This window comes from Rutidosis leptorrhynchoides, chromosome 5, assembly GCF_046630445.1.
Source record: "Rutidosis leptorrhynchoides isolate AG116_Rl617_1_P2 chromosome 5, CSIRO_AGI_Rlap_v1, whole genome shotgun sequence".
NCBI classification, from domain to species: domain Eukaryota; kingdom Viridiplantae; phylum Streptophyta; class Magnoliopsida; order Asterales; family Asteraceae; genus Rutidosis; species Rutidosis leptorrhynchoides.
Genome location: NC_092337.1, coordinates 450,464,353 through 450,536,441, shown reverse-complemented (window position 1 = coordinate 450,536,441; position 72,089 = coordinate 450,464,353). Strand labels below are relative to the sequence as shown.

Genomic DNA, 72,089 nt, shown 5'->3' with positions numbered 1-72,089 from the left:
TTTCGTACCCTCACGCTACATCATCAAGTTTTTGGCGCCGCTGCCGGGGAGCGCTAAAACGCTATATTTTTAATTATAATAATATTGAAATAAAATATAATAATATAATAATATTGAAATAGAATATAATAATATAATAATATTGAAATAGAATATAATAATATAATAATATTTAAGAATCAAAAATATACGTAAATTTTAAAAAAAAGTCGTATTTATTAAATACTTCAGGGGTATATTATGTAACTTATAATTAATAATTGCTATCATGTCGCTTTCATGTGAATAGTAAATTAATTAATTTATTTTCATTTACTATTCATGAATAGTAAATGAATTAAAAAAAAAAAAAAATCGTTTTTTTTTTAAAAAAAAAAAAAAAATCGTTTTTTTAAAAAAAATAAAAAAAAAAAAAAAAAAATTTGTGTAAAAAAAAATCGTTTTTTTTTAAAAGAAAAAAAATTCGTTTTAAAAAAAAAAAAAATTTGTAAAAAAAAAAAAAAAAAAAAATCGTTTTTTTTTAAAAATTTTTAAAAAAAAAAAAAAAAAAAAAAACGTAAAAAAAAAAAAAAATGTTTTTTTTAGTTTTATTACCTTTAGATTTTTAGACTATAGTCGCAACTTTTAGTATTAAGTTTAGTTTTGCCATAGTTATTTTTACTTCTAGAATTTTTAGGCTTTGCCGTAAAATCCCTTAAGTGCTTATTCCTTAGACTAAGTTTTAGGTGCTTTAGAATTTTACGACGCCGTATTTCGCACTACTTTCTTATTTTTATTTTTCGACGCCTATTTTTCGACCTTTTATTTTTCGATCTTTTTCGACGAACTCTTTTTCTTTCTTATTTCTCGCTATTCTAGTTTTAGGACATAGATTTTTATTCTACTTCTTATCTAAATTTCTTAAAATTACGAAAATTTATTTTAAGTGGTTAAATTAATAGACATCAAAATTTTCTGATTCGTAGTAATAGTTGGATTTGTACGTGGACCGGGTTATTGGAGCCAAACAGTACTCAATTATATTGAGACCAAACGAATCCTGCCCCTCTGCTGCATCTTTTGGCTATTCGAAACGTGGGCAAAATCAGAAAAGTCTATTAATTGGATAACTTATATAATTTTTCTTTCCTTTTAAAAACTAATAGGATATTCAGTGAATGCACCGAGTAAAACGTTCACCACCTTTCATACGTTCACCACCTGTAACTCGATCAAGACATTTAGCAAATATTGTCGCCGTTGATTTTTCTTTAGAATCGTCATCTAGTCGAACAAGAACTCCAACTCAAATTTCCGATAATCCATCTTTTGAACCCGGCTTCACAATTAAGAACCCGGAGCATATTCAAGGACAATTCCAAGATCCTGAACCACAAACCGTTAAATCAGAGTCCTCTAGTGATTCGTATTCAACGAATTCAATTATGGAAGTAACGGAACCTCTAAGTATGGAAGATCGAATGAGAGCCACACGCACGGGCCAAGGTCACGCCATTATTAAACCAGAAGTTAATGCTCCAGATTATGAAATTAAAGGACAAATCCTACACATGGTAACTAACCAATGCCAATTCAGTGGTGCACCGAATGAAGATCCTAACGAACACCTTCGTACGTTTAAAAGAATTTGTACACTATTCAAAATCCGAGAAGTGGAAGATGAGCAGATCTATCTCATGTTGTTTCCCTGGACTTTAAAGGGAGAAGCCAAAGATTGGTTAGAATCGTTACCTGAAGGGGCGATTGACACATGGGATGTTTTAGTTGAAAAATTTCTTAAACGATTCTTTCCGGCATCCAAAGCCGTGAGACTTCAAGGAGAAATTGTTACGTTCGCGCAAAATCCAAATGAAACATTATATGAGGCGTGGACAAGATTCGGAAGGATGTTGAGAGGATGTCCTCAACACGGATTAGATACTTTTCAAATAGTACAAATCTTCTATAAAGGCGTAGACATCGCCACACGAAAAGACATCGACATAACCGCTGGTGGATCCATTATGAAGAAAACCGCAACTGAAGCTTACAAAATTATTGATAACACAGCCTCCCACTCGCATGAGTGGCATCAAGAAAAAGATATCTTTCAATCATCTAAAGTGGCTAGAGCCGATTCTAGCCATGACTTTGATTCCGTTTCCGCAAAAATAGATGCTTTCGAAAGACGAATGGAAAAGATGAATAAAGATATTCACGCAATACGAATCAGTTGTGAGCAATGCGGTGGACCACACTTATTGAAAGATTGTCACATTGAACCAACGATGGAACAACGAGAGAATGTTTCCTATATGAACCAAAGGCCTGGAAATAATTATCAAAATAATTATCAACCGCCAAAGCTAAACTTCAATCGAAATCAAAACATTCTTTACAATCCAAAAGGACCCGAAAATAACTGGTATAACCAACAAGGTCCGAATAACCAACCAACTCAAAACAACACTTTCAATCAACAAAGACCTGGCTTATATAAACCACAACAACAAACTGAAGAGAAAAAGTCAAATATGGAAGACGTGGTATTCAAGCTGATTGAATCTCAAACACAATTCATTACATCTCAAACCCAAACGAACGAGAGGTTTGATCAGTCATTAAGAACTCAACAAGCTTCCATTTTGAATCTTGAAAAACACGTAGGTACTCTTGCTAGCATGATGAGTGAGAGGGAACAAGGAAAGCTACCGAGTAATACTGAAGTAAATCCTCGGAATGAGAATGTTAACATGGTTTCAACAAATTCTGAAAAACCAGCTCCGGAAGATGGGAAGGTTTTAGATGAGAATAAAAATGAAGAAGTTACACCACCACCACCAGAGTATGTAAAGCCAGTGGTGGCACCATATAAACCACCCATCCCGTTTCCAAGAAAAAGAGTTGAGTATGAGCAAGTAATAGGTAATAAAGATTGTGATACCTCTGGAAAGAAGAAGAAGAAAAAGAATAAGAAAGTACAAGAAACAAAAGCCGTAGAAGTAAACCCGGTGAAGACAGTTCCACCAAAACCTCCTCCTAGAATAGGTGATCCGGGTGAATTTATTGTTCCTTGTCTACTTAGTGATTGTGTCATGTATGATGCACTAGCAGATTTAGGTGCAAGTGTAAGTGTTATGCCTCTTTCCTTATATAAGAGATTAGGTGTAGGTAAGTTAAGTCCAACGGATATGAGTGTTCGACTCTTTGATCAAACCATTAAACACCCAGTTGGAATTGTTGACAACCTACCCGTTCAAGTAGGCAATTTAACCTTTCTAGTCGAATTCATTGTCATTAACATAGAAGAGGACCCAAACATTCCTCTAATTTTAGGTCGACCATTCTTAGCGTCCACCAAGGCGTTATTTGATGTAGGAAATGGAAGAATGACACTTAAAAGTGGTGACAAATCGATCACCTTTATGATTCGAAAATCTAAACCTCCACCAACCAAAACCGTTGAACCAATAAAAACGATTGGTAAGAACCATGTTGTTTTACCAACTCCAACGGTAGTGCTTAATAATAATAAAACGCCTAAGTGTGGGGAAAATGAAGTAACACCTAATGACGACCCAATAACAAATAACCCCGTTGTTGATACGAAATTAAATGATCCCGTTATTAACAGTTCAATGAAGAAACTTTATAAACGGGCTATTGATGCTAAAAGTAAGGGGAACTTTAAGTTATGTAACCGGTTAGTATCCAATCTGTCGCCTAAAGAAAAGGCGAAGCTAGTTGAATTATGGGATATTACGGAAGAAGCCGGGCACTGGCTTAAAGAAAAAGTCACAGATATGCAAGTTGATTATGGACCAAGAGAAATTGACGATGAAGCTAATCACAATTTCGACACCACAGCTACCTAAGTGTGGGGAGATTCAAATGTTCTAAAAGGAAAATGTTGTCGAGAGTTAGTTGTTCTGTTCTCGTGTAGTTCCGAGAATGGAATCCGATTGGTCTTTTCCGCTAGCAGACACTAAAGAACTAGTTTTCTCCCCCCATTCTGAATTTTTATTTTTTTTTTTTAGGTTTTATATGAAATTAATATGCTTTTAAGTTTTGTGTGATATTTAAAAACAAAATTTACTTTAATTCATTAAGTTGAAAAAATGATTTCTAGAATTCGTCGTGAGTTGAAGACTAGGTCATTAAGCCGAAATTGCTTTACCCGAGGGTGGGACGGCAAATTTTGTTATCATTATTTTTAATTTTATTGATCTAAAGTATGCCAAAAAGATATTAGACTTTATAAATTTTTGAACGTAGGGTAATATACTCAACTTCAAAAATATGTATATATATGTTTGTATTTTATATTATGTACAAAACAGGGTAGAACAACGCACTTTCAAAGACTAACATTAAGTTCAGCAATAGCTACTGATTTTGACGACAAGAAGCAAAATATCAAATGTGATGTAAAATAATATGCTTACAAACTGGGTATTTTTAATCACTTTTCTACACTAATCACCCTCATGAATTTATAATTATAGTCTGATTTCATGCAAATGAGGGCATTGCATGATCTCAAGTGTGGGGAAGGGTTATAAATTCTCTCGGGTTTGCACTTAGTTTATTTGCCAAATTTTGTGAAAATTTGAAAAATTTTCAACTAAATGAATTTAAAATCATGTTTATACATATTTATGAACAGTGAAAACTAGGTGATAATACCGAAATTATCGTTACCTCGAAAAGGACATAAATTGAGAAACACCCTAAAACGCTTGAATTCATTTAAAATGAAATAAAAGAAAATAAAAAGGCAAAGAAAGAAACTAAGTGTGGGAAGAATGTACCAAGTTATTCAATTTAAAACATATATCACATATTTTTGTACAAACAATTGAAAATACTTTTGTTTTGAACGATAATCAACTGTTTTATCCGATGAAAGAAAAGAAGAGATGGATCTACACGATGAATCAATTCCATCATTTGAAGGAAGTAAAGTCTTCCGAAAAAGACACGCGCTTCTTGATTTAGGTCATGAAGTTGTCGTCCAGACCAGCTGTAGGTTGACGAAAAACCTAGAAAAGTCATCACTAAAATCAGCAGGAAATCCACGGACCTCAGCATCAAACAGGGTCGTCAAGTGGTCAGACTTATCCTAACCATGAGAGGGTCTGTCTTGTAAAATGGGGAGGGCACCGTGCAAATTAGCTTGATAAGACTAATGAATCAGATCCCCAGAAAGGATAATCTCCTTAAAGATTAAAAATCAGCTTTTAAGACTGATATTACTCAATCCTAGAGATTGACCTTAAAGATTGAGAATTCAAACTCATGGAATTCAATGATATCTAAACTCGAGCTTGAACGAGAAAATATTTTGATCAAAAATACAAACCGATTTGTTTTCTGAAAACCCATTTTCAATGCGTTCATTACCATTGAACGTAAAATCCTGAGAATTCATCAGAATTCATTAGGTCACCTGAACCAAATCGGGTGTCAACCGTAAGAACGGTGGTTGCATAGCATGGTCAGAGACAGGACCTTGTGCCAGACCGAAAAATCATAGGATGATCTTTACTATCGCTCCTACCAAGGATAGTTCTAGCATCCGACACGTTAAAAGACCATAATCATCTGCATGTCACGGGACATTGCCTTAACAGTTTCTTGTTCATCGCTTTCCTTTACAACCGGACGGTAGTTTACCGAAAGGTAATATACGGAACAAGTAAACTGGATGTGTGCTTTCCGATACCGGGATAGCAGTGGATTACACGAACCTAAATGTTTTTAGCCAAAATATTGATCCACAAATATATTTTGCAACACCAATGGTGGATCAAATCAGAAAACTTATCTAGGGTAAAAGCTAGATTGAATTTTCAAAAGATCAAATGTTTTCATAAAGATCCTATTTCCTAAAGGATCTAAATTTTTATAGTCATGTGGGACTGTAAACCGCCTTTCAAATGTGCACTTTGCTTTGGAAACCGAAAGTAAATCGGCTATTTGATTGCAAGTGTCGTTGACCTAAACCCAAGGCAACTGTGGATGACACACCCACCTTTAACCATCATTACTGTCATTGTTTATACCGCTATATCAAAATCACTGATGTACAAAATGTGATGAATAAAAAAGTGATTCATGTATGTTTTTATTTCAAGTTCTGTATTGCTTGAGGACAAGCAACGCTCAAGTGTGGGGATATTTGATAGTGTTCCAAATGAACATATATTTAGTAGCAATATCGTTCCAATATGTAAAGTTTTTAAATGTAATTTCCTTATTTTTAGTTGTAATAGTTAAATAAATAAGTGCGAAGACGAAAGACGCAAATCGCTCGAAAATGAAGATTTAAAGACAAAAACGAAGATTTGAAAGACCAAAACGTCCAAAAAGCTCAAATGTACAAGATACAATTCAAAAGGTTCAATTTATTGATGAAGAACGTCTAAAAATGACAAGAGTACAAGTTACAAAATGCAAAGTACACGATATAAAATTGTACGAAAGGACGTTCGAAAATCCGGAACCAGGACATGAACCAACTCTCAACGCTCGACGCAACGGTGTAAAAATTACGAGTCAACTATGCACAAGAATAAAATATAATATTTAAATAAATCATAATAAGAATAATATTAAATAATAAAAAGTTGTTAATTGAGCATAGTTCAGGGGTCGTAAATGAAAATTCAATTTATAATTTCGCCTATAAAAGGAACGATATGTAACGATGAAGGAGGAAGACTTTTTTTTTTCGATCTCTTTTTTTTCTTCTATCTTTTTCTTATTTTTCTATCTATCAATATCAATATCTATATTCTATATCTCTATCATAATGTTAACTTAATAAGATATAACAATAATCTTAATTTTAATTTTAAATTATGATAATAATAAGATTTATGATAGAGATCGTTTGAGTGTGTAAGTCGAAATTCTGTCCGTGTAACGCTACGCTATTTTTAATCATTGTAAGTTATGTTCAACCTTTTTACATTAATGTCTCGTAGCTAAGTCGTTATTATGCTTATTTAAAATGAAGTACTCATGATGTTGGGCTAATTACTAAAATTGGGTTATTGAACTTTGGACCATAATTAAGGTTTGGGCAAAAGACCGACACTTGTGGAAATTGGATTATTGACTATTAATAGATGGGGGGTATTGTCTAATTGAGTGACAACTCATTGGAGTCTGTCGAACCTATCTTCAAATTAATTAACCTAATAATTAATAATGATTATGGTTGTCCTATTTAGTGACGTTCATATGGAATCTGTTATAATCATTTAATTAATCAATTGGGTTGGGTAATTGATTATTCATTCTGATCAAGTGGATGAATTAATATTCATAAACTAATTAAAACAGGGGTGGATTACATACATTGATAACTGGTGTAATTGTTGACAGAAGTGATAACTGCGTCACAGTTTAAATCCTTAATCAGTTGGAATATTTGACTTCGGGTATAAGGGTAATTTGACGAGGATACTCGCACTTTATATTTATGACCGATGGACTATTATGGACAAAAACCAGATAGACGTATCAAATAAACCAGGACAAAGGACAATTAACCCATGGTAATAAATTAAAATCAACACGTCAAACATCATGATTACGGAAGTTTAAATAAGCATAATTCTTTTATTATATTTCTCATCGTATCTTTATTTACTGTCATTTTATTACTCGCAATTTTATTTACTGTCATTTTATTTATTGTCATTATTTTACGCACTTTAATTATCGTCATTTATCTTTACGCTTAAAATATAGAATCGACAAACCGGTCATTAAACGGTAAAACCCCCCTTTTATAATAATATTACTACTTATATAATTATATATATTTTGTATAAATATAGTTGTTAAAAATATAGTAAGTATCACCAGCTCCCTGTGGAACGAACCGGACTTACTAAAAACTACACTACTCTACGATTAGGTACACTGCCTATAGTGTTGTAGCAAGGTTTAGGTATATCCCATCCGTAAATTAATAAAACTTGTGTCATATTTTGTAGTATTTCCTAGTAAAAATAATAGTATTTCGTACCCTCACGCTACATCATCAGTAGGCTCATAACCTGTCTTACTCCTCTTCTTCACTTTTTCAACACCTCCGGGCGTACTTCTCGCCCTTTTACTAGGAGCACCTCTTGATTCTAACTTTCTCTTACCCAAAGAGTGATCAGCAAATTTTGAAGCATGAGATTCAATCCCCATAGTTGCTCCTTCGTCACCGTCACCTTGAGGTTTAGGAAACCTCTTTTCTAACTCTTCCTTCACGACCTTAGGGACTCGGTCTCGAACCATCTCGGTCACTATTCCCTCGAACGACTCTTGGAGAACTTGCTTAACCTTGTTGGCGAAAATCAAGATATAGCGTTCAAACTCCGCCTCAATCCTTAATGTTAACTCATCCTTCCCCTCATGAATAGGCGCGTCCGTTCCGGTTCCATCTTCCATCTTCATTCTAAAGAATGCATATAGATTAAACAACGAAACGAAAAGGAACGACATACATATACCACACCGCCCCATATTGGTTGATACTCGTCGTACATTGCTTGTTTGACACGTCTTGAACCCGTAACAATGGTAGCTAATCATTGTTACGCGAGCACGTCGCATTAACTTGCTAGTACAACGTCTATCTCGCTTGATGATTGCTAAAACAACACAAAACAATTAGTACAAGGTTAGTTCACATAGACCTAAGCACTAACCAAATCCCCGGTCCGACCCGTCTCCTACAAGTCTCGCAAAAAGCGCATACACATTAAAGTCTAAGTCTAGGCACCTATCTCAAGTCGCCTAAATCCCTTAGACCATGCTCTAATACCACTTGTAACAACCCAAACCAAACCGCGACCAGAATACAAAAAAAAAAAAAAAATTGCTGTACAGAGAAGTGGCGCGGCACGCCAGGATGGCCGCGCGGCGCGCCATTCGGGCCTGTCCGGAAAGTTTCAAAATGCGAAAAAGATCGACCAGGTCCCGACATTTTTAGACGACACGCTTTTAACCACACATTCAAATATGTAAAACTAACACAATTCAAACGTAAAATAAGTTTTACAAAGCGGGGCCCACTTCGGCCATTTTACGAGTTTAATACAAAATATGAGTTTCGACCGCCAAAAAGTTTAAGTACCAAACTACACTACGAGCATGGCGTTTGGGATTAAACTACCCAAGTCTCGGTCAAACTCCAAGAACTAACACTTCCAAAAAGCGTCCCCTAATCAACAAGCGGGATCTCTAATCCATGATAATGCCCTTACCCTTGTCCACAACCGAACCTATAAAAATAGTAAACAACGAGAGGGTAAGCAAAGCTTAGTGAATGCAATAATTATACGAATACATATATAATTATACCTACTTGCATACACTTACACAAACCGCAAACATGCTAACAAACACAATTAGCTTATCGTCGCAATAACAAGCTATAAACCTCCAATACCACAGCTAGCATAACAACCGCATATAAATATAACTCGAATAATATAATATGCTTACCACACAAATAACCATGGTTAACCAATAGTACAAGGGAACGGCGCTCGCGAATACGCCATCGGTGTTCACAACATCCGTTAGGGCACTTAACACCTCGCACCACTAACCCCTAGGGTGGCACCTTAACACCTCGGCACATCACCACGAGTGGCATCTTAACACCTCGATGCATCACTCATTAATTTACGGAGTGGTGTCTTAACACCTCGACACTACACTCCTAGGTGGCATCTTAACACCTCGATGCTACACCCGAGTGGCATCTTAACACCTCGATGCTACACTCTTCACGTGAAACATGGTGTCTTAGCACCTCGACACTACACATTTTGTAGTGACCCGAACTTTTCCATGTTTATATATATTAACTGAGATTGATATTTATATGATTAAATGTTTCCAACATGTTAAGCAATCAAACTTGTTAAGACTTGATTAATTGAAATAGGTTTCATATAGACAATTGACCACCCAAGTTGACCGGTGATTCACGAACGTTAAAACTTGTAAAAACTATATGATGACATATATATGGATATATATATAGTTAACATGATACTATGATAAGTAAACATATCATTAAGTATATTAACAATGAACTACATATGTAAAAACAAGACTACTAACTTAATGATTTTTAAACGAGACATATATGTAACGATTATCGTTGTAAAGACATTTAATGTATATATATCATATTAAGAGATATTCATACATGATAATATCATGATAATATAATAATTTAAAATCTCATTTGATATTATAAACATTGGGTTAACAACATTTAACAAGACCGTTAACCTAAAGGTTTAAAAACAACACTTACATGTAACGACTAACGATGACTTAACGACTCAGTTAAAATGTATATACATGTAGTGTTTTAATATGTATTTATACACTTTTGAAAGACTTCAATACACTTATCAAAATACTTCTACTTAACAAAAATGCTTACAATTACATCCTCGTTCAGTTTCATCAACAATTCTACTCGTATGCACCCGTATTCGTACTCGTACAATACACAGCTTTTAGATGTATGTACTATTGGTATATACACTCCAATGATCAGCTCTTAGCAGCCCATGTGAGTCACCTAACACATGTGGGAACCATTATTTGGCAACTAGCATGAAATATCTCATAAAATTACAAAAATATGAGTAATCATTCATGACTTATTTACATGAAAACAAAATTACATATCCTTTATATCTAATCCATACACCAACGACCAAAAACACCTACAAACACTTTCATTCTTCAATTTTCTTCATCTAATTGATCTCTCTCAAGTTCTATCTTCAAGTTCTAAGTGTTCTTCATAAATTCCAAAAGTTCTAGTTTCATAAAATCAAGAATACTTTCAAGTTTGCTAGCTCACTTCCAATCTTGTAAGGTGATCATCCAACCTCAAGAAATCTTTGTTTCTTACAGTAGGTTATCATTCTAATACAAGGTAATAATCATATTCAAACTTTGGTTCAATTTCTATAACTATAACAATCTTATTTCAAGTGATGATCTTACTTGAACTTGTTTTCGTGTCATGATTCTGCTTCAAGAACTTCGAGCCATCCAAGGATCCATTGAAGCTAGATCCATTTTTCTCTTTTCCAGTAGGTTTATCCAAGAAAATTAAGGTAGTAATGATGTTCATAACATCATTCGATTCATACATATAAAGCTATCTTATTCGAAGATTTAAACGTGTAATCACTAGAACATAGTTTAGTTAATTCTAAACTTGTTCGCAAACAAAAGTTAATCCTTCTAACTTGACTTTTAAAATCAACTAAACACATGTTCTATATCTATATGATATGCTAACTTAATGATTTAAAACCTGGAAACACGAAAAACACCGTAAAACCGGATTTACGCCGTCGTAGTAACACCGCGGGCTGTTTTGGGTTAGTTAATTAAAAACTATGATAAACTTTGATTTAAAAGTTGTTATTCTGAGAAAATGATTTTTATTATGAACATGAAACTATATCCAAAAATTATGGTTAAACTCAAAGTGGAAGTATGTTTTCTAAAATGGTCATCTAGACGTCGTTCTTTCGACTGAAATGACTACCTTTACAAAAACGACTTGTAACTTATTTTTCCGACAATAAACCTATACTTTTTCTGTTTAGATTCATAAAATAGAGTTCAATATGAAACCATAGCAATTTGATTCACTCAAAACGGATTTAAAATGAAGAAGTTATGGGTAAAACAAGATTGGATAATTTTTCTCATTTTAGCTACGTGAAAATTGGTAACAAATCTATTCCAACCATAACTTAATCAACTTGTATTGTATATTATGTAATCTTGAGATACCATAGACACGTATACAATGTTTCGACCTATCATGTCGACACATCTATATATATTTCGGAACAACCATAGACACTCTATATGTGAATGTTGGAGTTAGCTATACAGGGTTGAGGTTGATTCCAAAATATATTTAGTTTGAGTTGTGATCAATACTGAGATACGTATACACTGGGTCGTGGATTGATTCAAGATAATATTTATTGATTTATTTCTGTACATCTAACTGTGGACAACTAGTTGTAGGTTACTAACGAGGACAGCTGACTTAATAAACTTAAAACATCAAAATATATTAAAAGTGTTGTAAATATATTTTGAACATACTTTGATATATATGTATATATTGTTATAGGTTCGTGAATCAACCAGTGGCCAAGTCTTACTTCCCGACGAAGTAAAAATCTGTGAAAGTGAGTTATAGTCCCACTTTTAAAATCTAATATTTTTGGGATGAGAATACATGCAGGTTTTATAAATGATTTACAAAATAGACACAAGTACGTGAAACTACATTCTATGGTTGAATTATCGAAATCGAATATGCCCCTTTTTATTAAGTCTGGTAATCTAAGAATTAGGGAACAGACACCCTAATTGACGCGAATCCTAAAGATAGATCTATTGGGCTTAACAAACCCCATCCAAAGTACCAGATGCTTTAGTACTTCGAAATTTATATCATATCCGAAGGGTGTCCCGGAATGATGGGGATATTCTTATATATGCATCTTGTTATTGTCGGTTACCAGGTGTTCACCATATGAATGATTTTTATCTCTATGTATGGGATGTGTATTGAAATATGAAATCTTGTGGTCTATTATTATGATTTGATATATATAGGTTAAACCTATAACTCACCAACATTTTTGTTGACGTTTTAAGCATGTTTATTCTCAGGTGATTATTAAGAGCTTCCGCTGTCGCATACTTAAATAAGGACGAGATTTGGAGTCCATGCTTGTATGATATTGTGTAAAAACTGCATTCAAGAAACTTATTTTGTTGTAACATATTTGTATTGTAAACCATTATGTAATGGTTGTGTGTAAACAGGATATTTTAGATTATCATTATTTGATAATCTACGTAAAGCTTTTTAAACCTTTATTGATAAAATAAAGGTTATGGTTTGTTTTAAAATGAATGCAGTCTTTGAAAAACGTCTCATATAGAGGTCAAAACCTCGCAACGAAATCAATTAATATGGAACGTTTTTAATCAATAAGAACGGGACATTTCAGTTGGTATCCGAGCGTTGGTCTTAGAGAACCAGAAAATTTGCATTAGTGTGTCTTATCGAGTTTGTTAGGATGCATTAGTGAGTCTGGACTTCGACCGTGTTTTCTTTAAAAATGATTGCTTAACATTTTTGTTGGAAACTATATATTTTTAACATATGAATATTATGTGATATATTAATCTCTTAACGTGTTTGATATTATGTGATAGATGTCTACCTCTAGAACAAGTCCCATTGACTCACCTAATAATAATGAAGAGTCAAATGTAAATTGGAATGATTTGTGGACTGATTCACAAGTTCCCGAAGAGGAACCGGAAGAAGAGTCGGAACCGGAAGAAGAATCGGAACCGGAAGAAGAATCGGAACCGGTGGGGGAAATAATAAAACGGTTAAGTAAAAGAAAATCCTCAACCAACCGACCAAAGTTAATTATGGTCAATGGTGTTTCCGCCAAGGAAGCAAAATATTGGGAGGATTACCAATTCTCCGATGAATCGGATTCCGACGAGAATTCCGATGATGTTATAGAAATTACCCCAACTGAATTTAAAAAGGCAAAAGAAAATAATAAGGGAAAGGGCATAAAAATAGAGAAATCTAATTCCAACCCCGATGAACTTTATATGTATCGTCAACCCCCGAAGTCCTTAAGTTGTAACAATGACCCGGGAACCTCTAAACCACCAGGTTTTTCTAAACCAATGTGGATAACGACGGCTCGTATTAGGGGAAAATCATATATCCCTAGAAACTTGGCAAAACGAACCAAAACCGAAGAAGAAGAAACAAGCGAGTCGGAATAAGATAGTTGTATTCATGTGGTGTAATATATGTAATGTAGTGTGCTTATGCTTTATGATATATGTAAAAATTGCTTGTATTAATAAGTATTTTTTTTTATGAATCTAACTCTTGTCTATTTTACAGTATAAAAATGCAAAATGGATAGACAACCCAATATTTTAAGAGACCTACCCGGAGACATGATTGATGAAATCTTGTCTAGAGTCGGTCAGAATTCCTCGGCACAACTATTTAAGGCGAGATCAGTTTGTAAGACATTCGAAGAACGTTCCAAGAATGTCTTGGTTTATAAGAGACTTTCGTTTGAAAGATGGGGGATATCACATTGGGAAACCCATAAGTTACGATGTGTTTACTTTGACGCATATATTGCGGGGAACCCAAATGCTATTTTACGCAATGGGTTAAGAAATTATTTTGACTCAATATATCCGAATATTGGACTTCGTGATTTAGAAAAAACGGCTAACATGCAACATAAAGAAGCATGTTATGCTTACGGATTAGTAATGTTCGCTTCTCACCAAAGTGAGAACAAGAACATCGGGCTACAACTATTAAACAAAACGTTCCCACAAGTGACGGAGTCGGTAATTGGGGTAAGAAATGAGGTTTTTAGATTGTTACGGGACTGTTGGACATTACGTAACCCTCGTCCCTTTGACGACGTTACAACACGCTATCTTATCAACGGCCATAACGGTTATGTTGCACAAGACCAAGGATGGGAAGTAGTCCTAGTAAAACCAGAATGCATGACTTGTTTCTGGACGTATGAATTACGTGTCTTTATTGCCTTTGCTGAACGACTTGTGTACTAGCTAGAATTATCTTCACAACTATCTTGTATCAAAGTTATTGTGTGCTATATTTCATGCTTTATGTAAAATAAGCGGTATTGTAAGTTTGTAAAATATTGTATAAAAGTTTGAACGCGAAATATTATTATAATCAGTTTTTCATATAGAATTGTAGTAGTTGAATTGTATATTAGCTACTAAGTATGAACTTAACGGGTAGGTACTACCCGAATTTAAACTTATAAAACGCTAATATGAAGAAAAAGCTTTTATAAATGAGTTCATATTATGCTACGAAATACTATTAACTACTCTTAATATTCTGTATGATTAACTTGTTCCATTTAACTATTTTGAAGGAAATGGCACCGACTACTCGACACACCGTGAATATGAATGAAGAGGAATTCCGTACTTTTCTAGCTTCAAACATAGCCGCAGTACAGGCTGCGCTACATACCAACAATAACCTTGGATCTAGCAGTACAGGAAATCGTGTAGGATGCACCTACAAAGAATTCACTGCCTGCAAACCTTTGGAATTTGATGGAACCGAAGGACCGATCGGATTGAAACGGTGGACCGAGAAGGTTGAATCGGTGTTTGCCATAAGTAAGTGTACTGAAGAGGACAAAGTGAATTACGCTACGCATACCTTCACAGGTTCTGCGTTAACATGGTGGAATACCTATCTAGAGCAAGTGGGACAAGATGATGCGTACGCACTACCGTGGTCAGTATTCAAGCACTTGATGAACGAGAAGTACTGTCCCAGAACCGAGGTCAATAAGCTCAAGACAGAACTTAGAGGGTTACGAACCCAAGGATTTGATATTACCACGTACGAAAGACGATTCACAGAATTGTGCCTATTGTGTCCGGGAGCATTCGAAGATGAGGAAGAGAAGATCGACGCGTTTGTGAAGGGATTACCGGAAAGAATCCAAGAAGATATAAGTTCACACGAGCCCGCCTCCATACAACAGGCATGTAGAATGGCTCACAAACTAGTGAACCAGATTGAAGAAAGAATTAAAGAACAGACTGCTGAAGAGGCCAATGTGAAGCAAGTCAAAAGAAAGTGGGAGGAAAACGGTGATAAGAATCACCAATACAACAACAACAGCAATTACAAAAATAATCGCAACAATTATCCCAACAATCGCAACATCAATCGCAACTACAACAAACGGCCCAACAACAACAACAACAACAACAACAGCAACTACAACAATCATCCCAACAACAATAATAACCGCAACAACAACAACAATCAGAAGCAGCTATGCCAAAGGTGTGAAAAGAATCACTCGGGGTTCTGCACCAAATTTTGCAACAAGTGTAAAAGAAATGGTCATAGCGCGGCGAAGTGTGAGGTCTACGGACAAGGGGTTAATAGAACGAAAGGAACAAATGGTGTCGGAACGAGTAATGGCGGAGCAAGTAGTGTCGGAGCAAGTTATGCCAATGTAGTTTGTTATAAATGTGGAAAACCAGGCCACATTATTAGAAATTGCCCGAACCAGGAGAACACGAATGGACAAGGCCGTGGAAGAGTTTTCAATATTAATGCGGTAGAGGCACAGGAAGAACCGGAGCTTGTTACGGGTACGTTTCTTATTGACAATAAATCTGCTTACGTTTTATTTGATTCGGGTGCGGATAGAAGCTATATGAGTAGAGATTTTTGTGCTAAATTAAGTTGTCCATTGACGCCTTTGGATAGTAAATTTTTACTCGAATTAGCAAATGGTAAATTAATTTCAGCAGATAATATATGTCGGAATCGAGAAATTAAACTGGTTAGCGAAACATTTAAGATTGATTTGATACCAGTAGAGTTAGGGAGTTTTGATGTGATAATCGGTATGGACTGGTTGAAAGAAGTGAAAGCGGAGATCGTTTGTTACAAAAATGCAATTCGTATTATACGAGAAAAAGGAAAACCCTTAATGGTGTACGGAGAAAAGGGCAACACGAAGCTACATCTTATTAGTAATTTGAAGGCACAAAAACTAATAAGAAAAGGTTGCTATGCTGTTCTAGCACACGTCGAGAAAGTACAAACTGAAGAAAAGAGCATCAATGATGTTCCCATTGCAAAAGAATTTCCCGATGTATTTCCGAAAGAATTACCGGGATTACCCCCACATCGATCCGTTGAATTTCAAATAGATCTTGTAGCAGGAGCTGCACCAATAGCTCGTGCTCCTTACAGACTCGCACCCAGCGAGATGAAAGAACTGCAAAACCAATTACAAGAACTTTTAGAGCGTGGTTTCATTCGACCAAGCACATCACCGTGGGGAGCTCCTGTTTTGTTTGTCAAGAAGAAAGATGGTACATTCAGGTTGTGTATCGACTACCGAGAGTTGAACAAACTTACCATCAAGAACCGCTACCCACTACCGAGAATCGACGACTTATTTGATCAACTACAAGGCTCGTCTGTTTATTCAAAGATTGACTTACGTTCCGGGTATCATCAAATGCGGGTGAAAGAAGATGATATTCCAAAGACTGCTTTCAGAACACGTTACGGTCATTACGAGTTTATGGTCATGCCGTTTGGTTTAACTAATGCACCAGCTGTGTTCATGGACCTTATGAACCGAGTGTGTGGACCATACCTTGACAAGTTTGTCATTGTTTTCATTGATGACATACTTATTTACTCAAAGAATGACCAAGAACACGGTGAACATTTGAGAAAGGTGTTAGAAGTATTGAGGAAGGAAGAATTGTACGCTAAGTTTTCAAAGTGTGCATTTTGGTTGGAAGAAGTTCAATTCCTCGGTCACATAGTGAACAAAGAAGGTATTAAGGTGGATCCGGCAAAGATAGAAACTGTTGAAAAGTGGGAAACTCCGAAAACTCCGAAACACATACGCCAGTTTTTAGGACTAGCTGGTTACTACAGAAGGTTCATCCAAGACTTTTCCAGAATAGCAAAACCCTTGACTGCATTAACGCATAAAGGGAAGAAATTTGAATGGAATGATGAACAAGAGAAAGCGTTTCAGTTATTGAAGAAAAAGCTAACTACGGCACCTATATTGTCATTGCCTGAAGGGAATGATGATTTTGTGATTTATTGTGATGCATCAAAGCAAGGTCTCGGTTGTGTATTAATGCAACGAACGAAGGTGATTGCTTATGCGTCTAGACAATTGAAGATTCACGAACAAAATTATACGACGCATGATTTGGAATTAGGCACGGTTGTTTTTGCATTAAAGACTTGGAGGCACTACTTATATGGGGTCAAAAGTATTATATATACCGACCACAAAAGTCTTCAACACATATTTAATCAGAAACAACTGAATATGAGGCAGCGTAGGTGGATTGAATTATTGAATGATTACGACTTTGAGATTCGTTACCACCCGGGGAAGGCAAATGTGGTAGCCGATGCCTTGAGCAGGAAGGACAGAGAACCCATTCGAGTAAAATCTATGAATATAATGATTCATAATAACATTACTACTCAAATAAAGGAGGCGCAACAAGGAGTTTTAAAAGAGGGAAATTTAAAGGATGAAATACCCAAAGGATCGGAGAAGCATCTTAATATTCGGGAAGACGGAACCCGGTATAGGGCTGAAAGGATTTGGGTACCAAAATTTGGAGATATGAGAGAAATGGTACTTAGAGAAGCTCATAAAACCAGATACTCAATACATCCTGGAACGGGGAAGATGTACAAGGATCTCAAGAAACATTTTTGGTGGCCGGGTATGAAAGCCGATGTTGCTAAATACGTAGGAGAATGTTTGACGTGTTCTAAGGTCAAAGCTGAGCATCAGAAACCATCAGGTCTACTTCAACAACCCGAAATCCTGGAATGGAAATGGGAAAACATTACCATGGATTTCATCACTAAATTGCCAAGGACTGCAAGTGGTTTTGATACTATTTGGGTAATAGTTGATCGTCTCACCAAATCAGCACACTTCCTACCAATAAGAGAAGATGACAAGATGGAGAAGTTAGCACGACTGTATTTGAAGGAAGTCGTCTCCAGACATGGAATACCAATCTCTATTATCTCTGATAGGGATGGCAGATTTATTTCAAGATTCTGGCAAACATTACAGCAAGCATTAGGAACTCGTCTAGACATGAGTACTGCCTATCATCCACAAACTAATGGGCAGAGTGAAAGGACGATACAAACGCTTGAAGACATGCTACGAGCATGTGTTATTGATTTCGGAAACAGTTGGGATCGACATCTACCGTTAGCAGAATTTTCCTACAACAACAGCTACCATTCAAGCATTGAGATGGCGCCGTTTGAAGCACTTTATGGTAGAAAGTGCAGGTCTCCGATTTGTTGGAGTGAAGTGGGGGATAGACAGATTACGGGTCCGGAGATTATACAAGAAACTACCGAGAAGATCATCCAAATTCAACAACGGTTGAAAACCGCCCAAAGTCGACAAAAGAGCTACGCTGACATTAAAAGAAAAGATATAGAATTTGAAATTGGAGAGATGGTCATGCTTAAAGTTGCACCTTGGAAAGGCGTTGTTCGATTTGGTAAACGAGGGAAATTAAATCCAAGGTATATTGGACCATTCAAGATTATTGATCGTGTCGGAACAGTAGCTTACCGACTAGAATTACCTCAACAACTCGCGGCTGTACATAACACTTTCCACGTCTCGAATTTGAAGAAATGTTTTGCTAAAGAAGATCTCACTATTCCGTTAGATGAAATCCAAATCAACGAAAAACTTCAATTCATCGAAGAACCCGTCGAAATAATGGATCGTGAGGTTAAAAGACTTAAGCAAAACAAGATACCAATTGTTAAGGTTCGATGGAATGCTCGTAGAGGACCCGAGTTCACCTGGGAGCGTGAAGATCAGATGAAGAAGAAATACCCGCATCTATTTCCAGAAGATTCGTCAACACCTTCAACAGCTTAAAATTTCGGGACGAAATTTATTTAACGGGTAGGTACTGTAGTGACCCGAACTTTTCCATGTTTATATATATTAACTGAGATTGATATTTATATGATTAAATGTTTCCAACATGTTAAGCAATCAAACTTGTTAAGACTTGATTAATTGAAATAGGTTTCATATAGACAATTGACCACCCAAGTTGACCGGTGATTCACGAACGTTAAAACTTGTAAAAACTATATGATGACATATATATGGATATATATATAGTTAACATGATACTATGATAAGTAAACATATCATTAAGTATATTAACAATGAACTACATATGTAAAAATAAGACTACTAACTTAATGATTTTTAAACGAGACATATATGTAACGATTATCGTTGTAAAGACATTTAATGTATATATATCATATTAAGAGATATTCATACATGATAATATCATGATAATATAATAATTTAAAATCTCATTTGATATTATAAACATTGGGTTAACAACATTTAACAAGACCGTTAACCTAAAGGTTTAAAAACAACACTTACATGTAACGACTAACGATGACTTAACGACTCAGTTAAAATGTATATACATGTAGTGTTTTAATATGTATTTATACACTTTTGAAAGACTTCAATACACTTATCAAAATACTTCTACTTAACAAAAATGCTTACAATTACATCCTCGTTCAGTTTCATCAACAATTCTACTCGTATGCACCCGTATTCGTACTCGTACAATACACAGCTTTTAGATGTATGTACTATTGGTATATACACTCCAATGATCAGCTCTTAGCAGCCCATGTGAGTCACCTAACACATGTGGGAACCATCATTTGGCAACTAGCATGAAATATCTCATAAAATTACAAAAATATGAGTAATCATTCATGACTTATTTACATGAAAACAAAATTACATATCCTTTATATCTAATCCATACACCAACGACCAAAAACACCTACAAACACTTTCATTCTTCAATTTTCTTCATCTAATTGATCTCTCTCAAGTTCTATCTTCAAGTTCTAAGTGTTCTTCATAAATTCCAAAAGTTCTAGTTTCATAAAATCAAGAATACTTTCAAGTTTGCTAGCTCACTTCCAATCTTGTAAGGTGATCATCCAACCTCAAGAAATCTTTGTTTCTTACAGTAGGTTATCATTCTAATACAAGGTAATAATCATATTCAAACTTTGGTTCAATTTCTATAACTATAACAATCTTATTTCAAGTGATGATCTTACTTGAACTTGTTTTCGTGTCATGATTCTGCTTCAAGAACTTCGAGCCATCCAAGGATCCATTGAAGCTAGATCCATTTTTATCTTTTCCAGTAGGTTTATCCAAGGAAATTAAGGTAGTAATGATGTTCATAACATCATTCGATTCATACATATAAAGCTATCTTATTCGAAGATTTAAACGTGTAATCACTAGAACATAGTTTAGTTAATTCTAAACTTGTTCGCAAACAAAAGTTAATCCTTCTAACTTGACTTTTAAAATCAACTAAACACATGTTCTATATCTATATGATATGCTAACTTAATGATTTAAAACCTGGAAACACGAAAAACACCGTAAAACCGGATTTACGCCGTCGTAGTAACACCGCGGGCTGTTTTGGGTTAGTTAATTAAAAACTATGATAAACTTTGATTTAAAAGTTGTTATTCTGAGAAAATGATTTTTATTATGAACATGAAACTATATCCAAAAATTATGGTTAAACTCAAAGTGGAAGTATGTTTTCTAAAATGGTCATCTAGACGTCGTTCTTTCGACTGAAATGACTACCTTTACAAAAACGACTTGTAACTTATTTTTCCGACAATAAACCTATACTTTTTCTGTTTAGATTCATAAAATAGAGTTCAATATGAAACCATAGCAATTTGATTCACTCAAAACGGATTTAAAATGAAGAAGTTATGGGTAAAACAAGATTGGATAATTTTTCTCATTTTAGCTACGTGAAAATTGGTAACAAATCTATTCCAACCATAACTTAATCAACTTGTATTGTATATTATGTAATCTTGAGATACCATAGACACGTATACAATGTTTCGACCTATCATGTCGACACATCTATATATATTTCGGAACAACCATAGACACTCTATATGTGAATGTTGGAGTTAGCTATACAGGGTTGAGGTTGATTCCAAAATATATATAGTTTGAGTTGTGATCAATACTGAGATACGTATACACTGGGTCGTGGATTGATTCAAGATAATATTTATCGATTTATTTCTGTACATCTAACTGTGGACAACTAGTTATAGGTTACTAACGAGGACAGCTGACTTAATAAACTTAAAACATCAAAATATATTAAAAGTGTTGTAAATATATTTTGAACATACTTTAATATATATGTATATATTGTTATAGGTTCGTGAATCAACAGTGGCCAAGTCTTACTTCCCGACGAAGTAAAAATCTGTGAAAGTGAGTTATAGTCCCACTTTTAAAATCTAATATTTTTGGGATGAGAATACATGCAGGTTTTATAAATGATTTACAAAATAGACACAAGTACGTGAAACTACATTCTATGGTTGAATTATCGAAATCGAATATGCCCCTTTTTATTAAGTCTGGTAATCTAAGAATTAGGGAACAGACACCCTAATTGACGCGAATCCTAAAGATAGATCTATTGGGCCTAACAAACCCCATCCAAAGTACCGGATGCTTTAGTACTTCGAAATTTATATCATATCCGAAGGGTGTCCCGGAATGATGGGGATATTCTTATATATGCATCTTGTTATTGTCGGTTACCAGGTGTTCACCATATGAATGATTTTTATCTCTATGTATGGGATGTGTATTGAAATATGAAATCTTGTGGTCTATTATTATGATTTGATATATATAGGTTAAACCTATAACTCACCAACATTTTTGTTGACGTTTTAAGCATGTTTATTCTCAGGTGATTATTAAGAGCTTCCGCTGTCGCATACTTAAATAAGGACGAGATTTGGAGTCCATGCTTGTATGATATTGTGTAAAAACTGCATTCAAGAAACTTATTTTGTTGTAACATATTTGTATTGTAAACCATTATGTAATGGTCGTGTGTAAACAGGATATTTTAGATTATCATTATTTGATAATCTACGTAAAGCTTTTTAAACCTTTATTGATAAAATAAAGGTTATGGTTTGTTTTAAAATGAATGCAGTCTTTGAAAAACGTCTCATATAGAGGTCAAAACCTCGCAACGAAATCAATTAATATGGAACGTTTTTAATCAATAAGAACGGGACATTTCACATTTCATGCTACAACAAATAGATACATTATATACATACGCATATAATTATTCCACTCACCTCAAAGTCTTGTGAAAAGATACCCGAGCTTGCGAAACCTCAAAGTAACGTACCTATCACATTATACATATAATCAAACGCAAACTCAAGTCGGTCAACCAAACCCTTTCACCATTCTAAGCCATTTTGACCCAAGGTGCAATTTCAACCCATTTACACCCTTAACCCTAAATTGGGTCAACACACACCAAAATCCTAATCATTCGTCAAGATGGGTTTAAAACACACTTAGGTCACAAGGCTAACTCGTTTTCATACTTGCTAGACCGCTTAGGTCATTAAAGACTCATTTGACCCATTTCAAAGTCAACACACCCATTTGGGTCATCCATACCCAATAACACCCATTTACATATCATTAAAGTGTTCTAATACTTTAACTAACCAATTAAGTTCATAATCATCAATCTAACACTTCAAAACCCTAGTTAGTCATCTTTGAGTCTTCATGACCCAAATTCATCCAAAAACACCCCATTCACCCACAAATGGGTTTTAAGTTCATCATTAACCCTAACTCTAACCCTTTCACAAATTAAATAAGGAAATCAAGATTAGAGCATACCACTATGATCAAAACGTAGCTAGAGGAAAGATGAACAACTTTAATACCCGCACTTTGATCCGAAATCGCCTCCTTCTTCCTTGATTCAAGCTTTCCCTCACTAAGAATCTCTCTCTCTCTAGAAACTAAATTGGAAGAAGTGAAGTAGATGAAAATGGAGTTATGAGGCTCCCCAAAACTGATCTAGGGCCTTAAGGTCGGCCCTTAAGTGAATTTACCCAATTGCCCTCAAAATATCTAATTAAAAACAAAGTGAGCTGTCAGCCCGTAATGGCGCGGCGTGCCAAATGCCCAGTTCAATATAGTGTTTATCATTTTCGTTGCGTCTACGTACCTTTCCTGCAATATTGAATCTTAATATTGATACGTGAGTACTCATAATTTAACTTCTACATACTAATAGTGTATCCCTGACTAGTGCTCGAATATTTAGAATTATGCATGCTTGTACTTTTGATATTGCCCTTAGACAGGTTAGGTTGAATCTTGAATTAGTTACACTTGCAGTTGAGATAAGGTATAAGATATGCATGTCCTTGGAAAGCTAGCGAAAAATTAAGAACTTTTCCTTTAGATATCGAATGGTTTCGATGAACGGATTAGAAGTTATAATCAATTGAATTTTCGATATTTTTATTAAAAATGATTATTATTATTATTATTGTTGTTTTTATCGTCGTTCTAGCTTTATCTTATTATTATCATTATTATTATCTTTATCAATAAAAGGGATTTATCATTAAAAATTGTTATTTTTTTTTATTATTACTATCGTTATTATCGTTAAAGTTATAATTAGTATTATTATTATTATTATTAGTATTATTATTATTATTATTATCATTATTAATATATATATATATATATATATATATCATTATTTAAAAATGGTTATTGTTATTGTTATTATTATTATTATTACTATATTATCTTAATGATAATTATTAGTATTATCGTTAATAATGTTATAGTAACTATCATTATTAATATTAGTATAATTAAAACAAATATTTGTAACACCTAATTATTTTGATTACTATTATTATCATTATTATGAACACGATATAAAAGACGATTAAAAGCTATTAAACGAAACGATTAGGAAATAATGAGTAAGAGTATCATGATGAAATTAAAATATTATAAGATATTGATTTAGATAAAATTATCGTTCTTATTATTTTTATCATTACTATTATTATTAAAAGTATCGTTAGTATTAAAACTATCATTTTAACAAAAATTATCATTTTAATATAAATGTCATTGTTACTATAAAATATCATTATTATTATTATTTTAAATAGAATTATTATTTTAAAGATAATATTAAAAATTATCGTAAATATTAAAGTTATCATAATTAGAATTATCGTTTTATCATAATGTTATCTTAGTAATTATAAATATTGATATTTTTATAATAATAATTATTATTACAAAATAATACAACTTTTACTTACTATCATTATAGATATTATTTTATCAAATAAATATGTGATACAAACATATTTTACTACGTGTAATAACTTACTTTAATAATACCTATCATATTATCTTTATGATATTAAATGAACCCTATAAATTTTATTACTTAATATATATAAAAGTATATTTTATTATATAAATTTAATATAAAATTTTATTTATTAATAAATAAATTATATTATTTACTCTAATAAATCTTTTAAAAATATAAAACGACGATATTTAAACTATATATTAATCATGTATAGATTTTTGGAAATTATTTTGAATCAAATTTACTTTTGTTGACTTTTGCATATTAGTCTCGAGCATTAGGATTGTGGTACACTATGACTTGACCTAATTTGTTAGACAAATATTGACCAGCACATAAATATATATAATTAATTTAGGTTCGTGAATCCGAGGCCAACCTTGCACTTGTTCAATGACGTTATATGTATTTTTACTACGAAATACAGTATGGTGAGTTTCATTTGCCTTTTTACCCTTTATATTTTTGGGACTGAGAATACATGCGCTTTTATAAATGTTTGACGAAATAGACACAAGTAATTGAAACTACATTCTATGGTTGAATTATCGAAATCAAATATGCCCCTTTTTATTAAAGTCTGATAATCTAAGAATTAGGGAACAGACACCCTAATTGACGCGAATCCTAAAGATAGATCTATTGGGCCTAACAAACCCCATCCAAAGTACCGGATGCTTTAGTACTTCGAAATTTATATCATGTCCGAAGGAGGATCCCGGAATGATAGGGGATATTCTTATATGTATCTAGTTAATGTCGGTTACCAGGTGTTCACCATATGAATGATTATTTTTTTCTCTATGCATGGGACGTATATTTATGAGAACTGGAAATGAAATTCTTGTGGTCTATTAAAATGATGGAAATAAATGATTATGATAAACTAATGAACTCACCAACCTTTTGGTTGACACTTTAAAGCATGTTTATTCTCAGGTGTTAAAGAAATCTTCCGCTGTGCATTTGCTCATTTTAAAGATATTACTTGGAGTCTTTCATAGCATATTTCGAAGAACGTTGCATTCGAGTCATTGAGTTCATCAAAGATTATTATTAAATCAATTTATAGTTGGATAGTGGATATTATGAAATGGTATGCATGCCTGTCAATTTTCGATGTAAAGAAATTTTGTCTTTTAAAAACGAATGCAATGTTTGTAAAATGTATCATATAGAGGTCAAATACCTCGCAATGTAATCAACTATTGTGAATCGTTTATAATGTATATGAACGGATCCTTTCAGTTGGTATCAGAGCGGTGGTCTTAGCGAACCAGGTCTGCATTAGTGTGTCTGACTGATAAGTCGATAGGATGCATTAGTGAGTCTGGACTTCGACCGTGTCTGCATGTCAAAAGTTTTGCTTATCATTTTGTGTCGAAAATTAACTACTTATCATCCTCAGGAAATTACCTGCTTATCATTTTTAGTCTAAGACACGTCTTGCTGCATTGATTGCATGAATAGTGTATAGACAAAAATTCATATCTTAGCATATATGCTAAATCATATCTTATCGTATCAGTTCAAGTCACTCAGATTCCGAAATGGAATCCCATTCAAGCTCCGAAAGCAGTGTGACCGGAATAGATCAACCAATCAGTCATCACCTATTCTGGATGAATTAGGGATGGGTTCGTAGCCTCCTCAATCATTGGAGACAAGAAGAAGGTGATCCCTTCCATCCACCACATTGCCCTCTTGACAAAGAACCTGAAGCACTTACCGGCGGACCTGTCCGAAACACCATTTTCTCGCTCATTTCCAGAGTATCTCGTCACGATTATATATTACATCAAATTTTAGATTTTATTTATCCGCTCGTCCGAACCGACAATCACCCCGGTGTAATAGAAGAAGTCAACGAGCTTCGCACTCGGGTAGTAGCTTTGGAGAATATGGTGCAGAGATTACAAACACCAGCAGCAGCATCAGCAGCATAACCAGTACTACCATCATCAACGCCAATAGTACCATTACCACCTCCAACCACAATCGCGTCGTAAACCTCAACTTCACAATCTGTCCCACGAGCATCAACGTCATACGCATCATAGATACCAAGGAGTACCAACAACAATAACTGACGAAGTATTAATTCATAACTTCATTGGAGAAACATTCCGCGGCGATTATGTAATCTCTAAAGTCTTAGAGATTATCTAATCTAGCCCTAACCATAAATCAGTTAAGCGAACCAAAATGATAGAAGGAAGAGTAGAAACCCTGACAAAAATGGTGTGTGATTAACAAGCTAAACTTACTTTACCAACAGCATCAACAGTACTGTCAGCGTTACCAGCATCGTCAGTACAGTCAACATCCGAATCAACAACACCGATAACATCACAAACTCCGTCAGTTCAAGAATCACTGTGGACATCATTACAAATCAATAACGTGTATATTGTATCAACGAGTTATGAAGAATTAACTCATTCCCTCTGAAGAAATTATATGTATATTATATATATATATATATATATATATATATATATATATATATATATATATTTGAAATAAATCTTTCCGTGCTAGGCTATTGTGTGTGAATCTTAACTACTCGGTTAATTCATATTACAAATATGCAATAATGTACGTCCTTCCGCAACTTAACCAGCGTTAACTACAATCTCTGTCGCAATTCAACAAATTCCAATTCATAATAAATCAAGTATATATTTGATTTTACACTTTCATCATCGATGTACCCGAAACTTTTCAGATAACATCATTCGTACTTTGCGAAATTCACAAGAATTCCACGAACCGAACATCATACATCAACAAATAACGAAGTATTGATTCATAATTTCAATGTCATTAAAGAAATACTGCGTAAAAGTTATGTACTTTTTAAAGCCTTTAGGGAATATTCAATTCTAGTTTCAACCGTAAATCAAATGAGTTTAATTTAACATTAACTCATTAAATCTATGTTACATCTGAAGAAAATATACATATATATATTTTCATAAAGACTGTAATAAAATTCTTTTGTACAAAATATTAATTGTGAAATTTTTTTAACGGGTAGGTAGTACCCAAGAGATATATAAATTCACAATTAATATGTTACATTCTTCGATTCTGATTCAGCAAATCATCCATTATACTCCCTACTTTCACAACAATATACATTCTTTTATAGAAATCAAAACAACCATACTCATTCAAAATTTAATTACATATTCAGATTTTGAAATCTCAAAATTCAACTTGAGATATGACCAAAATCATCACTCTTAGATCCTTACATCTTTCACAAGCTATATTTTGACTTCAAAACTGTGTTAGAATATCAAATGTATGTTAACGATTACAATCTGTGTTTAAACCCTTCGAAAATTTCTGAAGACACTTCGAATGATGAGCAATCGAGATGATGATCCAACCACATGTTACCAACAATTATGTACCCAAAAAAAACTCTTGAAACCAAAGTAAAAGTTTAAACAACGTATCCGCGTCAGATTCTTTGGCATTTATTAGCAAAAATAACTTTGCGACTCCTATTCAAAGTAGCCAGTTTTGTCACAGCTCCAGCAAGTCAACTTCGACTTTTCAGTCAGATTAACCTTATTATAACCTTGAGATATACACCATCGTTACCAGAGAACCTTTTACATTCCACCACATTATTAGCAGATGTACCAACAACTTCATTACCCTTTTACTTTAGCCTCTCCAAAAAGTCATTATAATTATTCATTGAAACCCCATCATTTACTCATTCGCATCTTGTAATGAGAATTGCCATACGAATCATTGAGAATTAGCAATCAATATTTTGAAATCTCACAGCATGTCTACGCCAACAGTTATATGTGTATATATAACGTCTATCTTCTGGACTTAATTTGAATGTGAAGTTTCTGAAAAACACTCCGAACTACGAATTGGTTCTTCGAAAATGGAAAAAATGCTGATGAAGCAACAAAAACTATAAACGACTTTAAACGGTAAAAGCTGGATGATAATGATGAAGTGTGCTGGCAAAGCGCAGAAAAAGAGAAGTTTTGGAACTGGAAAACGGATTGAGCAAAGTAGGAAGGAGGCTGTGGGCAAATTACAAAGACTGAACCTGATTTCAAAGGATCCAAATGATTCAGTACCTGCTGAAGTCATTAACGAATACCTTGCTCCTGACTCTAAACCCCTGCGGACAATATTCTTCATCATCCTCTGATATTAGAAATTCTAAAATATCATCATATCTTTCATTATAAATATCCTCCATATTTCTGAAGATATTTTCTTAATTTTTCTTATTTGAAATCATTTACCTCTTCGCGCTATCTGTATTACATCACAAAAGAAACTATTTTAGTTTTTAAATTCTGAAACATTCAAGTTTAAAATAGGAATATTTTGAAGTAGTGTTGGGAACTGAAGCATGAATTAGTATAATATAATGACACTTGATCAATGTGATTTTATTACGGTAAGTCATGCTGAATTTCTAAATGGAACGTGATGATTCACAGATCATAACATCATCATGTGCCATGTTATACGACTCTTGTATTCTATTTAACCTCTTAAATATCAAGAAAATATTTCTTGATGATTCGGCCTTTTCCAAGGTATTCTAGTAATTTGACAAGTCAAGATCGTGCCATCATAATTTCCTTCCTAGAACATTAACAATGTTCATTCCGAAATTCATATCTGTGAATTCTGGACCATTACAAGCGGTGCTTAATCGCAAGAAGAAGAAACGAAAGGACAAAACTCCAAAATAGAAATTGGGGTATAAATTGCAGAAAATAAAAGAGAGCATTAACTGTGAATGATAATGATTATAGAAGATAGAAGCAGAGACTTTGAAATATAAGGGAACATATAAAGGCCAACGACAAACCAGAAATTATAAACCATATATATCGATGCATATAGCAATATAAAGACACGGGAGAACTAGAAACACTATAAACCCAAGAGTATAGTAGAAGTAAATATATTCTTCCGGCGGTAGATGAAAAAGAAGAATGACCGATATGAAAGTTAGAAGTATATCGAGAATCAGAATTGGATGGAGCATATTGATGAATACTTTAAAATATGAGTTGAGGGGGAAAGAATAGAAGGTGATAAAACATGACTAGGAACTTAGAAATCAATAGATTTAACTCACACAATGGCGGAATAAGTGAATCAAACCCTCTAGTGAATAGGTTAAGTTTTTTTTTTGATTAATTTAGTCAAACCACAACTAAATCAAGTGTGATTAGATCAACACCTAGAGCTATTATTCACCACCTGGGTGATTTGGACTGAGAGAGAATCGGAGGAGCTCACTAGATCTGAGTGTGTGTAACAAATGAGAGGCTTAACCTAAAATGAAGAACATAAGACTTTATATACCCCTGCTGTTGACTCACCCATACGATTCATTCATCACACGTACGAGTTAGCTTCATCAGCCGTACGGGTGATCACTCACTCGTGTTTTCTCATTTAGGTTGTAATTGTGACTTAGCTCAGCATCAACCGTGCGTATGAGCCTGTCAGCCGTACTAGTGAGGCTTCACTCGTACGTCTGACTAAGTCTAACATAGTCAAACATCTAAATCTCGTTCCTGCAGTTCCTGTAACCACATACAAACACGGATAGGAAAATAACGAGCAATCATGGTGGCCTGTAAACTGTTGTACCTGCAATGGACGTGGGTAGATGTCTAAGGACTTGCATAAAATGCATCAACAGAAGGTGTGAGTTGTAAGGAAACGAAGGAGGTGAATTTATAAGAAAATCCCTGACAGAACAATTAAAATGGACGATCGCATTTAAAGCGGATCCTAATTCCCTTGATTACCGGAGAGTCAAATCTTATTAAGAAGATTTTCTTCAAATCCCTTGAAATCTGGGAATCAATCATATCTACGTCAAATGATAAGATGAATCTACACTTACTCATTTCACTCTTCTATGTTAGCTTCATTCGTACTCTTCATATAAATGGATTGTTTATCCAAATTATTCGCTGATGATAAAACTCTAATTTTCAGCCCGTATGCATCATGAAAACATACTTATTATCATTCACGACCTTTCCACTCAAATTTTGGGACGAAATTTCTTTAACGGGTAGGTACTGTGACAACCCGGAAATTTCCAACCAAATTTAAACTTTAATCTTTATATGTTTCCGACACCGGAAATTTCCAACCAAATTTAAACTTTAATCTTTATATGTTTCCGACATGTTAAGCAATATTTGTTAAGTTAAATTTCAAGAATTTTAAACTATGTTCATACATTCATTCAACCTCGACCAAGTTCTAACGATTCACGAACCATTAAACGAATATGATTATATATGTATATGTGTATATATATTATAACTTGAAACGTAAACTAAATATTAGATTAAATACTTTATATGATTGTATCTGTTTCAAAATGTTTATCAATGGAATTAGAAGATAAGATCAAATGATTGAATTATCAGATATATTGAATTATGATTACAAGTCTCTGTTGAAAGGCCCACGTTGATTTGAGAAATCTTTCCATTTTAATAATATTCGAAAAATGGTAAAGTGATTTATAAATAAGAACAAATTGTCAATCATTGAGAACTAGACAAAGGATAGTGGAAGATTGAATCTCATAAAGACTCGATTGATCTATTTAGTTTCAAACGTACAAAAACGTTTTTAGTTTAAAAAGAACTTTATTATTAAAATGTATATAACTTTTATAAATATCTAGAACCACTTTTGACAACTCATTACTTAACTAGTATGAGAAAGATAACGATATTTATATTTTATTTTATTAAATATATATAACGATTTAAATTAATATTATATATATTTATACGCGTATTATACGTACATAGTTTTATACTTTTACTATACTTAAACTTTACCTTTACTTTATTTTTACTTTACTATAACTTTAATAATTCACTTTAATAATTCATACTTTAATAATTCACTTTAATAATTCATACTTTAATAATTCACTTTAATAATTCATACTTTAATAATTCACTTTAATAATTCATACTTTAATAATTCACTTTAATAATTCAAAAATCTATTATAAATAGAATTCAATAGGTTTCATTATTTCATAGAAACTTGAAAATATTTTTCTCTAAACTCTCTCAATCGATTTACATATATATATATATTTACTCTGTATTATTTCAAGATATTATTAGTATACATAAAATATTACGACGGAGTGCTGTCCGAGTGATTTCGAAATTGTTTTTCGAGTAGGATAGGATTAAGGAAATTATGGGTTATAGCTATGGAGGTGATTGATTATGGTTCATGGGTATGCTCGTGAGGTCAATATAGTGTTTATCATTTCCGTTGCGTCTACGTACCTTTCCTGCAATATTGAATCTTAATATTGATACGTGAGTACTCATAATTTAACTTCTACATACTAATAGTGTATCCCTGACTAGTGCTCGAGTATTTAGAATTATGCATGCTTGTACTTTTGATATTGCCCTTAGACAGGTTAGGTTGAATCTTGAATTAGTTACACTTGCGGTTGAGATAAGGTATAAGATATGCATGTCCTTGGAAAGCTAGCGAAAAATTAAGAACTTTTCCTTTAGATATCGAATGGTTTCGATGAACGGATTAGAAGTTATAATCAATTGAATTTTCGATATTTTTATTAAAAATGATTATTATTATCGTTGTTTTTATCGTCGTTCTAGTTTTATCTTATTATTATCATTATTATTATCTTTATCAATAAAAAGGATTTATCATTAAAAATTGTTATTTTTTTTATTATTACTATCGTTATTATCGTTAAAGTTATAATTAGTATTATTATTATTATCCAATTATTATTATTATTATTATTAGTAGTATTATTATTATCATTATTAATATATATATATATATATATATATATCATTATTTAAAAATGGTTATTATTATTGTTATTATTATTATTACTATATTATCTTAATGATAATTATTAGTATTATCGTTAATAATGTTATAGTAACTATCATTATTAATATTAGTATAATTAAAACAAATATTTGTAACACCTAATTATTTTGATTACTATTATTATCATTATTATGAACATGATATAAAAGACGATTAAAAGCTATTAAACGAAACGATTAGGAAATAATGAGTAAGAGTATCATGATGAAATTAAAATATTATAAGATATTGATTTAGATAAAATTATCGTTCTTATTATTTTTATCATTACTATTATTATTAAAAGTATCGTTAGTATTAAAACTATCATTTTAACAAAAATTATCATTTTAATATAAATGTCATTGTTACTATAAAATATCATTATTATTATTATTTTAAATAGAATTATTATTTTAAAGATAATATTAAAAATTATCGTAAATATTAAAGTTATCATAATTAGAATTATCGTTTTATCATAATGTTATCTTAGTAATTATAAATATTGATATTTTTATAATAATAATTATTATTACAAAATAATACAACTTTTACTTACTATCATTATAGATATTATTTTATCAAATAAATATGTGATACAAACATATTTTACTACGTGTAATAACTTACTTTAATAATACCTATCATATTATCTTTATAATATTAAATGAACCCTATAAATTTTATTACTTAATATATATAAAAGTATATTTTATTATATAAATTTAATATAAAATTTTATTTATTAATAAATAAATTATATTATTTACTCTAATAAATCTTTTAAAAATATAAAACGACGATATTTAAACTATATATTAATCATGTATAGATTTTTGGAAATTATTTTGAATCAAATTTACTTTTGTTGACTTTTGCATATTAGTCTCGAGCATTAGGATTGTGGTATACTATGACTTGACCTAATTTGTTAGACAAATATTGACCAACACATAAATATATATAATTAATTTAGGTTCGTGAATCCGAGGCCAACCTTGCACTTGTTCAATGACGTTATATGTATTTTTACTACGAAATACAGTATGGTGAGTTTCATTTGCCTTTTTACCCTTTATATTTTTGGGACTGAGAATACATGCGCTTTTATAAATGTTTGACGAAATAGACACAAGTAATTGAAACTACATTCTATGGTTGAATTATTGAAATCAAATATGCCCCTTTTTATTAAAGTCTGGTAATCTAAGAATTAGGGAACATACACCCTAATTGACGCGAATCCTAAAGATAGATCTATTAGGCCTAACAAACCCCATCCAAAGTACCGGATGCTTTAGTACTTCGAAATTTATATCATGTCCGAAGGAGGATCCCGGAATGATAGGGGATATTCTTATATATATCTAGTTAATGTCGGTTACCAGGTGTTCACCATATGAATGATTATTTTTGTCTCTATGCATGGGACGTATATTTATGAGAACTGGAAATGAAATTCTTGTGCTCTATTAAAATGATGGAAATAAATGATTATGATAAACTAATGAACTCACCAACCTTTTGGTTGACACTTTAAAGCATGTTTATTCTCAGGTGTTAAAGAAATCTTCCGCTGTGCATTTGCTCATTTTAAAGATATTACTTGGAGTCTTTCATAGCATATTTCGAAGAACGTTGCATTCGAGTCATTGAGTTCATCAAAGATTATTATTAAATCAATTTATAGTTGGATAGTGGATATTATGAAATGGTATGCATGCCTGTCAATTTTCGATGTAAAGAAAGTTTGTCTTTTAAAAACGAATGCAATGTTTGTAAAATGTATCATATAGAGGTCAAATACCTCGCAATGTAATCAACTATTGTGAATCGTTTATAATGTATATGAACGGATCCTTTCAAAACTGATCTAGGGCCTTAAGGTCGGCCCTCAAGTGAATTTACCCAATTGCCCTCAAAATATCTAATTAAAAACAAAGTGAGCTGTCAGCCAGTAATGGCGCGGCGCGCCAAAGGCCCAGTTCAGCTTCTTTTGCCTTTTAATTAAATACAACCTAAACCCCACAACTTGAATAACTTATACACACATAAGTACAATAAAATATTCGGGTCTTACAGAACCAAGCATCTTGGGCGACATCCTGTTTCACAAAAACAAATAACAAATCGGTTAGTGATTGAAGATCTCCTTAAGTATGCCCGTTGGCTCACGATCTCATGACCATGAGCTGCTATGCGTGCCTCCTGTCCAAGTTATACGTTCGCGGGCCTGACAGTTTTGGTCAACTTCTAGCATAAACAGTCTTCGATATTTGTTGCAAAGAGAGTCATCAGTTAGCCATTGATCAGTCCAGAAACGAGTGCTTCCACCATCGCCTATACGCTTCATAAAAGAGCTTCCGAACGGTACACCTGTTTTGTTAATTGCACAACCTGCACGGATTGTGTTAGCCCAAACACCGCACTTCCCTTTTGGCCCATCAAGGCCCGAAGGTACGAGCAGCCCACTAGGACCATGAATGCTTTTTAAGACCTTCAGGCATTAGGTTCGGATTTAACCCGCCAAAACCATTTCCCTAGGAGGGCAAAGTTCTTCCCCCTCAACGACCCGATATTGAGACCACCTTCACTAAAAGGTAGTAACGTATCCTCCCATTTAACCCAAGATAATTTAGATCGCTCACCCGACCCGCCCCAAATGAAATTTCTCCTAATACTCTCTAATTTTTTTAATAACAAACGACGGAGCACGAAAGAGCGAGAAAAAATATAACGGTAAACTATTTAGAACTGATTTAACCAACGTAAGCCTTCCACCAAACGAAATCGTTTTAGCTTTCTAATCCGCAAGTCTCGAGGAAATTTTGTCAACCACGGGCTTCCAATTCTCAATCCTATTCATATTTTGACCCAAAGGTAATCCCAAATAAGTGAATGGGAGTTCTCCCACCTTACAATTCACCCGAGAAGCCATTCTACCTATTTCATCCTTAGCCACCCCCAATCCATACACAAGACTTTTTTGATAGTTGACTTTTAGGCCCGAGATATTCTCATAACAATTAAGTAATTTTATGAGATTACAAAAGTTTTGACGGTCCCATTCCCCTAGGAATATTGTATCGTCCGCGTATTGCAAATGTGATATCAAGACTTTATCGGAACCAATTTCGACACCTTTGAAGAGCCCGTTATCAATGGCTTTTTTCGTGAAAACATTTAGACCTTCCGTCGCAATGATGAAAAGAAGTGGGGATAGTAGATCACCTTGTCGAATACCCCTCTCAAGTTTGAATTCATTCGTTGGAGACCCATTAACCAAGATAGGGACGGAGGCCGATTCAAGACAAGCTAGTATCCACTTTTACCACTTATCTCCGAATCCCATTTTCTTCATGATATCTAGAAGAAAGTCCCAATTAACACTATCAATTGCCTTCTCGAAGTCGACCTTGAATATGAGGCTTTTCTTCCTATTTTTTCTTAGAAAGTCAATGGCCTCACTTGCAATAAGAACACCGTCGAGGATGAATCTACCCTTTATAAAAGCGCTTTGCACATTATCAATAAGGTTCGAAATGACCTTACGAATCCGGGACTAGAGGATTTTTGAAAGTATCTTGTAGTAGCAACCTATTAGACTAATGGGTCGATAATCACTTAAATTCAGCGGATCCATTTTTTTTTTTTGGACAAGCGTTATAAAGGAGGCGTTACAACCATTAGAGATTTCCCTGAATTCCCAAAACCGACTCAAAGCTTTTAACAGATCCTCTTTGATTATATTCCAATATAGTTTAAAAAAATTTAAACTTGAACTCATCCGGCCCCGGCGCCTTAGAACAAGCACATTCACTTATAGCCTCCCACACTTCAGCCTCGGTAAAAGGGGACTCAAGAGCAGCTGCATCTGTTGGTGTGATGGAATTGACACGCGGCTGATCATCAACAGATGTGAACTGCAGCTTATCATAGTCCCGACGCTTAAATTGTTTCATAAAATGATCAAACGTCACCTCTTTGACATCGATGGGATTTTCATTCCATACACCATCAATGACAAGCCCACAGATATTTCTTCTAGCTTCATTTCTCCGGATATACGAATGAAAAAGTTTGGTGTTTTCATCCCCACTAGTCAAACACTTATGTCAAGCCAATTGTTCAAGAAGTGATCTTTATGACTGATAACCTCATTAACCGTACTTTGATTTTCGAACACCAACATAATTTCTGTACCCCAAGGTACTTTATTTCATAGTTACTGAGTCCTTCACCATCACATAAGGAACGTAAGTTACTCAGGTACTCAAGTTTTTTAACATCACCTATTAAAGATTTTTCCGGAATGGACTTGTTGTCTTCATCGATGGATTTGACTACTGTCCTTTCATCTGGCACTTCATTCGTCCTTTTTCTCTCACCGGAGGAATTATCCACCTTGCGTTTATGTGGAATTTCATCTCCATTAACTCCTCTTTTCTTATTAAGGACTTCATCCCTTAGGTCATACAACTTATTATCTTCCATCCTCCTTCTTTCTCGCACAACATCACAAAACATTCTTCCATTTCTGATAGATCTTGGTGACACATCACCATTATTTTCTGCCTTAGTATGTTTTCTGCCATCTGTTTCAACCTTAGATTTCACCTCCTCTTCCATATTACCCCTACCTCTTGCTTTGTATATCAATAGCCTTTGTTCATCGATTCTGATTTCTCTCAATCTAAGTAGCAGTTTATCTTCATCTGGAACCACAACAAACCTAACGAAAGCATATCGATGGCCATTCTTTAATCTTTTTTGGACCATGTACACATCTCTAACCCAACCATAGTTTTTGAACATCTTCCACATATTCATCACTTTCCAATCTTCAGGGAAGTTGTAAAACATAAACGATTTTAGTTGATTTCCGGATTGACGTGAGTTAAGATTCCTATAATTTCCTTTATTAAATTTCGTAGCTCCGAACGTGTCCGTCGTGTTGTTATTCCTCCCATCTCTCGAGTGTTTTTTCCTAACTTCTACCCGAGGTTTTCTCTCTCTCTCTAGATTCTCTCTCATCTCTCTTTTTATAATTAATAAAAGTTAATAATGAAATGTCCCACTTATTCACATTTTTGCATAAGTATATTCATATCATAAAATTGTAAAATGTTAATTAGTATCATCTCTCTACGTACTCAACTTTATATAATTCAATCCAGATCCCATTTAAATAAAAATAATGAATGCTATAGTATTATTTTACTTACGTAAAATCAACCAAAAATAAATAAATAAAAATTAAATTTAAATGTTAATTATTAAATATAGACATATAAATAAATAATAAATAAATAAAAATAAATTAAATTAAATGTCATATTGTCATGTAATATAGCCCGGTTTGAGTGAAATCGGGCTGGGTCGTGGGTCGGTTAAACATAATCATAATCATATGATGACTCTAACTGTGTTCGATACTTTGACCTTCCACCGTTCACGATCTCATCAATAAATTTCAGGTGCGTTTACTTATTCATTCATTTTCAATTTCAATTTAGGGCTTTTTGGTAGATCCTTAATCATTAATACGTCTGAATCTGTTTAAAATTAACATCAAGTTATTTTTATACATTGCGTATAATAACTAAATTTAGCCTACATTCAGTATTGATTGATTGATTGATCTGCACTTAATCACAACAATTAGGTTTTACTTTCTTCTTTCTAATGTTTTTATTTGTAATTTAAGTTTCTATAAATTTATTATTAATCCGACTGTATGATGAATTAATTGCAGATTGTTATTAGGTTATTGATTGATCAGTTGTTTAACTTCTTCAATTTTTAGTAATGAAGAAGATGGATTTGGTGTCTGGTTACAAGGTACTTGTTTATTTTTTTATAAGTGTATATGTAATCACTTATTTGATAATATAAATGTATCTCTATATACATGTTAATTAGGTTATTCATATTATGTACAGGGAGTTGTTGGGCTTGTATTTGGGAATGAGAATTCGAGTTCAAATGAAGACAGGTTAGTTTCCGCTTTCGACTTGTTAGTTTAACAAGTTAATATAATTTGAGTTGACATATTTAATCATTGCACATAAGCAATGATTAAATAATGAATGAAGCCGATCAAATTAAGCAATTGCTTATTGAATGAATGCACTACATATATGATCCGTTGATAACAGTTAACAAAGACCGATTGTACTATAATAGTAAATGATTAAAATACTATCCATATAACTATATAAGTCACTGATTGCTGTTTTGTTATTTTTTTGGCTGACATGCTTTGTAATTGTGATTGGCAGTTATGTTGAACGCTTGCTCGATTGTATAAGTAATGGTAAGCTGGTTGAGGATAGAAGGAATGCTATGGTGGAGCTTCAATCTGTTGTTGCTGAAAGTCATGCTGCCCAGCTTGCTTTTGGTGAAATGGGTCAGTATGGTTTTTTTTTCTTTCTATAATAGGTATATTTGTCTTTTTATACTGTTCACAACATGAAATCTTCTTGTCTTTTTTAGGTTTTCCTGTACTGTTGGGCGTCCTAAAGGAACGTGATGATGTTGAAATGGTTTGAATGCTTCTACCAACAACCCTTTTTTTTTTTTTTTTGAAGTTTGCATGCTACACTACATCTAACTGTGTTATTTGTTGTATAACCACATTCAACTAATAGTGCTATATATTTATGAATTGTTAAAGGTTCGAGGGGCTCTAGAGACACTTGTTAGTGCATTAACACCAATTGCTCATGTGAAACTGCCTCCAAATGAGGTTCAACCAGCTCTGATGAACACTGATCTTTTATCAAGGGAAGGGCAAAGCATTTCACTTCTTTTAAGCCTGTTGGTATGGCTTCATTTTAATCCTATCACACTTCAAACAATGAATTATAGCATTTGTTTCTCTAGATTGTTATACGATTGACAGTTAACTTATTTATAGGGAGAGGATGACTTTTATATCAGATATTATACACTTCAACTTCTAACTGCCCTTGTAACGAATTCTCCCATTAGGTATGTGTCTTCATTCAATCTATATAAGTTATATTTCATGCATATTGTTTGGGTTGGAAAGAATACTGAGGTCTTGTTTAGGTTACAGGAAGCCATTCTTACCGTCCCTCGTGGTATAACTCGACTTATGGACATGCTTATGGACCGAGAGGTATGAACATAGCATAACCATGTAAGTGTTCTTATTTGTGTTGTATATTGTTTCTTTGCTGTTAAACTCTATGTTGGTTGTCTTGTAGGTCATAAGAAATGAGGCCCTGTTACTTCTCACCTACCTGACTCGAGAAGCAGAGGTATTCTTGATTTCTTTCCCTTATTTAGTGTCAAATTCTTTATCTAGTAAAAAAGTAAAGTTATTAAATGTCCCTATTATTATTTTTAACTAGGAAATCCAAAAAATTCTGGTGTTTGAGGGTGCGTTTGAGAAGATTTTCAGTATTATTAAAGAGGAGGGAGGTTCAGAAGGCGGTGTTGTTGTGCAGGTGATTAGTTGATTCATACTTAATCGTCGTTGCTCGATTTATTAGTGTCTAATTATATTCAACATTTGTGACCTTACAGGACTGTCTTGAATTGTTAAATAATCTCCTTCGCAACAATTCATCTAATCAGGTTTCAGTTTCTTCTTTTCGATTATATATCAAGTTTTACATTAATACTTTTGCCATTTATCACTTTATAAATGTTGTGTAGGTGTTGCTGAGGGAGACTATAGGCTTTGACTCATTGATATCAATTTTGAAACTTCGAGGAACCACATACAGCTTTACTCAGCAAAAGGTCAAACTTTAATTGATTATTAATTTGTTAATCACCGGTTTTTTTTTTTTTTTAACTCCTTTATTTATATTTATGCCTATAGACAATCAATCTACTGAGTGTTTTGGAAACAATTAGTTTGCTTCTGAATGGAGGTCTCGAAACCGATCCTTCGAGCAAGAGTAATAAATTGGCAACCAAAACAATTCTTGTTCAGGTTAGTTTCATCATCATCATAATCATCTTCATAAACATCATCATCATCATCGTCATCATCATCATCATCATCATCATCATCATCCCTCATTTTATTATTTTATATGCTATTGTAGAGAAGTGTTTTGGACCATCTACTAATGCTAGGTGTTGAAAGTCAGTGGGCCCCGATTGCTGTACGCTGCGCGGTAAGATAACGTCTTCCACACGCAGTCATTAGGTTTAAAACAGTCGATTTTAGAGAATATAACAATTCTAACTTTTATTATTGATATAACATGGTCAGGCGTTTCGATGCATAGGCATTTTAATTTCTGGACATCCTCAAAATCTTGACGCCCTTTCGAGTAAATCGCTTGGTGATGAACGAGAGGTTGAACCAGCTCTGAATTCGATTCTTAGAATAATCTTACGAACTTCGAGCATGCAAGAGTTTATTGCAGCTGATTATGTTTTTAAGTGTTTCTGTGAGGTTGGTGATATACACAATTTCTCTTGTAGTTCATTTAATTACTTATTATTATAAGTAGTATTAATATTAATATTAATATTAATATTATATAACTAACATTAATTAATTTGCTTTATTAGCAAAATCGTGACGGCCAAGCAATGTTAGCATCTACACTTATCCCTCAGCCTATTTCAATGACTAATGCTCGATTTGAGGAGGACGTAAACATGTCTTTCGGAAGGTATATCTTCTTTGCAAGTGGGCCCATAAATCTCTTTCTCTCTCACACACACACTCTCACACACACACAAACACGCACACGTTAAAACTCAAATCAAGTTGAAAATTGTTTTATGTTGCAGCATGCTATTGCATGGCCTTGCTATGAGTGAACATGACGGTGACCTTGAGGTATTGCGAACTCAAATAATCCCAAAATAACTGTGTCCCGTTTGACTTTTCAAAGTATTTCTTTCTAAATTTTGACTTTAGTTATTTTTATTTTGTGTTTTATAATATTTGATGAAAATTATATGAATGGATTCGGTTTTAAAATGTGTTTACATTGGTATAACTTTCATCAAATATTATGTAACATAAACAATAATATTTAAAGTCATAGTTGTACAATAAAGATCAAAAAGTCAAAGCGGAACAGTAATTTTACGACGGATGGAGTATTTAATTATTTTTTTATATCAGTTGGACTTATTTAATATCGTTATTGTTATGCAGACTAGTTGCAGGGCTGCTAGTGTTCTTTCTCATTTAATGAAGGATAATATTCAATGCAAAGAAAAGGTATTATAGATATCTCTTGCTGCTTATGAGCAAAACTGGTCTTTAAATTAAAAAATAAAATAAAAAATCTCACGTTTTTGCAGGTTTTACAAATTGAATTTGAGTCATCAATGTCGTCATTAGGTTCTCCCGAACTGCTATTACATCGCATGGTTAAATACTTAGCTCTTGCATCTTCAAAAAAGGGTAAAGATGGAAAATCAACCACTCCAAAAAACTCATATTTCCAACCAATAATCTTGAAACTGCTCGTCACCTGGCTCTACGATTGCCCAAATGCAGTACAATCTTTTCTTGATTCACGTCCTCATTTAACATATTTAGTTGAGTTGGTTTCAAATAACGAATCAACCGTTTGTGCACGTGGTTTAGCTGCTGTTCTTTTAGGTGAATGTGTTATTTATAATAAAAGTAGTGAACCCGGTAAAGATGCTTTTGCAATAGTGGATACCATAAGTCAAAAAGTCGGGTTGACTTCTTACTTTTTAAAGCTTGATGAGTTGCAAAAAAGCTTTTTGTTTTCAAATGAAAAGCCGGTTCAAACACGTAAACCGTTAACAAGATCAAATGCTAATAGTATGACAGAAATGGAAGATATTGATGAAACTGAAACAATGGATGATAATCAGAATGAGGATCATCCGATGCTTGCTTCGATGTTTGACTCCCAATTTGTTGACTTTATTAAGAATTTGGAAGGTGGTATTAGAGATAATATTGTAAAAGTATATAGTCGTCCGAAAAGCAACGTGTCGGTTGTGCCTGCTGAATTGGAACAAAGGAAAGATGAAAGTGACAAGGATTATATCAAACGACTCAAATCTTTTGTTGAGAAGCAATGTTTCGAGATACAGGTAATTTGCATAATGACGTGTTTATTATTATTTATAAATATATAAAAAAGTAATAAACTTTGGTCTGATTCTGATTCTGGTATAAGTACCTTGTTTCTAACCATAAAGATAGTCAAACGTTAAAGATTCCAAAAAAATACCAGATATTTAAAAAAAACGCATTTAAGGTAATTTGATCTGTTATCATGTCAATAGATGTGATACCTTTGACTATGTTGACTTTTTTCTGACATCACGCTTAATAGATCCACCAAGTTCTAAAATCATTTCCTAAAGTACCCTTATATGTATAAAGTAATTAAGTGGAGGTGATAGAAAATATTAAGGGTATTTTGGGAAACCGTGTAAAAAATTGGTGGATCTATCAAAATTGAGTGTGGCAATATCATTTCCCTTGCCTAAAACGCGATCTTTTTTTAGTTTAGGTTTTCTAAGACCAAAAAGCCTATTACTTGAGCTATATAAATAAATTAAGACTAAATGTTGTTACCTATTGTGCACTAACTTTTTTTTTTTTTTTTATCGTTATGAGGAATTTGTTATTTATTTTTATTTAACCGGTTATAACAGGACCTTCTGAATAGAAATGCTACATTGGCCGAGGACCTAGCCAATATAGGTGGTGGTGGTTCATCCAATAGTGAACCTAGACAGACGAGTGGGTCAGAGAGAGTTCAAATAGAGACACTGAGAAGAGATCTTCAAGAAGCCATCCAACGGGTCGAAATGCTAAAAACTGAAAACACAAATATCCAAAGTGAGGCGTCATCGTACAAAAACTTGGCTGAAAAAATGGAAACTGATCTGAAGAGCCTTTCGGATGCATACAATAGTCTGGAACAAGCAAACTTTCATTTAGAAATGGAAGTTAGAGGTTTGAAGAATGGTGGGGCCGGGCCTACTCCAAATGTGGATATTGAGAAAATAAAAGAAGAGGCGAGAGAGGAAGCACAAAAAGAGAGTGAAGCGGAGTTAGGTGATTTGCTTGTTTGTCTTGGTCAAGAACAGAGTAAAGTTGAGAAATTGAGTGCGAGATTAATGGAGTTGGGTGAAGATGTTGATGTTTTGCTTGAAGGTATTGGAGATGATGCGGGACTTCAAGATGATGATGACGATGATGATGATGAAGAAGAAGATTGATCACGATTAAAGTAATCTAAAATGTTTAAGCAACGTTGAGTGTCCCGCTGTGTATTGATCAGGATCGAAAGACACTCTTGTTTGAGTTGGATTTGGTGGATAGATGTGTTGATACCAGAAGTCCAGAAAGTAAAGTTAAGTAAAGCTTAAAACTTGTAATTTTTGTTTTTCGTCAACTTCTAATTTATATGAAGTGTACAGATTGTCATTGTTATAATTTCTACCATCCTTTTTTATGCGTAGTACATTATGATGTCATAAACTATTTTACTATATTCTCCCATACTGTTAAGAAATTGTGTGAACTATGAGGCTGATGAATGTGAATCAATTAGCTATGACAAAATTACTCCCGTCGTCCTTGAACATATACCGAAATCATATGCGTCGTTCTCAATTTTTTTTTTTTTAAGTTCGTCGTCACTGAACTTGCATTTTATAACTTGTGTCGTCCTTCTGTTAACTGTCCGTCTCATTCCTCCGTTAACCTTCAGCATGTGCCAAACATGTGAGGTCAATTCTGTCATTTTTCTTTGAAAGTTCAGGGTCGACCGACGTAATTTTGTCTTTTTCCCTTAAATAATTTAATTTTTTTTTCTTTTCATTATATTTTTGCAATATATAGATGAATCCCGTTTTTGAAACTGATGATATGGATATGTACATTTTATATACTGATCATATTATCTTGATATATGAAAATCTCTCGAAAAATAGATAAATTTTCATATAGATTTTGCATGATTTCGATTTCTAGATCAAAAGGTACGATTAGGTTTTTGTTGAAAATTCGTATTCGATATTGCAATTTTGGAAAAGTTTAGTTAATAATCATATCATGGCATATTAATATTCTAGAAGAGCTTGAAAAATTATTACGTTTTCATTATCGCGTTAATCTATCAAACGAGTCAAAAGTTATGGTCAAATCAAATTTGGACTTTCACATATTAATTTTAATAAAATTTCTGGTCTGATCAGGAGCTGTCTCGGGATGCGTGCGACCCGACATCGGATTTCTAGGTTCATGGTTGCGTGCGTCTCAGAAAAATAATTAGTTTAGGCTTTTGAAACGGGTCGTTTGCATATTTCTTGAATTAGTTGTGAATTATTAAAATTATGTAAAGATGTAAAGATTATAGTTTGTTATAAAATCCGAAGGAAATTGTGTGAAATGTCAAAATCGTATCGATCGCCATGGTCGTTCAAATGTGAGTTAACTTCTGAAATATATCATGTAACATGTTTGTGACAAGGAGAAACGTTTAGCACTGTGCGTTTGCATTTCCAAGTTCTGAGGAGTTTTCTAAAAATCGTCAAAGTGGGTCACTTGGTCATATATGCCTATTTTCCAGAAAGCTGATTACAAATCTTTAAAATGTCAAAACGGTGTCAGTCATTACAAGTTGCTCATGTTGAGTTAGCTTCTGAAATTTTTTGTGTAGTATCTTTGTTGTAACGAGAAACTCTTGGCTTTGGCCGTTTGTCAAACGGAGTCCCACTGATTATGTAATGAACATGTATGGGTTTTAAAAGTTGTATATGGGTCGTGTTGAATTTAGTTAACCATCGGTTGGCTGGCTTTGTTGACTTATATTGAATTTGTGAGTCGGACTCAACTACTCGAGCAATAGGACTATACTTACACTATGACCCGACCTAGCTTAATAGACACTTATTGACAAACTTGTTTATTTAGATTCAGTCTATGGGTCAAGGACCTACAACTTGTTTATCTATTGTGCTATTTGTAGTTGGGCTAAAGGTGAGTTATAGCCCCTTTTTCTCTACTGTTTTTGAGATGAGAATACATGCTTCCTAGTTTTCCAAAAGTTTATTATACGAGAGTTCACAGTCCTACTTTCTTTTTAAATGTTTAATGTTTATACTTGGGATGTAGATACATACTGTTTGAAATAGTGTTTCAAAAGAAGTGATTATCGATAGGCTATATAATTCTGAACCTAGCAGCACGAGCAATTTGTATGATGCTAAGAATAAGCTTGTAATAGCAGTGGAAATGGAATGCACCGAGAAGGCAAAGGGAGAGGATTCAAATGTAAATAGTTTCAATTAGATATGACCTGTTCATGAGTGCGTCTTTTCTTTGACGTGACATATGGTCTGATATTAGTGTACGTGACTTTTTTTTTTTTTTTTTTTTGGGGGCAAAATAAAAAAAACATATAACGGATCCGAAAATCAACCAGTACAACCGATACAAGGAATCCAAACTAGGCAAACAAGCGACAAAACATTGAAACCTAAACAAACGGTCCCACCAACAGGGTGGTAAACACACTTTGTACGTGACACTTGTATGCGAACTAAATATGTTAGTGCAGGAATGAAACTGCTTGAAAAAATGACTTCTCAAATACCAGGAATCTTATCAACGTACAACCTTAGAAAATTTCAGCAATAGAAGTGTTGCATATTTTATTTAATAAACACAAAACAAAACACACAATCCAATCTAATTTAACAAAAAATAGATATATCACAAGTAGAGACTTGTTGAGGGAATAAGATTAAAAATTAAATCGGTTGGATCCAAATCGGAGGCAAAACTTTGCTAACTGATTCTCCGGTGAAGTGAGGCTCAATGGTTCCGCCGGACATATGATAAATTCCCATATCTGCTGCTCCATTTTTGCTATAACGGTATAAAATATCATCCGTAAAGTATATGCAATTGGCCTTGATCACCCCTAAAGCGTCTTGTATCCAAAACGATGAACTATATCCAACAAACAGAGTTTTGTTACCAAGATCATTCACCTTCGACCATCTCTTACTTTGTAAATCGAACTCATAAACTCGAAAACTGGTCGTCTTGCAGGTCTCAAAGTCAGCTAGAACATCAAAATTTGTTTCTCTGATAACGACCAACAACCTCTTCCTTGTGTCATCATCATCATCATCATCCAATCCTAGAACATAAGCTCCTATATTATCATAAGCGTGATATTCCTTTGGTAGCCGTGAAACATCAACAATGACCATATTATCCTCTCCGTAAACATCACATGATCGTATATGAAAATTAGAATCAAAATAATAAACTCGCCCATCGTAACAAGTGATATCGGATATCCTCCCACCCCAGCCTGTTTCAATAGGTGTCCACTTGTCATCTCCAATACGGCAAAACCCTAACCTACAAGATCATCCCCATAAGACAACCACCACAGGTGATGTCCTTTGAAAGAGTAGCTTGCGAATTCCAAGATCCCAATACGAAGATTTCAAGAAATTCGGAAAGGTTTCGAGTTTAGGAAGATTGATGGTTTCACGTGATAATGGATTGATGAGTTTAGTATCCGTATCATCACCAACTGTTAATAGCCACCCAAATGAAGACGTACAAAACTTACCGTATGTTTCTGGAAGTCGTATCTTGCAGATGGTCTTGTCTGAAAGTAAATACAGCTCGCGAAACTCCCGGTCTTCTATTTTCTCTGCAAGCAAAAGCGATGGCAACCGCGAAAAAAGTCCATTGGAGTATGGGACTTCTGTTGCAACTTGTACCGCAGTCGAAGACAAAGACAAACTGAGGTGGTCATCTTTATTAAAGTTGATACTTTTATGTGCAACTACATCAGATAATTCAGTCAGTAACATAGCCGAGCATTCCATCGTCAATAATTTTCAAAAAAACCTGCAACAACACAAGTAGACAACATTATTAGAACTTTTAATTGCTAATTACCATAGTCATAAATATCAAGATTTATTCTATTGACTTAGTCTTCTTAAATCCCAAACTTAACTTTAATTTTTCTATTTTCTAATCGAACAAGCTAGCAACAATAAACCCTAATCCTATTTATACATAACAGTTATCGTTATCAATCAATATTCACATTCTCATGAATAAATAATAAATATTGAACACCACACCAGAAGCATACCGTAAAACCGCCGCTTTGTTGTTCTTCTTCTCGTCGTCGACGTTGTTTGTTCGTTAGCGATTATCCTTTAACCCTTTTATAAATAATAAATATATAAATATAAATATAATAATAAATAATCTATAATTTCCTATAAAATTCTATAACCATGTTCATTATTAAGCAAAGTCTAAATGTGAGATATTTTGATATCGGCAAAAACCACATGTTTTTATACCCAATATCAAGCTCTAAAAATAATAAGGTAATTGACTTTATCGAAGAATATGGAGGTTATTTGCTTTATTTGGTATATCAAGTAATTCCAAGGGCATTGTAAAAAGAGTTAGAGAAAACGGGCTTAAAACGAATAATCTAGAGTGAAAACGATGAATTCAAGTTACGACCTCGAAAACAAGACAACTGGCATGCCACGGGCTGCCACCAAGGTTACACGGGCTGCCAGAAGATCAAGTGCACGGGCACTCTCCACGGGCACAAGGCTCAAACGGGCATTGTCCACGGGCCACCATGGGGATTACACGAGAACTGTCCACGGACGGCCCATATTTACAAGGGCACTCTCCATGGGCTGTCAGGCTCAGAAAAATGCTAGACTCATTTTTCATCCACTTCAACACACGATTTGCTTTCAATCTCACTTCTTTCTCTAGTTTCTCTCTCTAAGAGTATGATAATAATTATCGATTAGCGATAATTACCTAGAGTAGGCGTTAAACGGAGTTTGTAAAAAATTATAGGTGCGTTCGAAGTTGTCACTTTTGTACTTTCAGAGCTCAATTAATCAACATTACTCTTATCTTTTTATACTATCTTTATAATATCTTTCATTATTCTATTGATATATGATATGGTTCCATGATTAGCGAGTAGTTATCTTTTAGTGTATGTTATGTCGTAGTTAGTTACGATGTTGAAATACTGAATGTGTAATGTGATGCTGTTCCGATGCTCTCTGATTATTACTAAACTCAATCGCTTTTCCAACTTATAGAACGTGGTTATAGGCCATGTTATTGGGAAGTCGTGATCCCCGATTCAGAGTACACTATCTGTTTTCACCCCTTGGTAAGAAAACTCTGGCGGATACATAGTGCGCTTGACGGAGGCACACCGGTTGTAGTACGTCAACCAACACTATGTATTCCGGTAGGTGATCTTTTGTAAATGGAAACTCCGGTTGACTCTTGGAGTACACGGTTGGCCTCAGGATATGCCACTGTAGTCAGTAGCATTTAAACATCACATGTATATGAGGAGGCACACCGGTTGTAGTACTCTATGCCTCTGTTATGTATGGTCACGGAAACGTTTTCAGTGTGGATAATGTACATTTAAACCATAATGCGATCTCAGGCATTGCACTTCGCTTGAGGGATTCTTTAGTTAATTCAGGAAGTGTTTGTTTAAATCATAAAGAATTGGGCCGTTAGGATAACCGAACGTGTTCATGAAGTTTACGCTTGTAAATATGGCCATGGTGTTCATCATGGTTGACTTTCTTACAAATAAGAACCTAACTGATCTTTTATCATTAATGAAAGCATCAGAACACATCACGTCTCTCAGTTACAATATGCCCGTTTATTCTAGCTATGCTTAAAAAAGTTTAGACCTTAAGGATCGTTAATACGCCACCTTATCGGATCGCTCCTATTGATGAGCCGTCTAGTGTATTCACGTAGTCGTGTTGTTTTGGCATCGGGGGTATGTGGTGTTGTTGTCTATTCAGAATCTTCAAGCCTATCGGTATTACCCAGTGACATGTCTTTGACAGGGCCGTTTATGATAGTATAGCAGGTAACTGGTTATAACGTACCCATGAGCTGACATTACACATATCCAACATCGTACTAACAAAAGCAATAACATGCACTAGCTTTAGCCTTATCTGAAATACAAATTTCATCATTTACTGCTTTATTTACTTTTATATCTCTATACTTATTTAGAAAACCAAAATATATTCCAACTACTCCTTAGAATAATACTAGGTTTACACTATAGCGAAATGTTCGATTCTGTTGACTTCTTAAACGAACGACCCTATGTCATACTTCCTTTGCTCACTCATAGGAAGGAGTAGTCGATTTAGGCCCCACAGTTATAAATTTAAAACCACTCATCCTTGTTGTTCACTTAATGGACATTTAGCGACCTAACGACACCACATAAAATAACTCGTCCGTTTTGTGCACATCAGGGTGGAGAAACGACTTCTCTTCTATTTTAAGTTAGAGGAAAAATGTCTACATCTCACCTTCTCATACCTCGCATGTGCGGAATTGGATATTGTTGTTGTATAAATATGTAACATATAAAATTAATGTTATAAGTAACCAGGACATGCGTCTTTCAGATAAAAAAGTATAATTGTATAATTACTAATGAGAACTCAAAGTATTTCTATAATAACCGTATACCATCATTTATATGAATCTTGCACAAATTCATTGTCGTAAAAGATGTACAACGAATAGCTACTTTATTAGTTTGACCGGCGGATGTCAAACAAACAATATCGTTTATGATAAATCCTATAACATCACTTACATGACTTTTGTACTAACTCATAAAGTTGAAAGAATCATTACCAACATGATATAAAGATGAGTCAAAATCCACAATTAAAACATCAATTCGTCTTGAGAATAGCCTAGATTTTCCAACCTTTTCTAGCCCGAGCAAAAGGAAAGAATTGTGAAATGAGAACCGGAAAAAGGAAAGAACTGTGAAAACCAATCTTGACCTTTGAATATTTGAACCTATAGATAAGAATATTGGTGGGATTTCGGTAGTTACAAAATTTACGTAATATGTCATTTAAAGTAACAAAGGCTATATTGGTCTTATCTTAAAAAATAACCGACAACACATTTACAGGAAGAGAACGTGATATCGGTTTCCTTATTAAATGTCATTTTCTCTCAAGCTCCATCTCCATTTGTATCGTTCAAAATTGCCGTATATATATGTCAACGTCAGCCAACAACTCATGTCTGACGTTTTTAAAGCTTACAACCGTCTCGACCCCGTGTCGCGTCTTTTTCAACCTTGCTAACACCTTTGTTTTTTCTAACGTTTCTAACATTTTGATAAAGTAAATATTTTACTAATACGAACTTTATGTAGTAGCTACTAGATTAAAGATAAACATGCGACAATTCAGACTTTTTTCTAAATCAAATGTTTCAACAAACATATGAAACATTTCAAACATCTTTTAAAGTTTAAACTCAATGGATAAATCTCAGCCCTTGAATTATGTGATTACCAGCCTTGGATCACATGTGATTAATGATCAAGATTGAAACACAAAAATAAAAGAAGGGTAATCTGGTAATCACATGTGAGTATATTAATCTAAGAGCTGCTAATCACATGTGATTGTCCCTTTTATTTTTGTGTTTTTATCTTGATCGTTAATCACATGTGATTGTCACTTTTATTTTTGTGTTTTTATCTTGATCGTTAATCACATGTGATTGTCACGCCCATCACATGTTCCAAGGGCTTTATCCCTTGAATCTCAACTTAAATTAAGGATGGAAATGAATATTTCACAACCAATTTAACCCATATAATTTCTAGAAAAACCTTAGCTAGATTGGTGAGAAAGATATAACAGAAGATAAACGAGCCTTGAATGAGTTCAAAACACAATCCTCTATAATTTTTACAAGAAAACAGAGAGATTGAACAAAGCTCTAACCAAATTTTCACCATGACAGCAGATATCAGTAGCCATATAGAAGACTGACCAAGTACACAAACATTAATACGAATAAGCAACAAAAACTGTTCCCGTCATAATAGAGTATTAGCATTATAACTTGAGCAATCATAGTAGTCTACTACAAGACCATCTTCAAGATTGAACCATAGGCTCAGGCCCTGATGACTCCGCCTGTGACTTGTTGGATTGACGAACCGAGTTAAACAGAATGTCCTTGATAACCTAATAAATAAAAAAGCATCAACACCCATTACTTAACATAAATCAATTAACCCCATTTCATAAACTGAACTAACAACTTCAAAAAAGTGAACCCACCTGTGACATCAAGCCGTGAACCTGCTCCACCGTAATCTTTGCACTATCACGTGTAATTTTCGCAAGCTGTGATTCTTCCTGTATATAAAGATTACACAATATCTATGTGATTCTTCCTGTTTATAAAGATTAGACTATATCTATAAGATACATTGAACATGATACACACTTACCTCTTTCTTTTTTTGAGACGGTGCTACAAGAGGACCAAAACGTGAATGCGACAGTTGACCTTCTGCTTGCTCCAGTTTTTCAGCTGTGCATTACAAGAGAGTTATAAACCATATTTAATTTCCAAACCGTTAATATAAATATAAATATATAATAATATTAAAGAAATAAGTACCAAGATCTGATATTTGTCCTGCAACGTAGTCACCATTCCCAAGTAAAGGAGACGACGAAAGGGTATTCACCCAATACTTGTTCCAAAGAAGATCCAACAAGTGACAATCAAGAGACGACTTAAAATAAGTAACGTCCAGCGAGTAATACTGTTAACCAAATAAACAGATTAGTTGTTAGTTGATATTAAAGAATGCTATCCAAACGATAATTAGCAGGTGGTAAAACTGACCTGTTTGCAATGAACACCAAAGTCTTCAATCTTGTTAAGAGGGATAGTCTGATATTCAGAAACGGGCTCATCTGATGGCTTATACCCCTCTGGGTACGTCCTAAATGCACCGATTTCAACTTTTCCAGCAGAAACGGTCCTTGTTGGGTCAATAACTACAGCCAAAAAAGGCTCCTGATACTGCTGGTTCAGCATTTGGGTCGAAACATCAATACCTGATAACCAGCACCCGTAACCTGGATGCGAATGGTACCACCCAACAACGTTTTCTAGTCTTCCTGCCTACATCATAAAACAGAAACAGTTTCATTCTATTTATACCGATTGTGTATGTATATATATACATGATACATACACCTACAAACATGTATATAAAATTAAGCCTCTGAAAGTATATCAAACTTTACAAAAAGTTACATTATATATATCACAAGTATATGAAAGCTAGATACATATATTAAAACTCAAAGGTAAATTCAAAACTATTTGCAGACAATTAATCCTATATATACACATAGACATAGTATGTATACACACACCCGAATTTAGGAAATTAGGGTTAGGGTTTAATTCCATAACAAGCCATCAATCAACAAAATCAAAATATAAGATATTCACAAACGAACTTATAATCATAGGGTTATGGTTTAACAGATGCAAAATTGAACAACGGATATTCAAAATTAGGGTTAGAGTTTAAGAAGCAAAATCAATTAACCTGATTGTTGGTTTGAGAGTATTCAACCATGTACTCATAAGCATCAGCTTGAGCATTAACCCTAGTTTCAGTTCCTTCAACAGGTAAAGCAAACGCATCCATGACAATAATGGTGTCACCATCAGTTTTACCTTGCATTAATCCCATGATTTCAATGGTCCCACCTGAACGAGCATGAACCACCATTTTAAGTAAAGCTAAAGCTGAGATCTTAACTCTTTTGAAAAAGTGAGGATCGTTAGCCCATGGTTTGTCTTGTTGGAATTTAGACTGTGCGGATTCATCGTAATAAAAGATGGAATCGGATTCAGATGATTGAGGGGTTTCCATTGTTACGATGTTATTTTCCAGCTCCCATGTTTGTTGTGCCATCGCCGCCGATGATGAAAACGAGTACGGATCCATTGTTGTTGTTGTTGTTGCTGTTGTTCTGATTCACAAGGGTTTACGATTTGCGAATGAAGAAGGGAGTATTTGCGCCGTTTTTATATTCCGAATAACTTTGTTTAAGGACTTATTACGGAGTAAGATTTTTATTTTATTTTTAAAGGAATTTTTACTTTTATTTACAAATACTCCAAGTATTTTTATTATATTTTTTTTTTCAAAAAGCAACAATTTTAATAGGGGATTATCACTAAATTACCCATTTTTTCTCCCTTTTTTGACTCAGAACCCATAAAATTTATTTTTTGACAATTTGTCCACGCAAGGGCGCAAGGTGCCTGTCTTCTCGATGGACGCAAGGTGCCTCTTACGAACTTGCTTCCCGGGGACGCAAGGACTGCCTTATATCATGATAATGTTTTCTCTCAGACATTTCATCAAACACCTTACGTGCATGTTATGTGATACAATTTTTTACGTAGAATGCAAACTTATGCAAAGCAGATGAAGTATAACTTCAACATGTAAATCACTCAGAAAACTTAATCTTCCAAAATTGATTATTATGAGAATGAATGTCAGAAGAGGATGTTGGATTTGTTTTTTTTTTTTAGCTTGTCTGATTAACCATTTAATTAAAGTGAAGGTGAAATGGGTAAGTTTTGAGGACCCTAACTTTCCATTATAATATTTTTTTTTTGAAAAGCAAACAAGATTAAAATTATTATTAGCAAACAAGTATACAGGTAACAAAGGATCAGACGGATCCAAACACACTCAAAACGTTACAGCACAAACACACTTTCCATTATAATATACAAATGATCTGATGCGCATTTATGTGCTTGGGCATCTGCACCTCTATATCACGTCTTTTATACATCAATAATATGTCTATCTATTTAGTAAATTCGGCTTTGTTGAAGACCCATAGTCTCCGTTAATGAGTAGATACATGAAAAAAATATATATGCACATAAGGTGTTTGATGAAATGTCTGAAAGAAAAACATTGATTATGACATCAGGCAGAAGCAAGAGGCACCTTGCGTCCTTGCGTCCTTGCGTCCCCGGGAAGCAAGGTCGCAAGAGGCACCTTGCGTCCTTGCGTCCACCGGGAAGCAAGGTCGCAAAACAGGCACCTTGTGCCCTTGCGTCTTGCGCGGGCAAATTGTCAAATTTTCTTTTTTATGGGTTCGGAGTCAAAATAGGAAGGAAAAATGGGCATTTTAGTGATAATCCCTTTTAATAGAACCGAAACAAGAGTACAAGAGGGAGTGTTGGCCCAATATTCGGCCCAACTGCCAAATGGCCCAACCAACACGAAAATTTACATTACAGAGATTTGCAAATAAGTTACGGAGTACTTTTGAAAAGTTTATACGGAGTAGAATAAATATACTCTGTAGATAAATTTTAGAAGTTTATTATAGTGTGATTATACATATAAATATAAATATGTATGTATATTTGTACTTGTACATTATGTTTTATTCTCGTGTTTAGTTAACATTTTTGTATATTAAATTTTAAATTGGTGATTTCTAACGACATTTTAAGTGATTTTAGTTATGACAAAACTGCCTTATGCACGTGAGTGAGGTCAACTGGGTAGAGTAACAGGCTGTTATATTCGGGACCAGCTGTGTACATATTTTAAAACACGGGACCAACAATGATCACTTTAACACTTAATGTCTCAACTTGATTTTTAGTACAAACCTCGGGGATCAACCGTGATATTTTTTCATCTCAAAATGACAATTATCAAGTTGTACAATATTATAAATCATGTTATTTTATGAAAATATGTCTTAAACATAAATATTTTTAGAAATTCAATGACCTATTTTTTTTTACCAAATATATCAATGTATGTTAAAAATAGGTTTGTTTAATCACTTACATGGTCGAGTGGCCACCGAGTTTTCAATGAAACAGGAAACTCGGATTCGAATTCTGATAACGCCCAAAATCGAATTAAATGAGCTTCTGATCGAAGGGGGTCCAATGTGCGCAATTCACTCGGTTACGAGTCTCATCGCTCTCGTCACTATTACTTGCTAGTAGGGAGCCAACATGATTGTCGCTATGACGGCTTCCTCTGCAAAAAACAAAAAGGTTTATTTGAATGGGCACAATGTTTAAATTACAAACTCAAAAGTATTCATGTTTTTTTTCTAAAAATCATAACATAAATATAGCCGATGAACATTAAACAACCGATGAAATGACCTATCAAAAGTATTTATGAGTTCCAATATATGCCGTAACTAAATGATACTCCTCTGATACAAATAAATATGTAGTAATATTTTCACTCGTCGTATCGTCTTCATCGGTTTTCATTTCCGGTTTTGTAGTGGCTATGGTTTATATTATAAGGGGTGTTCTCTTGGTGGCTTCCAGTTTGTCCGTAGGAAGGTTTCGAATGGCTGATGTTTCTAGGCGCATTGTTTATGTTGCCGGGTTCCTCTAAAATTTGTTGACTAACTATTTTTTTTTTTTTTTTTTAGGTAGCGGTCTAAAGGACGATGTTCTTGTATTTCCCGTCGGCCGTTTCTTGTGCTTGTTGATTGATTTAGGGATGAGGTTGTTTGTTTGCGGGGTTGTGGAGCGAGTTTTGCGTAGCCGAATTTGGTTTGACTTTGATGTTTTTTAGGTTAGAGTCAGGTTGACGGTTTCTTCATGAGGCAAATGGTTAGTTGTAAGTTATCGCCTTTCAAGACCGTTACTTATAACGCCCAAATCTTGTAACTGTGAACAAATCATGCACACACAAACACATGCAATCACTAAAATCCCTACTGCAAAAAACCCTGTACGGACAAGCTCTCAAAATCTCAACTTATTATCAGAATTCAAAACTTACCAACACAATATACTCACAATTCATCAAATCAAACACTCTTCTTAACCCTTTTCAATCCGCTTCATTAATCACACATTTCACACGCTCCGGCGAACTCTCACGCGCCACCTACCTCCTCCGCCACACCGAAAACCCCGATATCGTCGTATTTAACGCCTTACTGTCGTGTTACGCACGGTACAATCAAACGAATCCAGCTTTCGAGCTTTTTACTCGGTTGAGACGGATAGGACTTGAACCTGACGAGGTTTCATTTAGTAATTTGATAAAGTGTTGTAATAATTTGAATCAGCTAAAAGTTGTGCATTTAGGGTTGTTCAAACTTGGGTTTGAAAAAAATGTGTTTTTGATTAGTGGGTTAATTGAAAATTACTTTAAGTATGAGTGTGTGGATTTGGGTGAGAAGTGTTTTGAGGAGTGTGTGTGTTTTGATGGTGTGATTTGGAGTGTAATGATTAATGGGTATGTTAAAAATGGCGACTTTGATAAAGGGAGACAGTGTTTTGTGAAAATGAAGGATTTAGGGTTTGAATTTAATGAGTTCAGTTTGAGTTGTGTGGTTGGTGCTGTGTTTGATGTCCATGAGGGTGAACAGATTCATGGGTTATGTGTTAAGAGAGGGTACTTATGTGGGTGTTCGATGTATTTGAATAACGCGATTATGGTTATGTATGGTAAATGTGGGTACAAAAATAATGCAGTCAAAGTGTTTGATGAAATGCCTGAACGAGATGTTGTGTCATGGACTGGGCGGATTGCTGTGTCTGCTGATTGTCTACAAGCTTTTGAGATGTTTAAATGCTGTATTACCAAAGGTTATGAGATAAATGAGTATGCTTTTATCAACGTTTTGTCTCATGTTGAAAGTTTTGAGATGGTCGAAAGAGGCAAGCAGGTTCATACAATCGTACTGAAATCTGGATATTTGGTTGCGAATTCTGTTTGCAACGTGCTGATTTCCATGTATGCCAAGAGTGGTCTGATGCATGATGCTAGGCAAGTTTTCGACGAGATGGTTTTTCGAGATTTTGTATCTTGGAATTCATTAATTAGTGGTTATTCTCATAATCATCTTTATAACCAAGCTATCGAGACGTTTTCACGAATGCAAAACTCTTCGATACAACCAAATGAATACACCTTTGCTAGCATTCTTGAACTGTTATCGAACTTGAGTTCTCTAAAGTTGGCTATGCAAATCCATTCGCTTATACTTAAGCTTGGATTCATATATACCGATTTAATTCTTTGTCATCTGATTACAACGTATGGAAAATGTAATGGAATTGATAAATCTGAAAGACTGTTCAGTGAGATTAATACAGTTGATGTGGTACACGTGAATGCATTGGCGGGTGTTTATGATCACCATGGATGTTATACTGATGTCCAAAGTTTGTTTTATAGAAGATGGAACTTGTCTTTAGAGGTTGACATAGTAACTTTTAGCGTAGTTCTTAAATCGTGTGGTGCGTTATCAGACCTTCATCAAGCGAAATCTATTCATTCGTCGGTTATTAAAACCGCGATTATTGTATATAAGTTTATAGAAAGTGCTATTATTGATGTATACTGCAAATGTGGTAGCATAAACGATGCAGAAAACGTTTTTGGGAACGGGACAAAATGCTGCAATTTAGTTGCCTGGAATGCAATGATTATGGGATACGCTCAGTTTGGTTGTTATAATAAAGCTAACGATCTGTTAACGAAAATGGCTGAATTTGGTATGAAACCAGACGAAATAACTTATCTTGGCGTTTTGAGTTCGTGTTCCCATGCGGGATTAGTAAGCGAAGCACGTTATCATTTGAATTCCATGTTTAATCTTTATGGAGTTGTACCATGTTTAGAACATTACGCGTGTGTGGTTGATGTTCTTGGTAAAGTTGGAAAACTTGATGATGCTAAGAAAACGATTGATGACATGGCGATGAACCCAGACGCTCGAATATGGCAGATTCTTTTATCTGCTTGCAGTATTTATAAAAACGTTGATATTGGGACTGTTGCTGCAAGAGAACTTGCTCGTTTACAGCCTGAAAACGAGTCAAGTTTTGTTCTTTTATCGAATATTTATGCGTCTGCAGGCATGTGGAGTGACGTAAGACAAGTGAGAAAAGAAATGAAAGATAAAATCGTAGTTAAAGAAGCTGGTTGTAGTTGGATTCAAGTAAAAGGATCGGTGCATTACTTTTTTGCCGATGATACATCACATAATATGGAGCTGCATACACTGATCAACCAAATGTTACAAATACCAAAAAAGCAAGATAACAATATTACGATTTTGAGCTGAAAATGCAAGTAAACAGTCCTATGAAGTTATATCCGCAGGTCATTAACGATGACTATATTTTGTTAATGGAGTTTTTATTATGTGCATTCACTTACAAAACTTTCAACTGATATTACAAAGATATTATTATAACTATGATCTTTAGTAGGTTCTTCGATGAGAAACGTTATGACATGAAGAAGCTCGAGCGAAGACCGAAATTACAGAATGAAACACCGTTGCTGCTATCTTGGATGTTATCTGCCCCCTTACTGGTATATACCTTCTGCTTGTAAAATTGTGTCTAAAAATGTTCTCCATGTTTTTTTAAACTGTTTGATGTGTTTTTTTTTTTTTTAATTTGTTATGTGTACTACTGGGTGTATGAGTAAGATGTAAACAAATTGAACTATTTATACTTAAAATGCACCAACTAGCAGAATACAAGGGGCAGGAAAGAAACTTCTGATTTGTATTTTTATTTTGTATAGTGGTGGGAATAAAGAGACAATGCCAGCAAATTATATAAAGATTCCATTATACCTTACATTAAGACACACTGAATCTATAATTGATTTGGTTCATTAGTTTTAGTTTTGTTATAACAAAAAGTTTAGCTCGATTAGCAAAGTCACTAGTAAAAGCAGTAGAATACAGTAAACTTAAGATAATGTTGATGACGTGGCAATATTGACAGCTAATTATGTCTGATAAATTATCAATTAGCAGTGGATTAAGGAAACATCCTTTTTGTGGGCTGACTTTGTGAGTGATTTATCTGTGATTATGTTTGTTATTGTTAGTGATCTATTGGATATTTTTTCATTTATTTGTAGTGCAAATTACACGTTTTAGAAATGGATGATGAGAGAAAAAGTTGAAGTTTCACATATATTGGTAACATGATTTATGCCCCAAAGGTTTCATACACTTTATGCTCAAATTATGCCTATGGGTTGGTCGCTATGAATATAAATATATTTAAATTAAAGTAAGTTACATAATTTGTCCTATCTCTCTGTGGTTTCTATAGTAGTTGAAAACAAAAAAATAATAATAAGAAATAAAAGAATTAGTAGTAAAGTGTTTATAAGTTCCCGAGTTACTTAGAAATGATAACAGAATCTGGTGTCAAATAAAATGAACTTTGGTCACCTGAATTATGTTTAATTGGGTCAGACGTGATTTGAACCATGACTAGAGCCCAAGGTTGGGACACTGAGTTCCTTGCAAGAGGTCTTAGGTTCAAATCGAATCCAGTATAAGACGAATATTTAGTGGTGGCCAGTGATTGGTTGGAAACAGCTTGGAAGTATTTCTGTTGGGTTGCATAAATTAGAGTATGAGGTCGAATTACTCGCCCTCCAGGATAGCCCGAACAGGGAAAACCTTCTATCTTTTTTGGGTCAAATGTGATTTGGTCATCACGACAAGGAACCATAATGTATTTTGTCGCTGAATCTTTTTCATGTTTAGGAGAACGACTCAGACTACTATAAAGCTTTTCTATTTTCTTACTTTGCAACAAGATTTTTCTCTTCTTTTTAACCTTTTTTACGCGTCCTTATAAATCACTCAAATTTTATTTTGAAAATAAGAAACTCAGTAGCACACTTCGATTACGTGGATTGAATATATCTCTTGGTGATAACTTACAAAACTCATGGATTAAATGTGTTAAAATACAATGCAAATTTAGAATAATATGGAATTAGTAAATGTATATGGGTAAAATATCTAGATATTAATATGTATAAGAAAATATCTAGATATTAGAATATGAGAGAAAAATCTAGAAATTGAAATGTAAAAGAAAAATCTAGATATTTGTAGGTTGTAGAAATATCTAGATATTTATATATCCATGGAAATATCTAGGTTCTAGAATGTTCCATGGAGTAGTATAAATATGGAAGGAGATTTCATTTGTGTTGTGTGAAGTTGTGAGAGTGAAATAAGAAGTGAGTTGTGAAGAAGAGAAGAAGAGTGTGAGTTAGCGAAAGTAGAGAAGATAAAGCTTGTAAGTAATATTGTAATTGTAATTTAATATAAGTGTTTTTGTTAAGTTTCCCGATCAAGCCTTAGTTTGTGTTTAAGTTCTTAATACACTTTTGTTGTTCTTATTATATGGTCGGCTCTGCCGCCTAAGTAATACATGGTCGGTTATACCGCCTAAAGATATATGGTCGACACTGTCGCCTAAGTACATTGTGCACTAAGGATTTATAAAATTAAAGGCTAACCAACGTCAAAGTGTTGGTGTAGTGAGTCTAGTATAGTCTAGATCCTCTATAGTGGGTGTGTTGGGCTCGTCGAAGCTTCCAACAAAATGCATGAAAATGCTTGGTAAACGTACTTGTTAAGGTCTTTAAATGAAAACCGTTGAATAAAGTGTAGATTGTTTAAGTGTAATATGGTACACATTGTTTAGTAATCCTTCTTCTGTTATTTAAATTTAATTAATTAATTTAATTAGTTTATTACATTATAAATCTGAAAACCATCTTCATCACCAATATCCAGCAGCACCTGCCTCGAAATTTGTTTGGAACTTTTTCATTTTCATATTTATATATATATATATATATATACTGTACCTTATGATAAAGTTCTTTTTTGGTAAAAACTATAAAAAGTTTTCATTATAAAAATGTGTTCTTTTGTATATTCATGAATCTGTAATACTAAGGCTAATATTCTATGCTATCTTTTAACATTTTAGATGTTTCCTTTTTATTCTGCGGAAGTTAATTACAAAGCCACTTTGAGACTATCAAGACAAACAATTCAATTATACAAAATCATGAACATACATTAGTTAATTCCAGGCAAAAATTACAATACAAGCCAATATCAACTTAATGAATGTACATTGTGCATGTCTAACATACATTTTTTATGAATACAAGCCAATATCAACATTATGTCTCATGTTGAAAGTATTGAGATGGTGAAAAGTGGCAAGCAGGTTCATAAAAATCGTACATAAATCAGGATATCCGTTGGTGATTTTAGTGTCACAGTCATTTTGTATGATAAGTGATTTACTTGAGACAAGGGGGTTTCGAGTTAAGCTCAAATACAAGTTAGGAGAGTGTGGAGTGCACGCTTGTATAAGCTAACTTGATTAATCCAAGTGAAAGGTTATGTTTGTAAGTTAGTGTCTTTTTGCCAAAAGACACAACTCTTTATGAATATGTGTCATTATTAATGAAATGGTGTAACTTATAATGAAATGGTGTCTTAACCTTTTAATCATAAGGTGTGACTTTTCATGAAAACTTTTATACCAAAAGATGCATCTTTTCATGGTGACCTTTCATAATCTATATATAGATGATACTTGTCTCATTTTCTATGATGATGAAAAATTGAACATTCATAATAAACTTTTTGTTCTTGACTCTAATTTAAATTGACTATATTGGAGTTGTGCCTTTGTCTTATCCCGAATAAAGATTTCGTGTAACCCTAAGGCAATTTACGTATAGGGTCGAAATACTTTATCGCGAAAGTGATTACACGATTCAAAGGTTTATCCGGACATTCAAACCCTATTATCCAACAAAGCGATAAAGTATTTTCGTAGGGATAAACCTTGAATGAATCTTGAAAAGATAAAGGCTACGTTTGTTTAAATAATCATGGAACTTCTATTCTGTGAAAGATATATCCATATACTGAAATGAAAAAGAAGTTCAAAATGCCAAATTTGATAGAAGATTGATTTTGACGTGTCAAAACGGAATCAACATGGGATGTCTACTATTCTTACAAGAGATTTTGAAGGGACTAAGGATATCGGTGAGATTCATCAAAAATCAATTAATACTGCATGAAGCATGAAGGTACGCATTTTCTACTTTTGTTAAAGGCATGGATTTATTGTAATATATCAAAAGGGAATATGGATGTGAGTGTAGTATTAATTCTTACTCAATTGTGGTTATTGCATGCGAGGGTAATTTCATGTTAAAAGATTAATTGATTCAATGAATAGTTTGAATTATTGCATGTGAGTTACGATTCAAATTATGAATGTGGATAATTCCCGTGAAGGAATTTACGTCCCATGATGCTTAAATATGGAAATATGATATTGTCCGTTATAGACATGGAAACCATATCAAAGTTGTAACGATTTTGTAAGAGTGTTACTCTTCATGCATTTATTTGTCAATGATTATTAATTGTCAACTTTTGACAAATTGGAATGGTTGAAATGGGTGTACCAACGGTTGTACAAACAATACAATCAGTTGCAATGGTTGATCAAACAAATTCATGGTGGGATGGAAGTTATTACATGGGCGTTTCATAATTATGAAGCGGAGGAATAAGAAATGCAAGTAACCATTAAATATCTTAAAACCCATGGCATCATGTTGATTTGAAGAAATTATGCTTGTTATAACCGTTGGTTATTGTAACCGCCGGTTTGGTAGCATTAAACTTTTCGGATGATGATTTTACGCTATGAGTTTACTCATAGTATATGATGCATTATTGGTAGCATTTTGACTTATGGATTGCATGGAACTGATCCTTCTTTATTTAGAAATTAACTGTTTTACCAACTTGCGTCAAATATTACTCCTATATCCTTGCCAAAAGTTACATTTATATTGTATTTAAATAAAATCAAATACGAGTGCATCATAGTTTGATGATCTATAATAATGTACAGAAACAACTCTATGATATTCGTAGGGAATTAAATTTTCATCTTGCTTAATTTTCTATCAATATTTATATGGTATTTAATTGTAATTTATGCTATCGAAATTGATAGTATGATGTATGTGATGACATCAAGTGACCAATATAGCATATGTGATAAGAGATTAAGCATATTCTAATATAATTCTAGAAAATACATTGTGATGTGACTTAAGTATTTTAATACTTGTAAAAGTCAATCATGGATTATGGTTCAATTCATAATGAGAATCCTTGAAGCATATTGAAAATGTATTGAGCTAACTATTGATCAAAAAGATATACATCTACAAGTCGTTGGTTTTTACACTTGGTATAGATGAGGTATCTTGGATCAAAAAATTAATGTTGAGATTATTGATATTATAAACTTATTGTCATTTCTTCTTGGTCTTAGAAGAGGTTTGACTAACGTAAGTTTATAATTATAATCTCACAATCCAATGTAACGGTAATAATTGTGTGCATAAGGATAATAGAGATACATTATCAAGGGTGAACAAATTATACTTTTACATTGGTGAGTCCTAGAAAAATGGACATACGTACTTATTGATCAATCAATTAATTTTGAGTACTCGTGTGTTTCTTATGGTAGAATAAGAATTTAGTAAGTCCTTAGATAAAAGGATTACTAAGGAAAATTGATTGAAGTCGACAAGGATGAGTGTAAGTCCATTTTGATTCCTAGTTAGGGGATATCCTATGACTAATGCATATAGTCAAATTTACAAGGGAAAATCTAGATACTTATGCCTTAGTTATACTATGTTTCGTGAGTTGATCACGAATGAAGTGATATATGTGGACTTTGTTATGTCACAACAAAATTTGACTAAATCACTTGACAAAAACATTAGCCGGAAGTGTGCAAAAGTTAGCTAATGTTATGGGATTGAAGTCCATTTAAATCTTCCATAGTGGGATACCCAATTCCCTCCTAGTACAACGCTAGGAGCTTGAATTCAATGTGGAAAGCCTACTATCTGAAGATTGGAACACATTTATTATTTGATCCCAAAGTATGTGTTCGGACCCGTGAGATAAAGAAGGTTGGATTTAATACTTCTTAATAGTTTTCTTGAAAAATTTCATCGCGGGAGCAAGATTAAAGAAAATCTACCTATGTGAGTATGAAGTTTGCCGCTTCAAAGAAGCTTGGACTTGGCTTCCTATATACTCATGAAAGGATATGGACGCATGGCTTATAAAAGCGTCAAGATGAACAATAGAGCATTGAACTTATGTGTATATTTTCTTCATTATAATCACTATGGATAGAAAGGATTCAATTCTTAGTAACACCCTTGATATTCGATTATATGAATTGAATTTATACTAATATGAAATTCAATCGTCACGACATTTCATTTATGCGTAAGTTTGTATGTATGTTCTAGTTATTTAGTAAATCAAAGGATTACACTAAAAGGGATGGGGGGGGATTGTTGGTGATTTTAGTGTCACAGTCATTTTGTGTGATAAGTGATTTACTTGAGACAAGGGGGTTTCGAGTTAAACTCAAATACAAGTTAGGAGAGTGTTGAGTGCATGCTTGTATAAGCTAACTTGATTAATCCAAGTGAAATGTTATGTTTGTAAGTTGGTGTCTTTTTGCCAAAAGACACAACTCTTTATGAATATGTGTCATTATTAATGAAATGGTGTAACTTATAATGAAATGGTGTCTTAACCTTTTAATCATAAGGTATGACTTTTCATGGAAACTTTTATACCAAAAGATGCATCTTTTCATGGTGACCTTTCATAATCTATATATAGATGATACTTGTCTCATTTTTTTTTTTTTTTTTTGAAAGGCAATAATAATTTTATAAATAAAAACAAGACTAGCAAGAAGCTAGTAGTTACAACAATCATGAATAATATCATCGACAAACACGATTCCACGACTCTACCGTCCTCGAAAATTACAACAAAGAGGCTACAATTTAACAATCTAAGCTTCTATCAGCCAATCAAATCAACACCACACCAGACCACATATGGGCAACACTAGCTAGAAAGTAGGAAGCCAGGTGAAAGATAACCACGACCAACACAACGATAGACCAACACAACGAAAGTGAGATAATACCCGTCGATCACACAATCTAACCGAGTGGTGGTAAAGTGCAATGTAGAAATGTAGCTGAGAAAGAAACAAAGACCGTAAAATCACAACCAATATCCACGACTTGAAACCCCGCCCTACCCATCGAATCAACAAGAACCCCCAATCAACAAACCACCTCGACACCAAACATCGAAATAACTCGAAGCACCGATCTAAATTCACGACAATCAAGCAATCACCTCGACACCAAACATCAAAAAACCCGAAGCACCAATTTAATTTCACAACAAATTTCTCGAAAAACAATGATCATGAAACTTGATTATAACAATAACAATATCACATGTTGATCCCGACCACCCTTGCACTAGCATCAAAACAACCCAAGTACACTAACGCAAAGCACTTGAATCTAATAACACAATCCGAATCCACCTAGAACTACAATCCAAAATCACCCGAAACCGCGATAAAGCAACTCAAAACAATCCACGAAAAGTGCTATTTAAAATAACCAAATCATGATCAACTAGTAAAATATTTTAAATTAAACACATAGATGCTACTCCATATCATATACTCTGTAAGTATCAGTGAAAGAAAAAGTCATGAAACAAGCATATGGCTTTTCAAAGTCATGCAAAATTATTCATCTAAGCTCTCCGATTGTCACACCATAAAGAACAAAGTGCAAAACCAGTAACTGTCTTAACATAAAAACCACCAGGAAAACACCCGAGAACAACCCGAAACTACAAGAATCAACTCGAAACAACCCGAAACAGCTTGAAACAACCCGAAATAACCAGAAAGCAACCCGAAAATAACCCGAAACTAACCCAAAACACACGAATCTTACTCTAGCCCAGAAAGAACACCATCCGAAAACCAGTAACTATCTTACTCTACCCAAAAGCAACCCGAAAAGAACACCATCCAAGACAGCACACGAAATCTGATGTGACAATCGAATAAATTATTGTAACTTACATACCTGAAAAACGCCATCTGACGAAAACCCAACTTCTTCCACCTAGATCTATAAGAAACAAGAGATTAAAAATACCCGACAACCAATCGAAACAAGAGAGGGCGGTCTGAAAACACTTCACAACTACATAAGCCATTTGAAAGTACCACACAGATTCGAACTACATACCACGACATATTTGAATCGCTAGCATAAAATTGACCAAAAAAATTACCGAACGAAAACAAACAAAAAAGAGGAGAAATAGAAATAAACAAACGATGAAGGGAGAGGGGAGAGATCCTCCGGACCGCCGGTAAAAACCGACGGCCGGAGGAGGAGAATATCAAGTGGCGGCTGGTTTTATGTCTTAGGGTTTTTTGTGTGTTTTAGTTGTGTAGAGTACTTTTGTTAACCATACTTGTCTCATTTCTATGATGATGAAAAATTGAACATTCATAATAAAAACTCTTTGTTCTTGACTCTAATTTAAATTGCCTATATTGGAGTTGTGCCTTTGTCTTATCCCGAATAAAGATTTCGTGTAACCCTAAGGCAATTTACGTATAGGGTCGAAATACTTTATCGCGAAAGTGATTACACGATTCAAAGGTTTATCCGGACATTCAAACCCTATTATCCAACAATATCTGGTTGCGAATTCTGTTTGTGGCGTTTTGATTCACATGTATGCGAAGAGTGGCAAGTTTTTGATAAAATGGTTTTTCGAGATTTTGTGTCTTGGACTTCATTGATTAGTGGTTATTCTCAGAATCATCTTTATAACCAAACTATCAAGTCGTTTTCAGGAATGCAAAATTCTTCGACACAACCAGATGAATATACCTTAACTAGCATTCTTGAACTCTTATCGAACTTGAATTCTCTAAAGTGGGTTATGAATATCCATTCGCTTATACTATGATCTCTAGTAGGTTCTCTGATGAGAAACGTTATGACGCAAAGAAGCTCGAGAGAAGACAGAAATTAAAGAATGAAACGCCGTTGCTGCTATCTTGGATTTTATCTGCCCCCTTACTGGTATAACCCCTCTGCTTTTAAAACTTTTTGCATAAATGTTCTCCATGTTTTTGATGTTTTTTTTGTTTGATGTTTTTTTAGTTATTTGATGTGTACTACTTGGTGTATGAGTAAGATGTTAACAAATTGTGCTATTTATACATAAAATGCACCAACTAGTAGAACAGCAGGGGTAGGAAAGAAACTTCTGGTTTGTATTCTATTTTGTTTAGTGGTGAGGAATAAAGAGACAATGCCAGCAAATTATATAAAGATTCCATTATACCTTTCATTAAGAGACACTGAATCTATAATTGATTTGGTTCATTAGTTTTAGTTTTATTATAACAAAAAGTTTATTTCACTGATTAGCAAAGTCACTAGTAAAAACAGTAGAATACAGTAGACTTAATGTTGATGATGTGTCAATATTGACAGCTAATTATGTCTGATAAATAAGCAATTAGCAGTGGATTAAGAAAACATCCTTTTTGTGGGCTGACTTTGTTTGTTTATTTTATGGGGAGGTTAATAAATTAATATTATCACTGTGACATATGTCATTATGTTTGTTATTGTTAACGATTTTTGGATATTTTTTTCATTAATTTATAGAAGAACAGTTTACACGTTTTAGAAATGGTTACATGATTGGGAACATGATTTGTGCCCCAAGGTTAGATATACTTAAGGTTGAAATTGTGCATATGGGTTGTCACTATGAAATTATGAATAATTAAGTTAAAGAGTAAGTTACATAATTTGTCCCTATCAGTGTTTGTGGTTTCTACTTTCTATAGATGTAAACGAGAGGAGATAAAAAAAAAGAAAAAGAATTAGTAGTAAATTTTTCCCGAGTTACTTATAATGATAACGGAATGGGTTACTTCAACTTTTTTCTTGCAAGTTTATGGCGTCGAATAAAATGAACTTTTTTCATTAGGTATTTACCATTATCATCTGAATTATTTTTAATCTTGTCAGATTCGATTTAGTCATTACGACAAGATTAATCACTCTCCCATACCTCACACATGTGGGATTGGGCTTGTTGTTGTTGACAAGATTAATCACTCACATTTTCTTAGAAAAATAAATACTTGATAGCACACTTCTAATACATGGATTGTGCTAGGAAGAGAGGATCGTCTGGACGTCGGGAGATATAAATTTGAGAGAAAAACAACTCTATTACTCACAAAAATAGATTTACAGAGTATTACAAAACTCTTACAAAAAAAACTCTCAAACTCACACACACTCTCTAGGTTGTGATTACACTTCTCTGAGTGATTTAGGATAATTTACAATTGAGGTTTGCACCTCTATTTATAGTAAAATTTCTATGGCGGTGGAAGGGTGTGAACGGAGATGGTGGGCGGCCGTCATCGTGTTCATCTTTGCTTCTTCTACATGGTGTTCAAAGAAGGCTACTTTGAACATCTAGAAGGTGAGCTTCTAGATTGTAGGCTGGAAACTTTCAATTCTCCCCCACCAGCCGAATCCACGAACATTCCAGTTATGTCTCTGCATAACTCCAACTTCTCTCGAGTCACCACCTTTGTTAACATATCCGCAGGATTCTCCTTTGTATGGATCTTCACTAGTCTCAACAGTTGTCGATTAATTACCTCGCGTATCCAATGATAGCGAATATCAATATGTTTTGTACGGGAATGGTACATGGAGTTCTTGCTTAAATCTAGAGCACTCTGACTGTCACAATGTACCTTGTACTCCTTTTGCTTGATTCCAAATTCTTGGAGATAACCCTTTAACCACAACATTTCTTTTCCAGCTTCTGCGGCAGCAATATACTCTGCTTCAGTTGTGGATAATGCAACACACCTCTGTAGTCTTGACTGCCATGAAACAGCTCCCCCTGCAAAAGTGTAAATGAATCCTGAAGTAGATTTCCTACTATCAGGATCTCCGGCCATATCCGCATCTGTATAGCCTTCCAAGATTGGATCAACTCCCCCGTAACAAAGACATAGATTCTTTGTACCTTTAAGATATCTGAGAATCCATTTTACTGCATCCTAATGCTCTTTCCCGGGGTTCGAGAGAAAACGACTCACCTTCCCACTGCATGAGCAATATCGGGCCTTGTACACACCATCGCATACATCAAACTTCCAACTGCTGAGGAATATGGTACTGACGACATCTCCCCGATCTCTTCCTTGGATGAGGGACAAGAACTCTTGCTTAACTTGAAATGGTTAGCTAATGGAATGCTAACAGGTTTGGCATTGTTCATATTGAAACGTGAAAGCACTCGTTCAATATACTTCTCCTGAGATAGCCATAACCTTTTATTCTTCCTATCTCGGGTTATCTGCATTCCCAAAATCTGTTGAGCCTGTCCTAAGTCTTTCATGTTAAAAGACTTAGAGAGTTCCTTCTTCAGCTGGTTGATCTTCGTTACGTCTTTCCCTACGATCAAAATATCGTCTACATAAAGTAGAAGAGCAACGAAATCTCCTTCAGAAAACTTCTGAATGTAGACACACTCATCTGCTGCAGTTTTCTTGTACCCGTGACTCACCATGCACGAGTCAAACTTCTTGTACCACTTCCTAGGTGCCTGCTTTAAACCGTACAAACTTTTCTTCAGCTTGCATACGAGATTATCTCCTGAAACCTCAAAACCTTCTGGCTGCTCCATGTAAATTTCTTCATGTAAATCTCCATGAAGAAAAGCTGTCTTTACATCCATCTATTCAAGCTCCAAGTTCATACTTGCGACCAATCCAAGTATGACTCTAATTGAAGTCATCTTGACTACTGGTGAAAATATCTCGTCAAAATCAATCCCTTTCTTCTGTTGGAATCCTTTGACTACAAGTCGTGCTTTGTATTTCACCACTTTTCCACTACCATCCTTTTTCAGCTTGAACACCCATTTATTTTTCAGTGCCTTCTTCCCGCGTGGAAGTTCTACAATCTCATAAGTTTGATTTTTCTGCAGAGAATCCATCTCATCCTGCATTGCGAGCAACCATTTTTCTTTATCCTTATGAGTTACTGCTTCATGAAAACTCTCCGGTTCTCCATCTTCAGTAAGTAGAAGGTACTCGGATTCTGGATATCTACTCGATGGAATCCGACCTCGTTCAGATCTACGAACTTCTGGAACATTCTGAGGAGATCCACCATCATCTTGACCTTGTGATGGTGCTGGAACGTCTGGCAGATGGGGTTGTGGCTCCCCCTGCTCAGCACCGTCATTTTCCTCATTATCTTCTACTTCTGGCATTTCTTCTTGTACTGAAAATTCATTTCTCATGAATGATTTCGTTGTTGCCTCTGGCACCTGAGCAGCAACATTTGACTTCTGAGATATTGTGGGCTTTTCAATATCTTCTATTGTCTGGCTTTCATGGAACACCACGTCCCTACTTCTGATCACCTTTTTCTCCTTTGGATCCCATAATCTGTATCCAAATTCTTCATCTCCATAGCCTATGAATATGCATGGAGTGGTCCTTGCATCCAGCTTCTGCCTGAGCTCCTTGGATACATGTGCGTACGCCAAACATCCAAATACTCTTAAGTGAGAGTATGATGGATCCTTTCCAGACCAAAGTTTCTCCGAAACTTCAAAATTCAGTGGTACTGATGGAGATTGGTTGATCAAATAACAAGCGGCTCTGACTGCTTCTCCCCAGAATGGCTTTGGCAGCTTAGCCATACTGAGCATGCTCCGAACACGTTCCATGATTGTTCGGTTCATTCTTTCTGCTATACCATTATGTTGAGGAGTACGTGGGACCGTCTTCTCATGTCGGATGCCATATGATCTGCAATAGGCATCGAACTGCCTGGAAGAGTATTCACCGCCGTTGTCGGATCGAAGACACTTTAACTTCTTTCCTGTCTCACGTTCTACCATGACATGGAACTGTTTGAAGTAATCGAACACCTGGTCCTTCGTCCGCAAGAAATATACCCACACCTTTCGAGAAGCATCATCGATAAACGTTAGAAAGTATCGGTTGCCGCCAATTGATTCAACCTCTAAGGGACCGCAAACATCAGAGTGTACCAGACTGAGTAACTCTGATCTTCTCGTTGAAGAGGAATTAAACGAGACTCTATGTTGCTTACCAAACAGACAATGATTGCAAGGATCTAGTGCAGCGTCCTTGTCTACATTGATAAGCTCCTTCTTTATTAGGGTAGACAACCCTTTCTCACTCATGTGACCGAGTCTCTGGTGCCATAAATTTTGTGAAGCCTCATTTTCTGCAACATTAATGCTGTCTGTGCAGATCTTCACATGAGTCTTGTACAGTGTGCCACAAATGTGTC

General features: G+C 34.2%; 4 protein-coding genes across 5 annotated transcripts; 2 read left to right on the top strand and 2 right to left on the bottom strand.

Annotated features, from left to right (window-relative positions):
• Positions 1 to 38,363: 38,363 nt before the first annotated feature.
• On the top strand, positions 38,364 to 44,530 carry LOC139846519 (golgin candidate 6). The gene is made up of 20 exons (XM_071836002.1): positions 38,364 to 38,447; positions 38,726 to 38,811; positions 38,913 to 38,965; positions 39,252 to 39,379; positions 39,466 to 39,515; positions 39,647 to 39,793; positions 39,890 to 39,963; positions 40,045 to 40,114; positions 40,203 to 40,256; positions 40,350 to 40,445; positions 40,525 to 40,575; positions 40,657 to 40,743; positions 40,826 to 40,939; positions 41,055 to 41,126; positions 41,225 to 41,410; positions 41,530 to 41,633; positions 41,755 to 41,803; positions 42,128 to 42,193; positions 42,277 to 43,047; positions 43,618 to 44,530. The coding sequence occupies exons 2-20, from the start codon at positions 38,779 to 38,781 to the stop codon at positions 44,185 to 44,187; spliced, it is 2,775 nt and encodes a 924-aa protein (XP_071692103.1). The 5' UTR covers positions 38,364 to 38,447; positions 38,726 to 38,778; the 3' UTR covers positions 44,188 to 44,530.
• Positions 44,531 to 46,725: 2,195 nt separating this feature from the next.
• On the bottom strand, positions 46,726 to 47,826 carry LOC139850154 (putative F-box protein At5g55150). Its single transcript, XM_071839743.1, has 2 exons — positions 47,429 to 47,826; positions 46,726 to 47,347 (listed from the first exon to the last, which is right to left on the bottom strand). Exons 1-2 carry the CDS (start codon positions 47,824 to 47,826, stop codon positions 46,726 to 46,728), a joined length of 1,020 nt encoding a protein of 339 aa, XP_071695844.1.
• Positions 47,827 to 51,727: 3,901 nt separating this feature from the next.
• Positions 51,728 to 53,925, bottom strand: LOC139847534 (COP9 signalosome complex subunit 5a-like). The gene is made up of 6 exons (XM_071837215.1): positions 53,451 to 53,925; positions 52,733 to 53,014; positions 52,502 to 52,649; positions 52,329 to 52,411; positions 52,156 to 52,233; positions 51,728 to 52,059 (listed from the first exon to the last, which is right to left on the bottom strand). The coding sequence occupies exons 1-6, from the start codon at positions 53,853 to 53,855 to the stop codon at positions 51,970 to 51,972; spliced, it is 1,086 nt and encodes a 361-aa protein (XP_071693316.1). The 5' UTR covers positions 53,856 to 53,925; the 3' UTR covers positions 51,728 to 51,969.
• Positions 53,926 to 56,566: 2,641 nt separating this feature from the next.
• On the top strand, positions 56,567 to 59,374 carry LOC139849373 (pentatricopeptide repeat-containing protein At2g13600-like). 2 transcript variants are annotated; one of them, XM_071839031.1, is made up of 2 exons: positions 56,567 to 59,045; positions 59,156 to 59,374. In XM_071839031.1, exon 1 carries the CDS (start codon positions 56,623 to 56,625, stop codon positions 59,005 to 59,007), a length of 2,385 nt encoding a protein of 794 aa, XP_071695132.1. In that variant the 5' UTR covers positions 56,567 to 56,622; the 3' UTR covers positions 59,008 to 59,045; positions 59,156 to 59,374. The 2 variants fall into 2 exon arrangements, with proteins under 2 accessions (XP_071695132.1, XP_071695133.1); XM_071839032.1 differs by having other exon boundaries at positions 59,153 to 59,374.
• The last annotated feature ends 12,715 nt before the right edge of the window (positions 59,375 to 72,089 follow it).

Coding starts and splice junctions, on each gene's coding strand:
- LOC139846519 (XM_071836002.1), top strand. CDS start 38,779: ATGAAGAAGATGGATTTGGTGTCTGGTTACAAG. Junction 40,576..40,656: donor GCAACAATTCATCTAATCAG/GTTTCAGTTTCT, acceptor AATGTTGTGTAG/GTGTTGCTGAGGGAGACTAT. Junction 41,127..41,224: donor CGATTGCTGTACGCTGCGCG/GTAAGATAACGT, acceptor TAACATGGTCAG/GCGTTTCGATGCATAGGCAT.
- LOC139850154 (XM_071839743.1), bottom strand. CDS start 47,826: ATGGAATGCTCGGCTATGTTACTGACTGAATTATCTGATGTAGTTGCA. Junction 47,348..47,428: donor CCGAATTTCTTGAAATCTTC/GTATTGGGATCT, acceptor ATGATCTTGTAG/GTTAGGGTTTTGCCGTATTG.
- LOC139847534 (XM_071837215.1), bottom strand. CDS start 53,855: ATGGATCCGTACTCGTTTTCATCATCGGCGGCGATGGCACAACAAACA. Junction 53,015..53,450: donor ACTCTCAAACCAACAATCAG/GTTAATTGATTT, acceptor TTTATGATGTAG/GCAGGAAGACTAGAAAACGT. Junction 52,412..52,501: donor AGGACAAATATCAGATCTTG/GTACTTATTTCT, acceptor TGTAATGCACAG/CTGAAAAACTGGAGCAAGCA.
- LOC139849373 (XM_071839031.1), top strand. CDS start 56,623: ATGCAATCACTAAAATCCCTACTGCAAAAAACCCTGTACGGACAAGCT.